Source organism: Mus caroli, unplaced genomic scaffold (genome assembly GCF_978045245.1).
Source record: "Mus caroli unplaced genomic scaffold, Mus_caroli_1 scaffold_4, whole genome shotgun sequence".
NCBI classification, from domain to species: Eukaryota; Metazoa; Chordata; class Mammalia; order Rodentia; family Muridae; genus Mus; species Mus caroli.
This window is the reverse complement of record NW_028227259.1, coordinates 91,592,098-91,664,186: the sequence shown is the minus strand read 5'-3', so window position 1 is coordinate 91,664,186 and position 72,089 is coordinate 91,592,098. Positions and strand designations below refer to the sequence as shown.

General features: G+C 38.5%; 2 pseudogenes; both read left to right on the top strand.

The window, feature by feature from the left end:
- Nucleotides 1–37,412: 37,412 nt before the first annotated feature.
- LOC110288472 (heat shock cognate 71 kDa protein pseudogene) lies at nucleotides 37,413–53,060 on the top strand (annotated as a pseudogene).
- Nucleotides 53,061–54,053: 993 nt separating this feature from the next.
- LOC110288473 (submaxillary gland androgen-regulated protein 2-like) lies at nucleotides 54,054–69,023 on the top strand (annotated as a pseudogene).
- Nucleotides 69,024–72,089: the final 3,066 nt, after the last annotated feature.

The window sequence follows — 72,089 nt, the reverse complement described above, 5'->3', positions numbered from 1 at the left end:
TACACAACATCTGACAGAGCTCTTAACAACGAATGGATCTTCAAGCCCAAAGTTCCAAAGTCCTTCCACAGTCCTCCCCAAAACATGGTCAGGTTGTCACAGGAATACCCCACTCTGCTGGTACCAATTTGTCTTAGTCAGGGTTTCTATTCCTGCACAAACATCATGACCAAGAAGCAAGTTGGGGAGGAAAGGGTTTATTCGGCTTACACTTCCATGCTGCTGTTCATCACCAAAGGAAGTCAGGACTGGAACTCAGACAGGTCAGGGAGCAGAAGCTGATGCAGAGGCCATGGAGGGATGTTCTTTACTGGCTTGCCTCCCTTGGCTTGCTCAGCCTACTCTCTTATAGAACCCAAGACTACCAGCCCAGGGATGGTCCCACCCACAAGGGGCCTTTCCCCCTTGATCACTAATTGAGAAAATGCCTTACAGTTGGATCTCATGGAGGCATTTCCTCAACTGAAGCTCCTTTCTCTGTGATAACTCCAGCTGTGTCAAGTTGACACAAAAATAGCCAGTACAGTGGCCTTTTTGTCTTATTGACTGTGTCTTTTGCCTTACAGTAATTTTGCAATTTTATAAGGTCCCATTTGTTATTCTCCATCTTACAGCACTAGCCATCATTGTTCTGTTCAGGAATTTTTCCAATGTGCCCATATCTTTGAGGCTTTTCCCTACTTTCTCCTCTATAACTTTTAGTATCTCTGGTTTTATGTGACATTCCTTGATCTACTTAACCTTGAGTTTGTACCAGGAGAATCGAATGTATCAACTCCCATTCTTCTACATGATAACTGCCAGTTGAGCCAGCACCATTTGTTGAACAAGCTCTCTTTTTTCCATTGGATGGTTTTAGCTCCCTTGTCAAAGATCAAGTGAACATAGTAGTGTGGGTTCGTTTCTGGGTTTTCAACTCTATTCCATTGATCTACCTGTCTGTTGCTGTACCAGTACCCTGCAGTTTTTATCACAATTTCTCTGTAGTACAGATTGAGGTCAAGCATGGTGATTACACCAAAGAGAGTTTTTTGGGTTTTTTGTTTGTTTGTTTGTTTGGTTGGTTGCTTGGTTGGTTTTTAATTGTTGAGAATAGTTTTTGCTATCCTAGTTTTTTTGTTATTCCAGTTGAATTTGCAAATTGCCCTTTCTAATTCCTTGAAGAATTGAGTAGGGATTTTGATGGGGATTGTATAGAATCTGCAGCTTGCTTTCTGCACGATAGTCTTTTTTACTATATTAATCCTACCAATCCATGAGCATGGGTGATCTCTCCACATTCTGAATGAAGTTCTTATCCTACAGATATTTTGCTTTCTTAGTTAAAGTCACACCAAGGTATTTTACATTATTTGTGACTATTGTGAAGGATGTTGTTTCTCTAATTTCTTTTTCATCCCGTTTATCCCTTGTGTAGAAAAAAGCCACTGATTTGTTTGAGTTAACTTATATCCAGCTACTACACTGAAGCTGTTTATCAGGGTTAGGAGTTCTCTGGCAGAATTTTGAGGGTCACTTATATATGCTATCATATAATATAGTGATATTTTGACTTCTTCCTTTCCAATTTGTATCCCCTTTATCTCCTTTTGTTGTCAAATTGCTCTGGCTACCACTTCAAGTAATATATTGAATAGGTAGGTAGAAAGTGGGCAGCATTGTCTGGTCCCTGATTTTAGTGGGATTTCTTCAAGATTCTCACCATTTTGTTAGATGAGGGCTACTGGTTTACTTCTTTATATTGCTTTCATTATGTTTAGGTATGGGTCTTGAATTCCTGATCTTTGCAAGACTTTTAACATGAATGAGTGTCAGATTTTGTCAAATGCTTTCTCAGCATCTAACTAGATAATCATGTAGTTTTTGTGTTTGAGTTTTTTTATATACCTGATGACATTGATGAATTTCCATATATTAAACCATTCCTGCATCCCTGGGATAAAGCCTACTTGGTCATGAGGGATGATCATTTGGATGTGTTCTTGGATTCAGTTTGCGAGGATTTTATTGAGTATTTTTGCATCAATATTCATAAGGGAAATTGGTTTGAAGATCTCTTTCTTTGTTGGGTCTTTGTGTAGTTTAGGTATCTGAGTAATTGTTGCTTCCTAGAATGGATTGATTAGAGTACTTTTGTTTCTATTTTATGGAATAGTTTGAGGAAAATTTGAATCAGGTCTCCTTTGAAGGTATGATTGAAGTCTGCACTAAACCCATCTGGTCCTGGATTTTATTTGGTAGGGAAACCATTAATGACTGCTTCTATTTCTTTAGGAGAAATGGGATTATTGTGATCATTAATCTGATCCTTATTTAACTTTGGTACCTGGTATCTGTCTAGGAAATTTTCCATTTCATTCAGATTTTCCAGTTTTGTTGTGTATACCCTTTTGTAGTAGGATCTGATGATGTTTTGGATTTCTTCAGCTTCTCCTTTTTATTTTCTGATTTTGTTAATTAGTATAATATCCCTGTTCCCTTTAGTTAGTCTATTTAAGGGTTTATCTATCTTCTTGATTTTCTCAAAGAACCAGCTCCTGGTTTGGTTGATTTTTTTATATAATTCTTTTTTTCCACTTGGTTGATTTCAGCCCTAAGTTTGATTATTGCTTGCCATCTACTCCTCTTGGGTGAATTTGCTTCATTTTGTTCTAGAGCTTTAAGTGTTCTGCCCAGCTGCTCTGTGTGCTCTCTCTAGTTTCTTTTTGGCTATACTCAGAGCTATGAGTTTTCCTCTTAGGACTGCTCTCATTGTGTCCCATAAGTTTGGGTATATTGTGGCTTCATTTTCATTAAACACTAAAAGTCTTTGATCTTGTTCTTTATTTCTTTCCTGACAAAGTTATCATTGAGTAGTGTGTTGTTCAAGGTTAATATTGGATTTCTATTATTTATGTTGTCATTAAAGATCAGCCTTAGTCCATGGCAATCTGATAAGATGTATGGGATAATTTCAACATTTTTGGTATCTGTTGAGGCCTGTTTTGTGATCAATTATATGGTCAATTTTGGAGAAGGTACCATGAGGTGTTTTGAAGAAGCTAGAGCCTTTTGTTTTAGGAAAAAAAGTGTTCTGTAGATATCTGTTTAATCCACTTGTTCCATAACTTCTATTAGTTTCAATGTGTCTCTGTTTAATGTCTGTTTCCAGGATATGTCCATTGATGAGAGTGGGATGTTGAAGTCTCCCACAATTATAGTGTGAGGTGCAATGTATACTTTGAGCTTTACTAAAGTTTCTTTAATAAATATGGATACACTTTTATTTGGAGCAAAGATATTCAGAATAGAGAACTCATCTTGGAAGATTTTACCTTTGATGTGTATGATGTGCCCCTCTTTGTTTTTGTTTGTTTGTTTGTTAACTTTATGTTGGAGGTCAACTACAGCTTGTTTCTTCAGACTGTTTGCTTAGAGAATTGTTTTGCAGCCTTTTACTCTGAAGTAGTGTCTGTCTTTGTGCCTGAGGTAGGTTTCCTATATTCCACAAAATGTTGGGTCCTGTTTATGTAGCTATTCTGTTAGTATGTGTCTTTTTATTGGGGAATTGAGTCCATTGATGTTAAGAGAAATTAAAGAAAAGTAATTGTTGCTTCCTGTTATTTTTGTTGTTAGAGGTGGGACTCTGTTGTTGAGGCTGTCTTCTTTTAGGTTTGTTCAAGAATTACTTTCTTGCTTTTTCTAGTGTGTCATTTCCCTCCTTGGGTTGGAGTTTTCCCTTTATTATCTTTTGAACAGCTAGATTCATGGAAAGATATTGTGTGAATTTGGTTTTGCCATGGAATACTTTGGTTTCTCCATCTATGGTAATTGGGAATTTTGCTGGGAACAATAGCCTCTGCTGGCATTTGTGTTCTCTTAGTGTCCTTATAGCATCTGTCCAGGATCACAACCACCACTCAACAGTACCTCATCCCATACATCCTCTTAACTCCCCTGTCCTGATGTTGATGTCCTCACCTCTTACCCTTCCTAACTCTAATTTCCCTGGGCCTCCAGTCTCTAGAGCGTTAGGTGTATCACCCCTGAATGAACACACCTGAAAATGTTCTATTATATATGTGTTGGGGACCTCATATCAACTGGTATATGCTGCCTGTTTGGTGATCCAGTGTTTAATAGATCTCAGGGGTCCAGATTAATTGATAATGCTGGTCCTCCTACAGGGCTTTTACTTCAAGGACTTTCAACAAGTTTATTTTGCTGGAAAATAAATTACCACAAAATAGGACTGTTGACCCTTTTTGTCATAGCATAGTCTACACTTGGCATAAACATGTCCTTTTCTCAAGTAACTCAAGAGGCAGAACAGGAACCTGAAAGGCAGCTCCATCCTCATCCCAAGGACATCCTTTTCACAATTCATAAAATTCCATTCTGTATCATAGTGATGTGTGGCCCAAATTTGGTTTATTAATGTATAATGAAAGAGATGTAACAAGCTTCTGAGTGGAACTGCAAATTCTAATTCGATGGATTTACTTTGACCTCACATTACTCTCCCCAAACCAAGACCCATAAGTCCCTTAGTCATAATGGAATATGTGTACTTTATATCATTTTTTTTATTTCTATTGATCCCCTTGCAATTTCCCAGAAAGTTTTTTTTAAAGAAATATAAGAAGAAATTTTCAGAAGCACAAGTAAGATTGGAAAATGTAGTAAACACAGGAACCCATGCTCAAAAGACAAATACCATGTATTCTCTCTCTCTCTTACTGGACTGTAACATCAATGAGTATATCAAATTCAGAATAATTATGTGTAAAGGCCAAGGCAGCAGACAGAGGCATTGAGAAGCATCCCTGGTTTTTAAAGATCATGAGCCAGAGGCCACTCTGATTTTACGTAGGCTAACTTTCATATGCTTCTCTGCAGTACAAGAACCTTTATTATAACTTTTGTCTGCAACATTAAATCTCTAACTTTTTCTGCTTCTAGTGTTAGAGAATATTTTTTAAAGCCCATTCCTGATAACCCCAGGCCACCCCATGTCTTGGAAGAGCAGTTCTCTTATAAGCCATCTACAATTACACCTTTTTAATAAAGTGTATATGCTAACAACTCTCTCTGAAATATCTAATTTAAAATTGTTTATTTCCTTCCATCCACAGTCTGGTGAGTGTCACAGAGCACCCAGAAGACAACGTGGTCCTAGAAGAACACTCGCTCCTTCAACTCACCATCATCATGAACATCTTTATCCTCTGCCAGATCCCAATCATGTACAATTTGTTGTACCACCCTTTTTAACCTCTAGTTCAAGATTTTGTAAACAAAGTTTTTCATCCCTTTCTTTTCCTCCCTTTGAAATAGCAATACAACCTGAAGCTGTTACAGTTCTTGTTCCTGGTCTTGTTTTAACTGTAAATCCAGGTCCTAGCCTTCAAACAAATTTTCCTGCCCAAACTCCTCCCAGAGTAAAAGCAAATATAATACCAGGGCCAATAACTGCATAACTACTGCCAAAGCTCCAAATTCCACTGATACTTTTGGATGATAGTGGAAAATAATGAATTCCTTTTGGGAGTCAAGACAGCATAAACAAAAGCACTGTGAAATTTTGAGTGAAATAATCTTCAAAAGTTTAAGAAACGTCCTTTACCAAGCATTATACAAAATGAAAATAAAGAGATGAACAGCATTATAAAGCATCTACTGTTGTCCTCATTGTGACTACCCTATCGACTACTGTGCTATTTGCATAAATTTAATTCTTCCAGAAAGCTAACCTTATTCCAGAAGTCATAGTATTCTTTAGAGGAAATATAACTGCAATATACAATCATGAAAACAGATAAAATCACAGTAATAGTACAACCTCCAAGATCTATAATTAAAATGTCTTCTTGAGTGTCAGCAATCAAATAATTATTAATCACAGAACATGGGGGTATATATTAAAAGTATGCCTCCACACAGCATGTTCCTAAAATTATTGAGTAGGATGTCATCATTATATTTAACACAAGAAGTATTCTACATACATGGATTCGACCAAATTTGCATGAAAAAGACTTAAAAATATGTTGCATGTGTACAGAGCATATTCTATTTTACCATAATACCTTCAATAATCCACAGCAGCAAAATTACACAGCATTCAAATTAGCATGAGAATTATCCACAAGTCAAAAGTTGTTTAATGTCTTGAACAATCTATAAAAGTTAAAAGTAAATTACACATCATTTTGGATATAGCACTTGAATATGGACAATTCTTGGCATGCACCTCTGTTCTAGTAACACACCTTCACAGTTACCAAGGCACGATAGTGTGTATAACCAAACTTCCATATGAAACTTTAATTGTAAGAAGAAGCATATTCCAAGAAAATCAAAATGAGATGGGGCACATATTGCAATACAATTGACTTTTGTTTTGTTCTGTTTCTATTCTCTCTCTAAAGATTATTCTCACTTCTGAAGAGAAAATTAAACTATCTAAATCCATACCTCATGAAAATCTAAAAGCTATGGGGAAGAAAGTGCCATGAAAGGGTCTGGGAACTGAGAACACTAACTATTACACGCTTCATGTTCTCTTAGAAACCCAAACCCTTGTCCTTCACCTTTAGACTCATTTTGAAGATACCCTACAGTTATCCTTTTCTCTTTTGCCTCCTCTTCTCCTAACCACACAAGGAACCAGAATTGCAAGTCACCAGCTCACAATATTAAAGCCACTTTTGCTAAAACAACTATGTTTGCCATCAAAACCACTTCTGCTGCTTCTGTCATCAAATGTAGAGATGCCAATGCCATCACTCCTCCTAGCAGATCCAGCCTGATAATTTCAGAAATGCTGTGGAAGATGAGACTATCTCAACTACCAAAGATGACAATGCTCCAACTGAGGCAGAAGGCAATACCAAATATGCTTCAGATAACATCACTCCAACTTCTACAGACAGAACTCCAACTGGTAGAAGTAACTTTATTGCAACTGCTAAACAAGTTTCCTTCCACAATGCAACAGGGAGAGATTTTATCACACTTTCTGTGGGTGGCAACACTACAGGGTAGGTTTCTCTACAAGCTAAGATGGTCAGAATATCAATATCCAAGCAGACAGGACAAATTTTGGTTTAAAAATCTTCCATATCTATATTTGTCAGGTTCTGGCAGAGCCTCTCCAGACATAGTTGTATTAGGCTCTTGTCAGCAAGTACATCTTGGTTTCAAATATAGTGTCTGGCTTTACTGTCTGTACATGGGATGTATCCCCAGGTGAGGCTACCTCTGGATGGCCTGTCCTTCAGACTCTGCTCGACACTTTGTTCCTGTATTTCCTTTACACAGGAGCAATATTGAATTAAAAATTTGGAGATGAGTGGGTGACATCTTCCCTCAAACAAGGACATTGCATAACTTCCTGATATGGTTTCTACAGGTTCTCCCTGCCTTTCAGATAATTTCTCCCTGCACTTTGTTGGGCATTACAGATAATTTCATACTTTTTGGGTCCTAGGAGCTTCTTGCTTTCTTGGTATTGGGGACTTTCTGGTGGCTACCTCCATTAAAGTGGCTGGATATAAAATTAACTCAAACAAATCTGTAGCCTTCCTCAACTCAAAAGATAAAATGGCTGAGAAAGAAATTAGGGAAATGGCACCCTTCACAGCAGTCACAAACAATATAAAATATCTTAGTGTGACTCTAACCAAAAAAGTGACAAGTTCTGTGACATGAACTTCAAATCTCTAAAGAAAGTAAAATGAAATGCACAAATGAAAAGAGTCCATTTCAAAATAACTCCTGATAAGCCAAAAGTTATCTTTAAAGTCTTCTGTTGCTCAGACTCATCAAGGACAAATATATGGCATTTTCCCCTCATCAATTCAAATGTCAAAAATGTAAAATAGGCCTAACATTTAAGAGTCAAAGGTTATGAGCTGAACAGTATTATGCCACTAATACTGACTCCAAGATGTGAATCACAAAATTATTTTAAGACACACTTTACTACATATACACCAGGTGTAAGAGCATATTGACATAATTACAAGTAATACCATTTAAAAAATAATAATAATCCTAAGCAGCCATTGTACTCTATCAGGGGCTACTTAATATGAAGCCACTGTATTTGGATATGGCCTCTGGGTTTTTATAGAATGCTTCCTGGAAGAAACCTTCATCATCTCTTATTAACTGTTACTTCAGAGTATATAAATTTATTTTTCTCAATTTCCTAATTTTAAAAACTGCTAATTACTGAGGAAATGCCAATCACGTGCTTTAATTCCTTTTTGAAAACCTATTTTAATTTAGTAGTTATAAATATGGCAATAAAGCATGATAATAACAGATAGACCCAAGCAATTTTGTAACTGGGTTGACAGGTGTTCCATTTTAAGTGTTGATCACTGCATGCAAGTTCATTCAGAATTTTATTAATTATCTAGGAATAATGTGTGGAAAATAATTCACATTATTTTATTTTGGATGAAACTTAATAATAAGCTGGACATTTTTGTGTTTCCTCTTGGACATCCTGATATTGATCTGAATATAATGCAGCTGCAATATTTCTTGTGTGTATCTGTCAGGTCCACGAGCAAACGAGATGTTCTCAGAACTCATCAATGACAGTACAGGCTACATGGGTTAGACAGGGAGTTCATTCCTAACTGCTGTGACCTCTTGGTAAAGTAAGACAAGATCCAACTGCTGGTAAATGTGGGGGATCAGGATGAGGTAGAATATGGAGAGAAAGAAGATATATATCAACATAGAACATTATAAATCTCTCCCAAACCAGAGAGAGCTGACTAAAGACATGTGAAGGGAGACAAGTGACATGGAACAAGTCTGGCCATAAATTACAAATGGCATCTTCTACCACTGTTCATGAAGTTGACCTTGATAGGACAATTTTTTAGGATTATGTTAAATTTGAAATTGCTGAAAGCAATGTGTCAGATGACAAATTAGAAAACAACACAAGCTCTCCTCTTGCAGGGAAGGTGCCCAGATTGGGAACAAAACACCCATGGAAGGAGTTACAGAGACAAAGTTTGGAGCTGTGACGAAAGGATGGACCATCTAGAGACTGCCATATCCAGGGATCCATCCCATAATCAGCTTCCAAAAGCTGACACCATTGTATACACTAGCAAGATTTTGCTGAAAGGACCCAGATAGAGCTGTCTCTTATGAGACTATGCCAGGGCCTAGCAAACACAGAAGTGGATACTCACAGTCAGCTATTGGATGGATTACAGGACTCCCAATGGAGGAGCTAGAGAAAATACCCAAGGAGCTAAATAGATCTGCAACCCTATAGGTGGAACAACATTATGAACTAACCAGTACCCCGGAGCTCTTGATTCTAGCTGCATATGTATCAAAAGATTGCCTAGTCGGCCATCACTGGAAAGAGAGGCCCACTGGACATGCAAACTTTATATGCCCCAGTACAGGGGAACGCCAGGGCCAAAAAAAAAAAAAAAAATGGGAATGGGTGGGTAGGGAAGTGGGGGCGAGGGTATGGGGGACTTTTGGGATAGCATTTGAAATGTAATTGAGGAAAATACGTAATAAAAAATACTAAAAATTAAAAAAAAAAAGAACACAACAGATAACTTAATGATTTGGCACAGACTATTCTGACTTACAATCAGTAGCACAAGAAAAAGAGCCCATGTTGAAATGGTCCTTTCTGTTCTATAGTCTTCCTAGAACCTACCAACAATACTTAATGCAATAAATACTCAAATCCCTTAAATTGCCTTGCAAAGTGAATGTAGCATATACACATCTTCTTTTTATTTCTTTTTTCTTTGATATCTTAATTTACATTTCAAATGTTACCCCTTTCTAGGTTTACACCCCCAATGGAGTCCCCCTATCCCATCTTCCCTTCTCTTGATTCTATGAGGGAGTTCCTCCTCCTATCGACCCTTATACTCCCACCTCCCCACCCTCAATTTCGCTACAGTGGGACATCTAATGAGCCTTTATAGGACCAAGGACCTCTCCTCCCGCTGATGTATGAAAAGGCTATCATCTGCTGCATATACAGATGGAGCCATGTGTACTCTTTTGTAATTTACTTAGTCCCTGGGAGCTCTGGAGAGACTGGTTGGTTGATTGGTTTTTCCTGTGGTGTTGTAATCCCCTTCAACTCCTTCAGTCCTTCTCTAACCTCTCTAGTGGGGACCTAGTGCTCAGTCTAATGGTTGGCTGCAAGCATCTATCTCTGTTTTTGTAAGGCTCTGGCATGGCCTCTCATGAGACAGCTATATCAGGCACCTTTCACCATGCACTTCTTGGCATCCACACTAGTGTCTGGGTTTGGTGACCTTATATGGGATGTATCCCCACTTGAGGCATTCTCTAGATGGCCTTTCCTTCAATCTCTGATCTGTATTTTATCTCCATATTACTCCTGTATTTTGTTGTCCTTCTAAGAAGAACTGAAGTACCCACCCTTTGGTCTTCCTTCTTCTTGAGAGTCATGTGGTCTGTAAATTGTATGTTGGGTATTTGGAGCTTTTGGGCTAATATCCACTTACCAGTGAGTGTATACCATGTGTGTTCTTTGCTGATTGGGTTACCTCACTCAGGATGATATTTTCTACTTCTGTCTATTGGCCTAAAAATTTCATGAACTCATTATTTTTAAGAGCTGAGTAGTACTCCATTGTATCATTGTACCATATTTTCTATATCTATATCTCTGCTGAAAGAGATCTTATAAATATGGCTGCTATGAACATAGTGGAGGTTCTCTCCTTATTACATGCTGGAGCACCTTCTGGGTATTGGCCCACTCCTGGTATACCTTGGTCCTCAGGTAGTACTATGTCCAATTTTATGAGGACCCACCAACCTGTTTTCCGTACCTTCCAAGAAACATTTCAAATTCCTAGTAAACCACAAAAAGTGTTAAGTTTGATTTTTCACAATTATAATCACCTCATTTTCACATATCTCTTAACTCTTGCCAGAGCTTCCCAAATTCCCTTCTTTGGTCTCTGTAAAATTCATGGCCTCATTTCTTATTTGCTGTTGTAACATGTATTCCAATGTATATAAATTCAACCTCCTCAGTCTGTGTATGATAACTTCTATATACATGAACTCAGGGATGACTGTTTTGGATTACTTATCCAATCGGGATGCTCTTGATTTACAAAACAATTTGCCCGTTCTCAGCACTCCTTAGTTGTCTGTAGTTCTTTGTCTAGGGTTGAGGCTTCATGAGCTTTCCACCTTTCATGTTAACATGGCTCATGACATCATTCTTTCCAAAATCCTGATTACATCGCCATGTTTCATGATTGTAGCTTCTCTGATGTTTCTAACAAACCCAATCTCACAGAAAGCATCCTGTTCCTCTGACACTTACATTCTTTCATCTCCATCTTCTGCAATGATTCCTGAGTCTTACTGAGCTGTGCTACTTAGGTTTCAGATGTAACTGGGCAACACACAGGCTCTTGTTCTCTGCCCTGGGATCTATTTCAGTTTTCTGTAATGTTCTTTGTCATTTCAAAAGGAACTATTTTGATGAGGAGTGACAATGTCACTGACCTGTGAGTAGACAAAGATATATTAAGCATAGTGTTGGGAATTACTGTGGTTTGCTAAAGTGATGTTTATAGGTTCTGTTCCAAAATTCTTAATTCTGTAGCCTCGGTTAGTCCACAGTTACAGTCCCAGGCAGGATTGCATTGTTGTTGAATGGGCCTCAAATCCATCAAAGTTCTTGGTTATCAAGGCACTTGTAGCACTGTTGTACCCACAGAGTTACAATGCCATGGTAAACGTTGTTGTGATTCATAGACATCCTAGATTGGTAAGTATGTTGTTTGCTCTCCTCCCTTGGAATCTTGCATGCTACTCAGTGGAATTATGAAAGATAATCCCCAGGAAGTTAGCTCTTAAGTCACATCATTTTCAAACCTAACAGAGAGAAAGCACTGTGAACATAGCTGTGTTGTTATCCAGATGAAAATGGAAGAAAGACTTTGTGTAAATACTTAAAACCTTCAGAATACTTGTAATATAGTCAACCTTAAAAGGCATGAAAACAGACTCTGCACATGTAAAGGGTGGGGTTGTATCTAAAATTATGATGATAAGAGCTACGACAGAATTAAAATTTACACTTGCCTTCTAAGTTATCGTAGTCTAAAAATGGCATATGTTTTTTAAAATCATGGAAAGAAAATCATAACTTCTTATAGGTCTGTATAAATTTTGTTTATGATTATGGCAAACATGATTTCTTTATTGCAATATTTTCAAGAATTACTTAAGGAGAATTTGGTACTATTTGTTCTGTGGATAATTTTATTTAAAGTTATTCTAGCAGTCAATGTGTATTTCATAGGATTGTGTATATAAATATATATATATATATATATATATATATGTATATATATCAGTAACCTACCTTCTAAGCCTGTTCATGAACTTAAGACTTTTCATAGTTTTCCACAAATCCTATTGTTTGCGTGTATGTTTGCATGCATATATATATAAAACCTCCTTCAGCCTAGGCAGGCTGGTTCAGACCTTTCCCCACTGAGGCAGGGCCACCTGCTGTGCTGCTTCTCCACTCTACTAGTTTTCTTTGATGTGACACTGCCTGCCACCTGCCTTAAGGGCAAACCAGTTCTCCAAGATTTTCAGGAGTTAACTACAACCTGTGAATATGGGGAATTGCTGCTAAAAGGCTGTGCTGACAACATCAGGAAACTTCATGTGACTGGGGATGGGTTTCCCTCCTAATTTATTTTTCGCCATACGCAAAAATTACAAATTATTTTTTTAATTCTTAATACATATATATTGCACATATTAGTAAGAAACAGGGGAGTGGGGGTGAGGGCATGGGGGACTTTTGGAATAGCACTGGAAATGTAAATGAAGAAAATACCTAAAAGGAAGAAGAAGACGAAGAAGAAGAAGAAGAAGAAGAAGAAGAAGAAGAAGAAGAAGAAGAAGAAGAAGAAGAAGAAGCAGAAGAAGAAGAAGAAGAAGAGGAGGAGGAGGAGGAGGAGGAGGAAGAGGAGGAGGAGGAGGAGGAAGAGGAAGTAGGAGAAGGAGGAGAAGGAGGGGAACGAGAAAGAAGAAGAAGAAGAAGAAGAAGAAGAAGAAGAAGAAGAAGAAGAAGAAGAAGAAGAAGAAGCAGATGCAGAAGCAGATGCAGAAGCAGAGAGGGAAAGTGTTTTTGTGCTATAAGTCTAATGCTGATTATGAAATTTTCAAAAAAAATTTAAACTAAATTTAGGATAAATCCAGAAACACTAGAAAAGAGAGACATTGAGAGAAGTAAAATAGTTTGATTTATATAGCAGGTTAAAAAGAAACTGTATGTTTGTTTATATTTATAAGCATAAGTTATTCAGGTAATACGACATATCCACTTTCCTCTTGATATAAAGTAATATACTTCTGGTCTGAACATTAAGGGAAATTTTCCTCATAACTTTTAAGAGTAAGGAAAGATAGTACTCATAAATAATTATTATGATGGTACTTTGTTGATTATATGAATTTTTACCTGATTTCATTGTCCTGATAGCTTTGGGTGCTGGGACATTGCAACGTCATTTGAACTTTTCAGTGTGGGGATTTTGTACCAACTCTGGAGAAGACATCAGAGTTTTAGGTTGTCATTGATCTGCCAGCTCTACCCCTAACCACATCTTACAAGGCCAGAATGTATAATCCAGGTGATGGGATCTTCCATTCTTCGATAGAATTGGAAACATTCTATTACTTGTAAAGCATGATGAATATTTAGAAAAGCATTAACAAAGAAACTTATTAATATACAGGAATAATGCAAAATAATAACATTTATATGAGTCTCCAAATGAAAATAACAGTTTTGTTTCAACATATCAACAGAAATAAATAGCTGACCACAGGGCAAAATTCATCCAATATTAAATGTCACTGCAATGTTGTTTCTAAGTGTGCTAATCAAACTAAATAATATTATCACCTACTACATGAGTTTCTATCAAAGCAATTGCATGATTCTACTGTTTAACGGATTTCCTCTGATGAGAGACAACAACTCTATAAAAGTATTAGTCTACAGAATATTAGGTCCAAGCTTTGAAAGCCATGAATTAGTGATCATTTCTCTCTTTGTCGTCATGTTTGTTGTCATGGTTTGTTGAAAAATAAGAGAGAAATGTGTGCAATAAATATTGGAGTCATTGTGCCACAAAACTTAGAGAGTAAGGATTCACAGTTTGACTAGATTTAAGGCCCATATCTTATTAGATCAAACCCATATCTGACAGTGCTGACGTAGTCGAGTCATCAAAGACCTATGAAAAAATTCAATAGTAATATTCTCACATAAGAGCATTGCTACAAACAAACTCATAAAACAACATTCCGATATAACAATATAAAAGTACCTTACTCAGACATCATTAAAAAAGTCCTCTTAATGTACATTTGAACTAAAACACAGACCTACAACAGGACAAAGTACAAAGAATTTTGGAGCACTCAGTCCTAAGTGTAATATCTTTGTCAAATCACCCCCATCACACCCATGGAGAAAGACTGAAAAATCCAGAGGAGATTATTGACTCCAAGAAAATAGGGTCATCTGTATACATCAAGGCTAACATACATGAACTCAAGGCAACATGTCCAATGCCTACACAGGTTCAAGCCCAATGGAATACTTGCACTGAGACAGGAAGGGTGCATGGGCTTCCAACTCTACTAGGAAAATATTTGCAATTAATACATGGTTGGTATTTTCTACAAAAGTCTCACTGTGTGTATGAGCCACACATCAGGTCAGACTCCATACCCAGAATTATTTTGACAATACAAAACTAACTCAATGGCATTTTATAAATGTTTTGTCTCATTCAGTTTTGATTGGGTTTGTTTGCTAGGATTTTGTCTGGTTTTGGTTTTGTCTGCTCTGAGTCATGCTTTGAGTCATGGCCACTCAGAAGACATTGTTAGTTCCAAGACCACCTAGAACAATGGTTGTCAAGCTGTGGGTTAGGATCACTTGGGGTCACATATCAGATATCGTGCATATTACATATTTACATTATGATTTACAACTTTTATGAAGTATGAAAAAATAACTTATGCTGGTATATCATCATAAGGATGTATGTAAAAGGGTCTCAGCACTAAGAAAATTGAGAACCACATTCCTAGACTAGAGAGGATCAGCCTGAGCAACATAATAACATACAGCTCCTAATTTAAAACAGTAAAAGTGATCTCAAAACACAAAAACATTAGGTCCACTGAAAGTACAATGCTCTGGGTGCATGCCCAGCACTAAACACAAATGGCTATACAAAGTCAGCTTTGTGAAATGTGAGAATAATGCATGAGACCAGATGTGTAGAAACCTGCAAATTCAAACTTAAAGTATAGCTTCATTATTACAGGTTAAACCTTAAAACTGAAACCCAGATAATCTAAGCAGATGAGGCATTTATTTTAGAAACTATGGATGTTAGTAGTATGGAACCCTGAAAGAGGGAGAGAGAAGGAGAGAAGCAGAGAAAAACTGGGTGTTATTTAATAATAGAGCAGCATGTATTCCATTGTGATTTTAATGATCTTTATCATTTTTCTTTTTTTTTAATTTTTAATAATTTTATTACATATTTTCCTCAATTACATTTCCAATGCTATCCCAAAAGTCCCCCATAGCGCCCCCCCACTTCCCTACCCACCCATTCCCATTCTTTTGGCCCTGGCATTCCCCTATATTGGGGCATATAAAGTTTGCAAGTCCAATGGGCCTCTCTTTCCAGGGATGGCCGACTAGGCCATCTTTTGATACATATGCAGCTAGAGACAGGAGCTCCGGGGTACTGGTTAGTTCATCATGTTGTTCCAACTATAGGGTTACAGATCCCTTTAACTCCTTGGGTACTTTGTCTAGCTTCTCCATTGGGAGCCCTGTGATACATCCAATAGCTGACTGTGAGCATCCACTCCTGTGTTTGCTAGGCCCCGGCATCGTCTCACAAGAGACAGCTATATTTGGGTCCTTTCAGCAAAATCTTGCTAGTGTATGCAATGGTGTCAGCGTTTAGAAGCTGATTATGGGATGGATCTCTGGATACGGCAGTCTCTAGATGGTCCATCATTTCATCACAGCTCCAAACTTTGTCTCTGTAACTCCTTCCATGCGTGTTTTGTTCCTAATTCTAAGAAGGGGCACAGTGTCCACACTTTGGTCTTCATTCTTCTTGAGTTTCATGCGTTTAGCAAATTGTATCTTATATCTTGGGTATCCTATGTTTTGGGCTAATATCCACTTATCAGTGAATACATATTGTGTGAGTTCCTTTGTGATTGTGTTACCTCACTCAAGATGATGCCCTCCAGGTCTAACCATTTGGCTAGGAATTTCATAAATTCATTCTTTTTAATAGCTGAGTAGTACTCCATTGTGTAAATGTACCATAATTTCTGTATCCATTCCTCTGTTGAGGGACATCTGGGTTCTTTCCAGCTTCTGGCTATTATAAATCGGGCTGCTATGAACATAGTGGAGCATGTGTCCTTCTTACCGGTTGGGACATCTTCTGGATATATGCCCAGGAGAGGTATTGATGGATCCTCCGGTAGTACTATGTCCAATTTTCTGAGGAACCGCCAGACTGATTTCCAGAGTGATTGTACAAGCTTGCAATCCCACCAACAATGGAGGAGTGTTCCTCTTTCTCCACATTCTCGCCAGCATCTGCTGTCACCTGAATTTTTGATCTTAGCCATTCTGACTGGTGTGAGGTGGAATCTCAGTGTTGTTTTGATTTGCATTTCCCTGATGATTAAGGATGTTGAACAACATTGTACTTGAAGTCCTAGCCAGAGCAATTCGACAACAAAAGGAGATCAAAGGGATGCAAATGGAAAAGATGAAGTCAAAATATCACTTTTTGCAGATGATATGATAGTATACATAAGTGACCCTAAAAATTCCACCAGAGAACTCCTAAACCTGATAAACATCTTCGGTGAAGTAGCTGGATATAAAATTAACTCAAACAAATCAATGGCCTTTCTCTACACAAAGAATAAACAGGCTGAGAAAGAAATTAGGGAAACAACACCCTTCTCAATAGTCACAAATAATATAAAATATCTTGGCGTGACTCTAACTAATGAAGTGAAAGATCTGTATAATAAAAACTTCAAGTCTCTGAAGGAAGACATTATAGAAGATCTCAGAAGATGGAAAGATCTCCCATGCTCATGGATTGGCAGGATCAACATTGTAAAAATGACTATCTTGCCAAATGCAATCTACAGATTCAATGCAATCCCCATCAAAATTCCAACTTATTTTTCTTACTAAATACTCTTCTACAACCATAAGAAAATTCAACTTTGTAAATGTGTGTACTTCCCACAGAGCAGTTCTTCTTTTTCCGTTTTTAATTGGATATTTTCATTATTTACATTTCAAATGTTATCACATTTCCTGGCTTCCCTCCCTCCTAGAAACACCCTATCACATTCTCCCTCTCCCTGATTCTATGAGGGTGTTCCTCCACCAACCTACCCAACCCCACCTCACCACCCTCGATTCCCCTATATTGGGGCATCTATGGAGCCTTCATAGGACTAAGGACCTCTCTTTCCATTGATGACTGAAAAGGCCATCCTCTGCTACATATGTAGCTGGAGCCATGTGTGATCCTTTGTTGATGGCTTAGTCCCCTGGAGTTCGGGGGGGGGGGGAGAGGGGGTCTTGTTGGTTCTTCCTATGGGGTTGCAAAACCCTTCAACTCCTTCAGTCCTTTTTCTACCTCCTCTATTGAGGACCCTATGCTTAGTTCAATGGTAACATTTGTTTATAAAATTACATAGAAAATTACTATGAGATTAACACAAAAAGAAAGATGTCACATAAAGTAATAAACTAATAATTCATCTCTTTCTTTCTTAAAATACAAAAAGTGCACCTCAGGTTCCCCTGTATTTATCTGAAACAAAATCACATTTGACTCACTGTACAATTTTCTAAGGAAGCCTCAACTCCTTAGTGACTGAGCATATACAGAAATGAAAAAAATGCAGGAACACACTGCCAAATTGGCAAGGATGCTTTCTGTCTGTAAAACATCAGACAAAGTTGCTTTATCTTCAGACTTCTGTTTCTTTATTGTCAATAAAATAATATAACATATATAAGAGCTGAGAGTTCTGGTCCTCTGTATTCCCCCACTCAAAAGTAACTGACAAGGCTGCTTCAAACCAACATATTCACCAGCAAAGAGGCTTCTACAAGGAAGGTACCTGGGAATATGAAGCCCTATACTTTTATATAAAAGGTTACCCAAACTTCAGAGGTAGTATTTCAATGGCCTACATGATATTCTAGTTTCATTTCTGTGAAAATGAGTAACTATACAAACAGTGAGTCATAAAAAGTATTACGTTTTGAGAACTTATGTAAGCAACAAAAAAAGTATTCATGTTGGTCATGTAGGATAGTGAATTCACCAAAGTCTGCAATTCCCTTTTCTCCTTCCTCTACCTTAGAGTTCTTTAACATTCTTAATGATGGGCTTCTCTCAGTTGTATTCTAAAGTGTATACTTACAACTAGTTTTGCTTGTGTTTTAGTTTCATATGAAATATAGCTCTTGCCAACTTTATATGCCCCAGGACAGGGGAATTCCAGTGCCAATGGGGGGGTGGGGGACTGGGGGGGGGAGTGTATTGGGAACTTTTTGGATAGCATTAGAAATGTAATTGAGGAAAATACCTAATTAAAAAAAAAAGAAAAAACTGATATGTGACATTTGCTAAAAATACATAGTAAGAAACTGATCTTAAGATTCTTTCAGGGTTTGCATTTTTCAGCTCCCACATTTTTTTTACATCTAAAGCCTTTTTTATGTAATCACAATGAATCTACATATAGAAGAGAAAGTGTAAGGCATCCAGGCAGGGGTGTCATGTGCCTTTAATTCCAGCATTTGGGAGGCAGAGGCCAGCAGATTTCTGAGTTTGAGGCCAGACTGGTGTACAGAGTAAATTCCAGTTGTTCCAGGATAGCCAGGTGTATATAGACAAACACTTTCTCAAAAAATCAAAAAAAAAAAAAAAACACCCGAAGAGGAAGAAGAAGAAGAAGAAGAAGAAGAAGAAGAAGAAGAAGAAGAAGAAGAAGAAGAAGAATTAAGAAAGAAAGAAAGAAAGAAAGCGAGACAGAGAGAGACAGAGAGAGAGACAGAGAGAGAGAGAGAAGGAGGAGGAGGAGGAGAAGAAGAAAGAAGAAGAAGAAGAAGAAGAAGAAGAAGAAGAAGAAGAAGAAGAAGAAGAAGAAGAAGAAGAAGAAGAAGAAGAAGAAGAAGAGAAGAAGAAGGGAAGAAAGGAAGGAAGGAAGGAAGGAAGAAAGAAAGAAAGAAAGAAAGAAAGAAAGAAAGAAAGAAAGAAAGAGAGAAGAAGGAGGAGGATTAGAAGAAGAAGGAGAAAGAAGGAGAAGAATGAAGAGAAGAAGAAGAAGAAGAAGAAGAAGAAGAAGAAGAAGAAGAAGAAGAAGAAGAAGGAGGAGGAGGAGGAGGAGGAGGAGGAGGAGGAGGAGGAGGAGGAGGAGGAGGAGGAGGAGGAGGAGGAGGACGAGGACGAGGAGGACGAGGAGGAGGACGAGGACGAGGACGAGGACAAGGAGGACGAGGAGGACGAGGAGGACGAGGAGGATGAGGACGAGGACGAGGAGGAGTGGGAGGAGGAGGAGAAAGAGGAGGAGAAGGAGAAAAACAACAAAAATATATAAAGAAGTGTTTACTTGATACACAATAGTGCAAATTACATATTCAGTTTTTTAACTATCATGAGAACTCACTATTATACCTTTTCTTATAATTTAGTTCATTTTTTTACACTCCATATTCCATTCCTTACTTCCCCCCATTCAACTCTGACTGCTCCATATCCCACATCTCTTCCCTAGCACCCCCTGTCTGCATGTGGATGCCCCCTACCCCTACCCCACCTGGCCTCTACATTCCTTGGGGCCTCCAGTCTCTTAAGGGTTAGATGCATCATCTCTGAATGAACAGAGGCCCAGAAGTCCTCTACTGTATGTGTGTTGGGACCTCATATCAGCTGGTGTATGCTGTCTGTTTGGTGATCCAGTGTTTCAGAAATCTCAGGGATCAAGAATAATTGAGACTGCTGGACCTCCTAAAGGGGTGCCATCCTCCTCAGCTTCTTTTAGCCTTACCGAATTTACCAACAAGTGTCAGTGCTTCTGTAAATTGGTTGGATACAAATATCTGCATCTGACTCATTCAGCTATTTGTTGGGTCTTTCTGAAGGTAGTCATAATAGGTCCCATTTATTCACCTTGACCTGGATCCCACTTTGGGCCTGTCAGTGGACCTTCTTTTTCTTAGCCTCCTCTCCATTTCCATCCCTGGAATTCTTTCAGATAGGAAAAATTACGGGTCAGAGATGTGACTGGGGATGGCAACCCCATCCCTCACTTGATGCTGTGTCTTCATGCTAGAGGTGGGCTCTATAGGTTCCCTCTCCCTACTGTTGGGCATTTCATCTAAAGTCCTTCCATTTAATTCCTGAGATTCCCTTACCTCCCTGGTCTCTGGTGCATTCTGGAGGGTCACCTCAACCTCCTATTTCCTGAGATTGCCTGTTTCCATTCTTTCTGTTGTCCCTCAGGGCATCAGTCCTTTTCCCTCACCCAATACCAAATCAGGTTTCCCTCTCTCTCCCACTCACCCTGCTGTCTACTTTCCCTCCCTCCCCATTTATGATTGCTTTCTTCTCTCTCACAAGTAGGACTGAGATGTCCTCACTTGGGCCTTTCAGCTTGTTGACCTTAAGTACTGTGGACTGTATCTTGGGTATTCTGCCCTTTGGCGGGGGGGGGGGGGGGGGGGCTAATATCCACTTATTGATGAGTATGTACCGTGTACATCATTTTTGGGTTGAGTTAACTCACTAAGGATTATATTTTCTAGTTCCATCCACCTGCATGCAAAACTCAAGATGTCCTTGTTCTTTTTTTTAATATTTTAATTAGGTATTTTCTTCATTTACATTTCCAATGCTATCACAAAAGTCCCCCAACCCTCCCCCTCACTCCCCTACCCACCCACTCCCACTCTTTGGCTCTGGAGTTCCCCTGTACTGGGGCATATAAAGTTTGCATGATGAATGGGCCTCTCTTTCCAGTGATGGCCAACTAGGCCATCTTTTGATACATATGCAGCTACAGAAAAGAGCTCCTGGGTACAGGTTAGTTCATATTGTTGTTTCACCTATAGGGTTGTAGTTCCCTTTAGCTCCTTGGGTACTTTCTCTAGCTCCTCCATTGGGGGCCCTGTGATCCATCCAATAGCTGACAGTGAGCATCTACTTCTGTGTTTGCTAGGCACCAGCATAGTCTCACAAGAGACAGCTATATCAGGGTCCTTTCAGCAAATGCTTGATAGTATATGCAATGGTGTCAGCATTTGGAGGCTGATTATTGGATGGATCCCTGGATATGGCCGTCACTAGATTGTTCATCCTTTTATCTCAGATCCAAACTTTGTCTCTGTAACTCCTTCCATGGGTGTTTTGCTCCAATTCTAAGAAGGGGCAAAGTTTCCACACTTTGCTCTTCGTTCTTCTTCAGTTTCATATGTTTTACAAATTATATCTTATATCTTGTGTATTCTAAGTTTCTGGGCTAATATCCACTTACCAGTGAGTACATATTGTGTGAGTTCTTTTGTGATTGGGTTACATCACTCAGGATGATGCCCTCCAGGTCCATTCATTTGCCTATGAATTTCATAAATTCATTCTTTTTAATAGCTGAGTAGTACTCCATTGTGTAAATGTACCACATTTTCTGTATCCATTCCTCTGTTGAGGTGCATCTGGGATCTTTCCAGCTTCTGGCTATTATAAATAAGGCTGCTATGAACATAGTGGAGCATGTTTCCTTCTTACCAGTTGGGACATCTTCTGGATATATGCCCAGGAGAGGAATTGCTGGATCCTCCGGTAGTACTATGTCCAATTTTCTGAGGAACCACCAGACTGATTTCCAGAGTGGTTGTACAAGTTTGCAATCCCACCAACAATGGAGGAGTGTTCCTCTTTCTCCACATTTTTGCCAGTGTCTGCTCTCAACTGAATTTTTGATCTTAGCCATTCTGACTGGTATGAGGTGGAATCTCAGGGTTGTTTTGATTTGCATTTCCCTGATGATTAAGGATGCTGAACATTTTTTTAGGTGCTTCTCAGCCATTTGGTATTCCTCAGGTGAGAATTCTTTGTTTAGCTCTGAGCTCCATTTTTTAATGGGGTTATTTGCTTTCCCGGAGTCTACCTTCTTGAGTTCTTTATATATATTGGATATTAGTCCCCTATCTGATTTAGGATAGGTAAAGATTCTTTACCAATCTGTTTGTGGCCTTTTTGTCTTATTGACTGTGTCATTTGCCTTGCAGAAGCTTTGCAGTTTCATGAGGTCCCATTTGTCAATTCTCGATCTTACAGCACAAGCCATTGCTGTTCTATTCAGGAATTTTTACCCTGTGCCCAGATCTTTGAGAATTTTCCCCACTTTCTCCTCTATAAGTTTTAGTGTCTCTGGCTTTATGTGGAGTTCCTTGATCCACTTAGATTTGACCTCAGTACAAGGAGATAGGCATGGATCGATTCACATTTTTCTACATGATAAGCACCAGTTGTGTCAGCACCATTTGTTGAAAATGCTGTCTTTTTTCCACTGGATGGTTTTTGCTACTTTGTTAAAGATCAAGTCACCATAGGTGTGTGGGTTCACTTCTGGGTCTTCAATTCTATTCCATTGGTCTATTTGTCTGTTGCTATACCAGAACCATGCAGTTTTTATCACAATTGCTCTGTAGTACAGCTTTAGGTCAGGCATGGTGATTCCACCAGAGGTTCTTTTATCCTTGAGAAGAGATTTTGCTCTCCTAGGTTTTTTGTTATTCCAAATGAATTTTCAGATTGCTCTTTCTAATTCATTGAAGAATTGAGTTGGAATTTTGATGGGGATTGCATTGAATCTGTAGATTGCTTTTGGCAAGATAGCCATTTTTACTATATTGAGCCTGTCAATCCATGAGTATGGGCAATCTTTCCATCTTCTGAAATCTTCTTTAATTTCTTTCTTCAGACCCTTGAAATTCTTATCATACAGATCTTTCACTTCCTTAGTTAGAGTCAAGCCAAGGTATTTTATATTATTTGTAACTATTGAGAAGCATGTTGTTTCCCTAATTTCTTTCTCAGCCTGTTTATTCTTTGTGTAGAGAAAGGCCATTGACTTGTTTGAGTTAATTTTATATCCAGCTACTTCACCAAAACTGTTTATCAGGTTTAAGAGTTTAAGAGTTCTCTGGTGGAATTTTTAGGGTCATATATATATATATATATATATATATATATATATATATATGTATATATATATCATATCATCTGCAAAAAGTGATATTTTCACTTCTTCCTTTCCAATTTGTATCACTTGATCTCCTTTTGTTGAGTTTAAGAGTTCTCTGGTGGAATTTTTAGGGACATATATATATATATATGTCCCTACCACAAATCTTCATCTTCTCTTATTAAGTTTTATATAAGACATTGTAACTTTATTTATCTGCATTTCCTAATATATACAGGCTGCAAATTAATTAAGAAATGCCAATCAAGTGCTATGATTTCCTATTTGAAAATCTGTTTTAATTTAATAGTCACAGAGATTGTAATAAATCATTAGGGAAATAACAGATATACCAAGTAAAATTTACTACTGCAAAATATCAATATCAATATTGGATGTCCAAAAGAAAACACATGAATATTCAGCAAAGTCTTTGGTACATCAAAAATAAAAATACTGTGAAATATTTTTCCAAAAGTTTATGCCTAGATAACTAAAAATAAAATTCTGAATAACTTTACATGCATAAACAACATTTAAAATTGAATACCTTGTATCTAATGATTGTCATAAGTCAATGAACTAGTAGGATAGAGAGAGCACTAGTAACATAGATGTGTATTGAAATAATATAGTCCATCAATAACATGAATAAAAGTTTTATGCATCTAGGAGGAAAGAGACAAACAGAACTGTGAGGAACTATGAGGGGTAAATAGGGCATATGTGTCTGACCTTTAATACAGAGAGATGCAAAGAAAGTATGGGGTCAGAAAAAGAGCTAGCCCTGGAAGTTCCTGGGGATCAAGATCTTTAAAGTGGGTATTATGTTAACTGATCTTCATTTTCTGGGGAGTACCTTTATTGTCTTCACACTATAGTTAAGACAGAAGCAAAAATAAAAGGCTCAGTTTAGGTTTTTATTTTTAATTTATTTGTTTATTATTTTACACTCCTTATTTTATTCATAGCCTCGGGCACCATCTGACTGTTCCCATCACATGCCTCCTCCCCATTCAACCTGACCTCTAAACCCCTTGTGTCTCCAGTATCTTGATTGTTAGGTGTATCATTTCTGAATGAACACATACCCTGCATTCCTCTACTGTATGTGTTTCATTATCAGCTGGTGTACACTGCCTGGTTTGTGGTCCAATGTTTGTGAGATCTTGGGAGGCCAGAATAATTGAGACTACTGGTCCTCCCACAGGATTGCCCTTCTCTTGAGCTTCTTTCAACCTCCCCTAATTCAACAACAGTGGTCAGCAGCTTCTGTCCATTGGTTCGGTGTAAATATCTGCATCTAACTCTTTCAGCTGATTTTTGGATCTTCTGGAGTACAGTCACGCTAGATCCACTTTGTGAGCACTCCATAACCTCAGTAAGAGTGCCAGGCCTTGGGACCTTACCTTGAGCTGGATCCTACTTTGGACCTATTGCTGGATCTTTGTTTCTTCAGCCTCCTCTTCATTTTCATCCCTCTTATTCTTTCAGACAGGAACAATTATGGTTCAGAGTGGTGACTGTGGGATGGCCCTCCTCTCCCTCATTTGATGCCCTGTCTTCCTGCTGGAGTTAGGCTCTATAAGATCCTGTACTGGCTATTTTTGTGTCAACTTGACACAGCTGGAGTTATCACAGAGAAAGGAGCTTCAGTTGAGGAAATGCCTCCATGAAATCCAACTGTAAGGCATTTTCTCAATTAGTGATCAAGGGGGAAAGGCCCCTTGTGGGTGGGACCATCCCTGGGCTGGTAGTCTTGGGTTCTATAAGATAGTAGGCTGAGCAAGACAGGGGAGGCAAGCCAGTAAAGAACATCCCTCCATGGCCTCTGCATCAGCTTCTGCTCCCTGACCTGTTTGATTTCCAGTCCTGACTTCCTTTGGTGATGAAGAGCAGCATGGAAGTGTAAGCCGAATAAATCGTTTCCTCCCCAATTTGGTTCTTGGTCATGATGTTTGTGCAGGAATAGAAACCCTGACTAAGACAGATCCCTCTCCCTACGATCAGGCTTTTCATCTAAGGTACCTCCCTTAGAGTCCTGAAAATCTCTTACCTCCCAGGTCTCTAGTGCATTCTGTAGGATCCCTCCAACCTCCTATATCCTGAGGTTGCCTGTTTCCATTCTTTCTGATGGCCCTCAGGGATTCAGTCTTTTCCCTTACCCCATACCAGATCAAAGTCCCCTGCTTCTTGCATGAAAAATCAAGTCCAAGTGGCTCAAGGACTGCAACATAAAACCAGTTATACTGGATCTAATAGAATAGGAAGTGGCCTTGAATGCTTTAGCACAAGGGTAAATTTCCAAAACAGAACTCCTATGGCTCTTGCTCTAAGATCCAGGATTGATAAACGAGACCTCATGAAACAGAAAAGCTTCTGTAAGGCAGAGGACATAGTCAATAAGACAAACCAGCAAACTACAGATTGGAAAAGAATCTTCACTAGCCCCACATTTGATAGAGGGCTAATATCCAAAATATATAAAGAACTCAAGAAGCTAATCAATCACACACACACACACACACTCACACACACACACACACACACACACACACACACACACACACAAATCAAAAAACAAGCAAACAAACAAACAAAAAACCCAAACAACCCAATCAAAAACTGTGGTATAGAACTAAATGAAGATTTCACCTCTGAGGAATGTCAAATGGCTGAGAAGCACGTAAAGAAATGTTCAAAATCCTTAGTGATCAGAGAAATGCAAATCAAAATAACCCTGAGATTCCACCTATCACCAATCCGTTCAGGTTTTATAAAAACTCATTATAATGATATAAATATAACATAGAAAAGATGCAGGAAGATTAGTGAAGGCAAAACAATTGAGGAGCAGAAGCAAACCTCTGGGATGGTGTTGGGAGATTGGACATCAGTTTGGTTATTTACTAAATGAAGTGTGCTAGTTAAAAGAAATAACATACAGTTTCAGTGTGAAAATAAAAACAAAAAGTAAAAATACCAAACAATACAGAACAAAAAACAATAAAGTCACCTTATATATAATAAAGAATTCATTCTCTTAATTCATATGTGACATTATAGTCTGCATGGCTTAACCTCTTGGTGAATGAAAAGAGGATCCATCTGCAAATAAATATGAGGGCTCAGGATGAGGTAGAAAACCAAGAGAAATTAAGTTGGTGTCAACTTGGAATGTTAAAAGCCTCTACAAAACTGGAGAGGGCAGACCAAAGAAACTTAAAGGATTACAAAGCAGTGTATAAGGAATACAAAATTCTAGCCATAAGTGAGTGGCCCATGGCATCTTCTACCAGAGCTCACAAAACTGACCTTGAAAGGGAAGTTTTTAGGGTTAGACTGTATACTGAGCATGTTCTATTCTACATTGATCACTTCAATAATCCATAGCACCTATGTTACACAGCATCCATATTACCATGGGAATTACACCAATACAAAGTTGGTTTATTATACGCGTGAACCTACAGAAATTAAAAGAAAATTGTACATCATTACAAAAGTGACTATGAAGGGACTTGTTTATAGGGTTAGTATAAACTCTGTAATTGCGTAATGTGTAGATGACAAAATAGGGAAATAACTCAACAATGAGTGAATAAATAAATCAGTATATTCTCAAAAATATCAGCTCCAGACCAGCTTGACTTAGGATCAGCAGCACAGGAACAAGAGCACATACTGCTCCTCTGGTTGACATGGTCCTTTGTGTTCCCTAGACTTCCTTTCTCATTTCAAAGACTTCCCTGCCACTGAGCAATTATTCACCCTTCATCTATCCAAAGCACTCCAACTTCCTAAAGCAATCGTTTCCCTCAAAACTTTTCAACTCTGTATATTGTTATTGCTGAAACTAAGTAAAAATTTCTTCTGAATAGTACTCAGGCATGAATATCATTATAACACAAATAACCTTATGACTCCAGGAGGTGGGAACATGTAAGACATTCATTTTCCAAAGGTACAAATAACAGAGATTTCTTTAATCATTCTGGTGGTACATAATACAACCGCATTTTCACTACAACAGCATCTCTTTGGCCTATATTTGAGAATAAAGGCCTATATATTTGGCCTTTATTCTTATTATTTATTTGTTTGTTTGTTAGTTTGTTTATTTTACACTCAGATTTTATTCCCCAATACCACCACACAACAGTACCACATCCCATGCCTACTCTTCACTCCCCTGTCTCCACATGGATGTCCCTACCTCCCACCCAAATGAGTTCTAAGGAGCCTGGAGCCTCCAGTCTCTTGAGAGTTAGGTGTGTCACCTCTGAATGAACACAGACACTGCAGTCCTCTTCTGTATGTGTGCTGGGGGCCTCATATCAACTGGTGTATGCTGCCTGTTTGGTAATCCAGTGTTTGAGAGATCTTAGGGGTCCAGATTAATTGATAATGCTGGTCTTCCTACTGGGTTTCCCTTCTCCTCAGCTTCTTTCAACCTTCCTTAATTCAACAACAGGGGTCAGATGCTTCTGTCTTATTTCTTAAAGTACAGTCTCTGTAACAGGTTTTGAACCTTAATTGGAATTAAAACCCAGGACTACACTAAGTACTTTCATGACAAGGTATTTCTGAGTTTGTATGGCAACTACTTCTATTTGGGATTGATTTACGTGACCACATCTATAAAGCCCCAGCTTGAGAGTCTGGTGATAATATTTTCTTCCCATTCAATGCCATCTAAGCTTTCACTGAGAACCTGTATGCTCAGAACAAAAGGGAAATTTTTTCTCAGGGTATCTTTGAGGACTTGTACTTTGAGGACTTTTAACAAGTTTCATTTACTGTAAAATAAATTACAACAAAATAGTACTATGGGAACCCTTTTTTGTCATAGCATAGTCTACACTTGACATAAACATGTCCTTTTCTCAAGTGACTCAAGAGGCAGAAGAGGAACCTGGAAGGAAGTTCCATCCTCATCTCAAGGGCATCCTTTTCACAGTTCATAAAATTCCATCCCATATCATAGTGCTGAGTAGCCCAAATTTGGTTTATTAATATTGAATGAACAAGAAGTGACAAGCTTCTGAGTGGGATTTTCATATTCTGATTCAATGGATTTACCTTGACCTCACATTAGTATCCCCCAACGCAGACCCATAATCCTCTTACACATACTGGACAATGTGTACTCAGTATCTATTTTTTTTTAACTTCAATTGAATACCCACCAGTTTCTCAGAAATTTATTTTTTGATTTTTAAAAAATATAATAAGAAAATTTTAGAAACACATTTAGAACAGGAAAATGTAGTAATCACAGTAACCCATGCTCAGAAGTCAAATACCATGTATTCTTTCTTACTTACTGGACTGTATCATCAATTAGTATATCAAATTGAGAATAATCATGGGTAAATGCCAAGACAGTCGAAAGGGGCACTGAGAAGCATCCCTGATTGTTTTTTTTTGGGGGGTGAATCATGAGCAAGAGGTCACTCTGATCTTATACAGCCTAACTGTCATATGCTTCTCTCAGGTACAGGAACCTTTATTGTAAGTCTAAGAACTTTTTTCTGCAAAATTAAATCTCTAACATCATCTCCTTCCAGTGTTAGAGAATTTTTTTTTTAAGGACAATAGCTGATTAGCCCAGGACAGTCCATGTCTTTGAAGAGCAGGTTTCTTAGACATCATCGACTCAGAAAGTGTATATTCTAACAATTACCTCTGAAATACTGTATTTAAAGTTGTTTATTTTCCTTCTCCCATATTCAGGTGAGTGTCACAGAGCACTGAGAGAAGAACATGATCCTAGAAGATCACTAGGTCCATCAACTCATTATCATCATCATCATCATCATCATCATTCTCAGCCAGATCCTACTTATGTACAATTTGGTCTACCACCCATTCTACCCACTAGTTCAGGATATCATAAACCACGTACTTTCTCTATCTTCTCCATTGGGGACCCTGTGTTCCATCTAATAGATAACTGTGAGCATCCACTTCTGTGTTTGCCAGGCACTGGCATAGCCTCATACAAGAAAGCTATACCAGGGTCAATTCAGCAAAATCTTGCTGGCGTATTCAATAGGGTCTGGGTTTGGTGGCTGATTATGGGATGGATCCCTGGGTGGCATAGTCTCTGGATAATCCATCCTTTTGTCTTAGCTCCAAACTTTGGCTCTGTAACTCCTTTCATGGATATTTTGTTCCCTATTCTAAAAGCAATGAAGTATCCACTTGTTGGTCTTCCCTGTTCTTGATTTTCTTGTGTTTTGCAAATTGTATCTTGGGTGTTCTGTATTTCTGGGCTAATATCCACTATTCTGTGAGTGCTTATCTAATGACTTCTTTAGTGATTGGGTTACCTCACTAAGTATGATATCCTCCAAATACATCCATTTGTCCAAGAGTTTCATAAATTCATTGTTTTTAATAGCTGAGTAGTAGTCCATTGTGTAAATGTTCCACATTTTCTGTATCTATTCTTCTCTTTAGGGACATCAGGGTTTTTTCCAGTTTCTGGTTATTATAAATAAGACTGCTATGAACATAGTGGAGCATGTGTCCTTCTTACCGATTGGAACATCTTCTGGGTATATTCCCAGGAGAGGTATTACTGGATCTACCGGTAGTATTATGTCCAATTTTCTGAGGAAACTCAAGACTGACTTCCAGAGTTGTTGCACAAGCTTGCATTCTCACCAGCAATGGAGGAGTCTTCCTCTTTCTCCACATCCTCACCAGCATCTATCTGCTGTAACCTGAATTTTTGATCTTAGCCATTCTGATTGGTGTGAGGTGGAATCTCAGGGTTGTTTAGATGTGCATTTCCCTGATGATTAAGGATGCTGTACATTTTTTTCAGGTGCTTCTCAGCCAATCGGTATTCCTCAGTTGAGAATTCATTTTTAGCTCTGTACCCCATTTTTTAATGGGGTTATTTGAATATTTGGAGTCCAGCTTCTTGAGCTCTTTGTATATATTGGATATTTGTCCCCTATCAGATTTAAGATTGGTAAAAATACTTTCCCAAACTGTTGGTGACCTTTTTGTCTTACTGTCAGTGTCTTTTGGCTTACAGAAACTTTGCACTTTTTTTAAGGTCCCATTAGTCAATTCTTTATCTTACAGCACGAGCCATTTCTGTTCTTTTTAGGAATTTTTACACTGTGCCCATATCTTCGAGGCTTTCCCCCACTTTCTTCTCTATAAGTTTCAGTGTCTCTGGTTTTATGTGGAGTTCCTTCATCCACTTAGACTTGAGCTTTATACAAGAACATAAGAATGGGTTAATTTGCATTCTTCTACATGATAACCACTGGTTGTGCCAGCACCATTTGTTGAAAATGCTGTCTTTTTTCCACTGGATCATTTTAGCTCCCTTGTCAAATATCAAGTGACCATAGGTGTGTGGGTTCATTTCTGGGACTTCAATTCTATTCCATTGATCGGTTGCTGTACCAGTACCATGCAGTTTTTATAACAATTGCTGTGTAGCACAGCTTAATGTTAAGAATGGTGATTCCACCAGAGGTTCTTTTATTGTTGAGAATAGTTTTTGCTAACCTAGGTTTTTTTATTATTACAGATGAATTTGCAAATTGCCCTTTCTATCTCAGTGAAGAATTGATTTGGAATTTTGATGGGGATTGCATTGAATCTGTTGATTGCTTTCATCATGATAGCAACTTTTACTATATTAATCCTGCCAATCCATGAATGTGAGATCTTTCCATCTTCTGAGATCTTCAATTTTCTTCTTCAGAGACTTGAAGTTCTTATCATGCACACCTTTCACTTCCTTAGTTATAGTCACACCAAGGTGCTTTATATTATTTGTGACTATTGTGAAGGGTGTTGTTTCAATAATTTCTTTCTCAGTCTGTTTATCTTTTGTGTAGGGATAGGCCATTGATTTATTTGAGTTAATTTTCTTATCCAGCTACCGCACTGAAGCTGTTTATCAGGTTTAGGGGTTCTCTGGTGGAGTTTTGGGGTCACTTATATATACTATCATATCATCTGCAAATAGTGATATTTTGACTTCTTCCTTTTCAATTTGTATCCCATTGGTGTCGTTTTGTGTGGGGAATTGCAGGCTGGTGTCTAGTTGAGCTGAGGTCTGAACCTGGATAGTAATAATTCACCTATGTGACAAGGTAGGCATTCCCTCATGCTCCTGGAACTCCAGCCCCTGCCTAAACTACCACCTCCCACAGCCCCCACAAGAGAATCATGGTCAGTAGTTACTTAAGCAATGGCCCAAGCTTCAGACCTTCAGGCTAAACTCCTTCCCAGTTACCTAGCAACAGTGAAGACCATAAAAAGGGGTGCTCAGCCCGCAACTTGCTCTCTTACTCCTTTGTCCTGTCAACTCTGTCATCTCTTACTTCTCTCTCCTCTTCCTGTTCTCTTTGTCTTTCCTCTCCTCTCTTTCTTTCTCTCTCCTTCTTTCTAGCCTTCTCTCTCTCTCTCTCTCTCTCTCTCTCTCTCTCTCTCTCTCTCTCTCTCTCTCTCTCTTTCTCTCTCCTACCTTCTCTCTTTCCCCTGCATTTCTATAATAAAGCTCTTAAACCATAGAGAGTCTCTGACCTTCAACTTCTCCTGTGTACTCTGGTCAGTGTTGGGAACTTCTTCCCCCATTCCAACTCTCCCACAAACCTGGTGGCTTTAGCAAAGTATCTCCGGGGGAGTCCCCAGGCAGGGCTGCCCCTTGACCAATCCCTGAAGAGTGGAATAGAGGAATGCCCACCCAGGGATGAGTGGATAGAGTAGATAGCAACCATCCCACACCTGACTGACCAGAGAATAGGGAAACTCTGGAGGGGTGTGGGCATCTTTTTCTTCCATTCTTCCCCAGGGCCCCAGGGCCACCCCACCTTTTTAAATTTTGTTCTTAACAGTTTCTTGTCAAATTGCTCTGGGTAGAACTTCAAGTACTATATTGAATAGGTTGGAAGAAAGTGGGCAGACATGTCTAGTCTCTGATTGTCGCAGACCCTCTGGGTCCCTTTGTCTGCATAAAATGAGTCTCTCGAGCAGATGGACAAAGAGTAGGATTAATTGACAAACAGACAACACAGGAGAGGTTGTGTAGAATCTGAATGTAATGTCTGGTCGAGCATTAGACTATTTTATATTACAGCGAATTATCAGGAGCTACAAATCACAATAAGACAAGGTACACTGAAATTTACCAGATACAAAAGAAAGGAATTTGCAGGAACTAGATAAATGTTTACAATAGAGATTAGCAGCCTTGCCTAGGATCAGCCTAGTGCCAGGCAAGAATTTCACACTTTAGTGTTAATAGCACCAGGGGGTTTTAACTCTTGACAGGCCTCAAGAATAATGTAGTGTCAAGGACCCCTAAAATTCCTAGGCCTTGTAAAATCTTATCTTGTCTGGAGAATCCCCATTTATCAGGATAGTATATCAACTTGCTCTTGGCATGGAATGTAGCCTGTAGTAAAGATTTCTATCTCAGTGAGATTCCCAGGCTCTTTCTGCAGACCAATTGAGTTAATGGCTCTGTTTTATTGTAGTGCTTAATTAGTTACTGAATAGGTTAAACTCCTTGCTGTTATCTGGGATCTTGGAACACTGGGAGAGGCTTTAGCTATGTTAGAATTCAATCTTAAAAAGCATTTATAATAAGGTAATACTAAATAGAGAGCATGTGGATCCATACACTAGACTAATGTGGGAGTGAAGAATTAATTTATGGTTTAGATAGATTAGAGAGAGTGCCAGACTCCAGGAAGAGAGCTTCCTTGAAACTCTTTTTGCTTCATGAGACAGCTTTCAAGCTTTTGCTTTGTCAAACTGACTCGACCAGAGTACGTGGCATCTGATTTTAGTGGGATTGCTTCGAGTTTCTCTCCATTTAGTTTGATGTTGGTGACTGGTTTGCTTTTATTATGTTTCTATATGGGCCTTGAATTCCTGATCTTTCCAAGATTTTTATCATGAAGGGATGTTGGATTTTGTCAAATGCTTTCTCAGGATCTAATGAGATGATCATGTGGTTTTTGTCTTTGAGTTTGTGTATATAGTGGATTACTTTGATGGATTTCTGTATATTAAACCATCCCTGCATCCCTAGGATGAAGCCCACTTGGTCATAATGGATGACAGTTTTGATGTGTTCTGGGATTTCATTTGGGAGGATTTTATTGAGTATTTTTGCATCAATATTCATAAGAGAAATTCGTCTGAAGTTCTCTTTCTTTGTTGGATCTTTGTGTGGTTTAGGTATTAGAGTAATTGTGGCTTCATAGAATGAATTGGGTAGAGTAATATCTGTTTCTGTTTTGTGGAATAGTTTGAGAAGAGTTGGAATTAGGTCTTCTTTGAAGGTCTGATAAAACTCTGCACTAAACCTATCTGGTCCTGGGCTTTTTTTGTTTGTTTTTTGTTTGGGAGACTATTGATGACTGCTTCGATTTCTATAGGGGAAATGGGATTGTTTAGATCATTAATCTGACTCTGATTTAACTTTGGTACCTGGTATCTATCTAGGAAGCTGTCCATTACATCCAGGTTTTTTAGTTCTGCTGAGTATAGCCTTTTGTAGTGGGATCTGATGTGCTTTCGATTTCCTCTGGTTCTCTTTGTTATGTCTCCTTTTTCATTTTTGAAATTTGTTAATTAGGATACTGTCCCTGTGCCCTCTAGTTAGTCTGGCTAAGGGATTATCATGTTGATTTTCTCAAAGAACCAGCTCTTGGTTTGGTTGATTCTTTGAATAGTTCTTTTTGTTTCCACTTGATTGATATCAGCCCTGAGTTTGATTATTTCCTGCTGTCTACTCCTCATGGGTGAATTTGCTTCCTTTAGTTCTAGGGCTTCTCGGTATGCTGTCAGGCTCCTAGTGTATGCTCTCTCTAGTATCTTTTTGGAGGCATACAGGGCTATGAGTTTTCCTCTTAGGACTGCCTTCATTTTGGCCCAAAAGTTTGGGTATTTTATGGCTTCATTTTCATTAAACTCTAAAACGTCTTTAATTTCTTTCATTATTTCATCCTTGACCAAGGAATCATTGAGTAGAGTGTTGTTCAGTTTCCACATGAATGTTGGTTTTCTATTTTGTATATTGTTATTGAAGATCAGCCTTAGTCCTTGGCGATCAGATAGGATACATGGGATAATTTCAATAATTTTGCATCTGTGGAGGTCTGTTTTGTGACCAATTATATGTTCAATTTTGGAAGAGGTACCATGTGGCACTGAGAAGAAGGTATATCCTTTTGTTTTAGGATAAAATGTTCTGTAGATATCTATTAAATCCATTTGTTTAATAACTTCTGTTAGTGTCCATGTGTCTCCGTTTAGTTTCTGTTTCCAGGATCTGTCCATTGATGAGAGTGGGTTGTTGAAGTCTCCCACTATTATTGTGTGAGTGCAATGTGTTCTTTGAGCTTTACTAAAGTTTCTTTAATGAATGTGGCTACCCTTATATTTGGAGCATAGATATTCAGAATGGGTTGTTCATATTGGTAAATTTTAACTTTGATGTGTATGAAGTGCCCCTCCTTGTCTTTTTTGATAACTTTGGGTTGGAAGTCAATTTTATTCGATATTAGAATGGCTGGGAAATGTGTTTTCCAACCTTTCACTCTAAGGTAGTGTCTGTCCTGAGGTGGATATCCTGTAAGCAACAAAATGCTGGGTCCTATTTGTGTAGTCAGTCTAGTAGTCTATGTCTTTTTATTAGAGAATTGAGTCCATTGATGTTAATAGAAATTAAAGAAAAGTAATTGTTGCTTCCTGATATTTTTGTTGTTAAAGTTGGGATTTTGTTCTTGAGGCTGTCTTCTTTTAGGTTTGTTGAACGATTACTTTCTTGCCTTTTCTAGGGTATAGTTTCTGTCCTTGTGTTGGTGTTTTCCTTTTATTATCCTTTGAAGGGCTGGATTCGTGGAAAGATATTGTGTGAATTTGGTTTTATCATGGAAAACTTTGGTTTCTCCATCTATGGTAGTTGAGTTTTGCTGAGTATAGTTGCCTGGCATTTGTGTTCTCTTAGGTTCTTCATAACATTTGTCCAGAATCTCCTGGCTTTCATAGTCTCTGGTGAGAAGTCTGGTGTAATTCTAATAGGCCTGCCTTTATATGTTACTTGACCTTTTTCCCTTACTACTTTTAATATTCTATCTTTAGTTAGTGCATTTGTTGTTTTGATTATTATATGTCAGTAGGAATTTCTTTTCCGGTCCATTCTATTTGGAGTTCTGTAGAATTCTTGTGTGTTCATGGACATCTCTTTCTTTAGGTTTGGGAAGTTTTCTTCTGTAATTTTGTTGAAGATATTTGCTTGCCCATTAAGTTGAAATTCTTCCTTCTCATCTACTCCTATTATCCATAGGTTTGGTCTTCTCATTGTGTCCTGGATGATTTCCTGGATATTTTGAGTTAGGATCTTTTTGTATTTTGCATTTTCTTTGATTGTTGTGCCCATGTTCTCCATGGAATCTTCTGCACCTGAGCTTCTCTCTTCCATCTCTTGTATTCTGTTGCTGATGCTCACATCTATTCAGATTTCTTTCCTAGGGTTTCTATCTCCAGCTTTGTCTCACTTTGAGTTTTCTTTATTGTTTCTACTTCCCTTTTTAGGTCTTGGATGGTTTTGTTCAATTCCATCACCAGTTTGGTTGTGTTTTCTTGTAATTCTTTAAGGACTTTTACCTCTTTAGAAGTGTTTTCCTGTTTTTCTTCAAGTGAGTTATTAAGCCCTTCTTGATGTCCTCTACCAGGATCATGAGCTATGATTTTAAATCAGTCTTGCTTTTCAGGTGTGTTGGGGTATCCAGGCCTGTTTGAGGTGGGAGTTCTGGGTTCTGATGATGGTGAGTGGTCTTGGTTTCTGTTAGTAAGATTCTTACATTTGCCTTTCACCATCTGGTAAGCTCTGGATTTAGTTGTTATAGTTGTCTCTTGTTGGAGCTTGTTCCTCCTGTGATTCAGTTAGCCTCTCTCAGCAGTCCTGAGAGTCTACATCTCTCCTGAGTCTCAGTAGTCAAAGTACTCTCTGCAGGCAAGCTCTCCTCTTTCAGGAAATGTACACAGATATCTGGCCTTCAGCCCTGACTCCTGGCTGAAGATGAAGGCCTGAAACAGAGCCTGTCCCAGAAGATGTTTTGCCTCTGCAGTCTGCACGCTCACCTGCACAGACTGGTCTCTGAGGGACACAGGATGCAAAATGGCTTTCTTACATGCTCTGGCAGTCAGAGCCATCCTGGGCAGACACCTATCCTCTGGCAGGGAAGGTGTCCCAATGTCTAGAGCTCAATATGGGGTCTGTCCCAGTAGCTGTATTCTATATCCATGGATTCAACCAAATTGTCAGGAAAAAATTTAAAACATATTGCATGTGTACAGAGAATATTCTATTTTACCATAATACCTTCAATAATCCACAGCAGCTATATTACACTGCATTCAAATTATTGCGAGAATTATCCACAAGCCAAAGTTTATTTAATGTTTGAAGAATCTATAAAATTTAAAAGAAAAGTATATATCATAATAGATGGAGTACCTGAATAAGGATAATTCATAGCATGCACTGCAGTTTTAGTAACACCACTTCATAGCTACCAAGGCACTATAATGCTTATACCCAAACTTACATATGAACCTTCAATTATAAGAAGAAGCATATTCCAAGAAAATCAAAATGGGATGGGACATATATTGCAAAAGAATTGACTTTTGTTTGGTTCTGATCCAAACAATCTAAAGATTATTCACACTTCTGAAGAGAAATTTAAACTCTCTGAATCCACACCTCATAAAAATCTAACATCTATGAGGAATCAAGTGACTTGAAAATGTCTGGGAACTAAGTGAACTAACTAATACATTCTTCTGGTTCTCATGGAAACACAAAGCCTTGTCCTACATCCTTAGGATCATGTGGTAGATAAACTACAGTCCTCCTTCTCTTTTTTGCCTTCTCTTCTCCTAACCATACAAGTACCCAGCACTGCAAGCCACCTACTCACAATGAGAAAGCCACTTCTGCTACAATAACTATGGTTGCCTTCCAAATCCCTTCTGCTGCTTCTGCTGCTTCTGTCAGCAAATGTAGAGATGCCAGTGCCATCACTCCTCCTAGCGGCATCCAGCCTGATATTTCCACCAATGGTGGGGCAGATGAGACTATCTCAACTACCAACGATGACACTGCTCCAACTGAGGCAGGAGGCAATACCACATATGTTTCAGATAACATCGTTCCAACTACTACAGACAGTCTTCCAACTGCTACAAGTAACAATACTCCAACTGCTACACAAATTACCTTCCACAAGGTAGAGATTTCACCACTCTTTCTGTGGGTGGCAGCATTACAGGGTAGGTTTCTCTGCAATTTAAGATGGTCAGTATATCAAAATACAACCAGACAGGCAAATTTTAGTTTAAAATAATTTGCACATCTGTCAGTCTCTGACAATGCCTCTCCAGAAACAGCTGTATTAGGCTCCTGTCAGCAAGCACTTCTTGGCATCAGCAACAGTGTCTGGAATTAGTGTCTGTATATGGGATGGAATCCCAGGTGAGGTAGCCTCTGAATTGTCTGTTCTTCAGCCTCTGTTCCATGCTTTGTTCCTGTATTTCTTTTACACAGAAGCAATTTTGAGTTAAAATTTTGGAGATGAGTGGGTTAAGCCTTCCCTCAAAAAGGGACCTTGCAAAACTTTTGCATATGGTCTCTACAGGTTCTCCCTGCCCTTTGTTGAACATTTCAGCTAACTTTATCCTTGTTTGGTCCTGATAGCCTCTTCCATTCCTGGTATCAGGGACTTTCTGGGGGGTGTCCCCAGTTCCCCATCCCCCATTGCCACAAATCTCTGGTCAAACTTTTGACCTTCTGTATATCTCCTCTATCTTCTCCCATACCAGATTCTTCCCCTCTTTTCCTCTCCTCCTCCTTTGTTCCTCCCATGTCCCTTCTACCCTCTACCTCCTATGAGTATTTTGTTCCCCCTTCTAAGAAGGACCGAAGCATCCATTGTTTGGTCTTCCTTCTCTTGAGCATCATATGTATTGTAAGTTATATCATGGGTATTCTGAGCTTTTTGCCTCATTTCGACTTATCAGTGAGTATATACCACATACAGATGTGTATGCTTGTAGCCAAACATTGAACTTAGCACAGGGACCCCAATGAAGGAATTAGAGAAAGGACAGAAGGAGCTTAAGGGCGTTGCAACCTTATAAGAATAACAACAATATCAACCAACCAGACCCCTCAGAACTCCCAGGGACTAAATGGCAAACTGGAGTACACATGGAGGGACTCATGACTACAGATGCATATTTAGAAGTAGATCTTCTTATCTTGCATCATTAGGAGGACAGGCACTTGTCCTGTGATGCCTCGATGGCCCAGTGTAGGGGTATTCTAGGGTAGTAAAGTGGGAGTTGGTGAGTGGATGAAGGAGTACCTTCAATAGAAGCAAAAGGAGACGGGATGGCATAGGGTGTTTTGAAGAGGAAACCAGGAAAGGAGATGGCATTAGAAATGTAAATAAATAAAATACTCAATAAAAAATTCCAACATATTTTCTAATTAGATTTGTGCAACCTTACACAGTATATGTTTGAGGTATATTTATTCATATTTGCTTTTGTGACAACAGATTTCTTGGCACAATTAATGTGAAGAAAATGACAGTACTTTGGCACATTTATTTTTCAGGTTTTTTTTTTATATTCCAATATTTTTTTTTTTTTTTTTTTTTTTTTGGTTTTTCGAGACAGGGTTTCTCTGTATAGCCTTGGCTGTCCTGGAACTCACTTTGTAGACCAGGCTGGCCTCGAACTCAGAAATCCACCTGCCTCTGCCTCCCGAGTGCTGGGATTAAAGGCGTGCGCCACCACGCCCGGCCCAATATTTTTTAATTAGGTATTTCTTCTTACAGTTCCAATGCTGTCCGAAAAGTCCTCCATACCATCCCCCCAAATCCCCTACCTACACACTCCCACTTCTTGGCCCTGGCGTTCCCCTGTACTGAGGCATATGAAGCTTGCAAGACCAATGAGCATCTCTTTCCACTGATGGCCGACTAGCCCATCTTCTGATACATATGCAGCTAGAGACATGAGCTCTGGGGGTACTGGTTAGTTCATGTTGCTGTTCCATCTATAGGATTGCAGATCCCTTTAGCTCCTTGGGTACTTTCTCTAGCTCCTCCATTGGGGGACCTGTGATCCATCCAATAACTGACTGTGAGCATCCACTTCTGTGTTTGTTAGGCCCCGGCATAGCCTCACAAGAGACAGCTATATCTGGGTCCTTTCAGCAAAATCCTGCTAGTGTATGCAATGGTATCAGCATTTGGAGGTCGATTATGGGATGGATCCCTGGGTATGGCTGTCTCTAAATGGTCGATCCTTTCGTCTCATCTCCAAACTTTGTCTCTGTAACTCCTTCCATGGGTGTTTCGTTCCCAATTCTAAGAAGGGGCAAAGTGTGGAACATCAGGGTTGCTTTGATTTACATTCCCCTGATGATTAAGGATGCTGAACATTTTTTCAGGTGCTTCTCAGCCATTCGGTATTCTTCAGGTGAGAATTCTTTGTTTAGCTCTGAGACCCATTTATAATGGGGTTATTTGATTTTCTGGGGTCCACCTTCTTAAGATATATATGTATGTATGTATATATGTATATATATATATATATATATATATATATATATATATATATATATAATATTAGACTCCTATCTGATTTAGGATATATAAAGATTTTTTCCCAATCTGTTGGTGGCCTTTTTGCTTATTGACAGTGTCTTTTGCCTTACAGAAACTTTGCAATTTTATGAGGTCCTATTTTTTGATTCTCGATCTTATGGCAGAATCCCTTGCTGTTCTATTCAGGAATTTTTCCCTGTGTCCATATCTTCAAGACATTTCCCCACTTTCTCCTCTAAATGTTTCACTGTCTCTGGTTTTATGTGGAGTTCCTTGATCCACTTAGATTTGACCTTAGTACAAGGAGATAGGAATAGATCAATTCGCATTCTTCTACATGATAACCACCAGTTGTGCCTGCACCATTTGTTGAAATTGCTGTCTTTTTTCCACTGGATGGATTTAGCTCCCTTTTCAAATTTCAAGTGACCATAGGTGTGTGGGTTCATTTCTGGGTCTTCAATTCTATTCCATTGGTCTACTTGTCTGTTGCTATACCAGTACCATGCAGTTTTTAATCACAAACACAATGATAGGAATGGACAAGGAGCATTAAGACAGGAGGGAGATTCAGAGTCAGGTGTGGGGAATGGGAAGAGCATTAAGAGAGGCAGGGCCCGAATGCCACGATAATGAATGAAAGTCTGCAGAGGAGGAGATAGAGAGCATCTCTAGTAAGATTGAGAGATCTTGTAGAGGGGAGGTGCCCAAGAAACTCTGGGGGTGTCCGTAGCTGACTCACAGCATTGGATATATGCAGCCTGGGGAGTCTGTCCCCTATGTCCAGGAAGAAATCCTGGTGGATCAATAAAACAAGAAGCCCACCCACAAAAGTTCTGACCTCAAACTTATTATATCTATAAGAATGTCAAGGATTGGGAATAGAACAGAGAATGAGGGAATAGTAAACTAATAAATGACCCAACTTGAAACCTGTCCCATGTCCAGTTACCAATCCATGACACTATGAATGATACTCTGTTACGCTTGCAGACAGAAGTCTAGCATGACTGACTCTGAGAGGCTCCATTCACCCAACTAACTCTGATGGATGCAGAAACCCAGAGCCAAACAGTGGATAGAGCTTGGAGCCTCTTATGGAAGAATAGGAGGAAGGTTTGCAGTCCCCTAAGGGGATATCACCTTTACAGGAAGTCCAATAGAATTATCTATCCTCAACCCTTGGGTATCTCAGAGATGGAAGCACCACCAAAGAACATTGGCTGGACCTAGGCCTCCTGCCAACAAATAGCAGATATACAATTTGGTTTAATGTGGATTCTGAGCCACAGGAGTGTACGAAGCTGTTGACTATCCAAGGGTTATGCTCTTCTTGTTGGGCTCTCCTGTCTGACGTCAGTGGGAGAAGAAATGTCTAGTCTCACAGAGGCTGCAAGTGCCAGGGATTGGGGAATAGGCAGGGAGAACACATGCACTCACAGAAGAAGGGAAGGAGGGATGAGGAAAGGACTAAAGAAGCAGATGACTGGTAGGGGAGCAGTGAGTGGGATGTAAAGTGATAAGTAAAAAAATAATTAACTAAGAAAATTAATAGCTGCTGTCTTCATTTTGAAAAAGATATTGTTTGTATATAAGCAGAGAAATGGCCTATCATCTCTTGATTATTTATTACATGTAATTTTAAGGTGATTGTGTGTGATCTCATTTACCTCTGAAAGTTAAGATGACAAAATGGCAATTGTTTGAGATTAAAATAAAAATTTAAATCTAATGAATCTATGTACTAACTATTTTGTTCTTCAATATAAATGAAAAGTATAACTTCAATGACAGTACATATGACAGAATTTTTTTGACCAAATAACAATCTTTCACCATATTAAAACCATTACCTTAAGCCACAAATGTGAGGTACGGTCACCACTGCAAGAGGTTAAAGCATTAAGAAAATGATATGCTCCATACCCAAATCCCTGCTGGAGAGCTGATCTCCAGAGGTGATGACAAACCTGAGAACACAGATGAGACCACTATTTCTGCTCAAATTCATGGCCCAAGAAGGGACTGCCAAGAGCCTCAAGACACAGGAACCAAGGAACAACAGGGGAAAGGATACTTCTGGTTTCCATATGAAATCTGAAGCTAAACCTGTGCCAGAGCTTTCCATACCGTAATTCTTCCCAGAGAGATCTGGTCTCCTAGTAGTGTTGACACACAGGCTTACAGGAGGGACAAGACACAGTCAGAGACAGCAAGACCAGCTAACACCACAAATAACCAGATGGTAAAAGTTAAGTGAAAGGACATAAGCAACAGAAACCAAGGCTACTTGACATAATCAGAACCCATTTCTCCTGCCACAGCAAGCCCTGAACCCTAGTGTAGTGGTGTATCAGCAAGCCCTGATACACCACTACACCAGAAAAGCAATACCCGATTTAAAATCACATCTAATGATGATGTGAGAAGACTTTAAGAAGGACCAAAATAACTCCCATAAAGAAATACAGAAGAACACATGTAAACACCTAGAAGAGGAAACACAAAAATCTCTTGAAGAATTACAAAAAAACCCCACAACCAAGCAGATGAAGATATTGAACATAACCATTGAGGATCTAAACATGGAAATAGAAACATTCAAGAAATCTTAAAGTGAGAGAACCCTGGAGACAGAAAACCTAGGAAACTGATCAGGAATCATAGATGAAAGCACCACCAACAGAATATAAGAGATAGATGAGAGTATCTCAGGTGTAGAAGATAACATAGAAATCATTGACAAAACAATCATACAAAGTGTAAAAAGCAAAATGTTCCTCACTCAACATCCAGGAAATCCAGGATACAATGAGAATACCAAACCAAGTGATAATAGATATAGAACAGTGTGAAGATTCTCAACATAACGGGCCATTAACTTCCTTCAACAAAATTATAGAAGAAAACTTCCCTAAAGAAAGTTCTGCTCATGAACACAAAAGAAGTCTACAGAACTCCAAATAGGTTGGACCAGAAAAGACATGCCTCCCATTATATCATAGTCAAAACAACAATTGCACACACACACACACACACACACACACACACACACACACACACACACACATATTAAAAGCAGTAAGGGAAAAGGTCAAGAAATATATAAAGTCAGACCAATCAGATCTTCTTTACCAGACTTCTCAACAGAGACTGTGAAAGCTGGGTGATGTCATATAAAGACCATAAAAGAATACAGAAGCCAGCCCCGGCTACTATACCAAACAAAATCCTCTATTACCATAGATAAACTAAGATATTCTATGACAAAATGAAATTTATACAATATCTCTCCACAAATTCACCCCTACAAAAGATAATAGATTGAAAACTCCAACACAAGAGGGGAAACTATACCCTAGAAATAGGAAGAAAGTAATCTTCTTTCAACAAACACAAAAGAAGATAGCACACACAAACATAATTATAGAAGAAAACTTCCCTAAAGAAAGTTCTGCTCATGAACACAAAAGAAGTCTACAGAACTCCAAATAGGTTGGACCAGAAAAGACATGCCTCCCATCATATCATAGTCAAAACAACAATTGCACACACACACACACAAGATAGCACACACAAACATAATTACAAATCTAACAACAAAAATAACAGGAAGGAACAATCACTGCTATTTAATATCTCAACATCAATGGACTCAAATGCCCAATATAAAGACATTGACTAACAGATGAGATACATAAATCAGTCTGGCAGTTCTTCAGAAAATTGGACATAGGGTACCTGAGGACCCAGCTATGACACTCCTAGCCATATACCCAAAAGATGCTATAACATATAATTAAGACACATGCTTCACTATGTTTACAGCCTTCAAATTTATAACAGCCATAAGCTGGAAAGAACCCATATGTCCATCAACAGAGTAATAGATACAGAAAATGTGGTACATTTACACAATGGAATCCTACTCAGCTACTAAAAACAATGACTTCACAAAATTCACAGGCAAATCTAGATAGTCTAGAGAAGTAATTCAATCAAAATGAACTCACATGGTATGTGCTCACTCTAAGTGGATATTAGGCAGAGACCATGGTATACCCACAATACAACTAAGGGACCATATGAAGCTCAAGAGGAAGGGACACTAATGAGTGGATGTTTCGGTCATGCTTAGAAGGGGTAACAATAGGGAAGAAGAGGGTTAGAGAGAATTTTAAGGAACAGAGGAAGGGGAGAGGTAAAAGACTAACATAATCTTGTATGGGTAGAGATGGAGGAGATGTACGGAGGTTCTGGAAACTGAATAGAGGTGTGTAGCAATAGGGGATGGGAAATGGTGATACCTACTAGAAAGTTCCATGTACCAGGAAAACCCCAAAATCCCACGGGGATGACATTATCTGAAATACCCTACAAAGGGGAGGGAGAACCTATCAAGACCATATCCAGAGGTTAGGTACCCCCCACCCCGCTTGAGGAATGTGGCCACCCACATATCTACAAAATTTAAACCCAGAATGCTCCTGTCTAAAGTAAATCCAGGGACAAAGAGTGGAACAGAGATTGAAGGAAATGCCATCCAGAGACTGCCCCATATAGGGATCCATCCCACATGCAGACACCAAAGCCAGTTACTATTGCTGAGGCCAAGAAGAGCTTGCTGACAGATGCAGCCTGATACAGCTGTCTCCTGAGAGGCTCTGCCAGTTCCTGATCAATACAGATGCAGATGCTCAGAGCTAAAAATGGGACTTAGCACAGGGACACCAACTGAAGAGTTATGCGAAGCACTGATGTAGTTGAAGAGGCCTTCTCTAGATCAATGGGAGGAGAGGCCTTTAGTTCAGTGAAGGCTTGTTGCCCCTCTGCAGAGGAATGCTAGGGCTGTGAGGCAGGATTAGCTGGGTGGGGGAACAGCTTCAAAGGATCAGGGTAAGAGCAGATGGGATAGGGAATTTCCAGAGGGGAAACTGGAAAAGGGGATAACATTTGAATTGTAAACAAATAAAATATCCAATTAAAAAGTTGGATATCAAATAATAGTGACTAAAGGGTTAATGATAAATCTCAAGTTTGAATATAGGTCTTGGATTTTTCTAAGCAGAGACTCCTTTTTATTTACTAAGAAAAGTACAATCTCAAGTTATACTATGAGTAAACAAAAGTATTCAAACAATTAACAAGAAAATGATACATGTATCCAAAAAGAGTATAAATACATATGATTCCAATTAATATCAGGATCTCCTTTAGGAAATTGAAAATTTCAGCTAATCTCTTAGTTGCTGTGAGGGGACATGTGATGTGAATTTAGGAAATATGACTGATATTTTCTATGGAGTTGCAAGGAAAGAAAGAAGTAAGACTGAAAGCCAGTGGTGTAAATATCATGGAGAGCAAGATTTTTAAGGTAAGTGTCTTAATTAGGGTTTTATTGCTGTGAACAGACACCATGATCAAGGCAAATATTGTAAGTGGTAACATTTAATTGGGTCGGGTTTCCAGTTTCAGTTAGAGGCTCAGTCCATTATCACCATGACAGGAAGCATGGAAGCGTCCAGGAATGAAGCGTTCACAAAATGATCAAGAAGGAACTGAGAGTTCTACATGTTGATCAAAAGACATATTGGAGAGACTGTATCTCCCCCACTAGGCTGAACTTCTAAAGGCAATGTGGCAGATGACAAATTAGGGAAATAACTCATCTAATGTGTGGATGAATGGGTATTGTCTCAAAAAGAGCAGCTCCAGAACAATTTGACTTAGGATCAGCAGCACAGGAACAAGAGCACATACTGTCCCTCTACTTGACATGGACTTTGTTGTCTTACAGTCTTCCCACCTCATTTTAAAGACTTCTTTGTAACTGAAGCAAGTCTCCACCTTTCATGTATCCAAAGCACTCCATCTTCTGAATTCATTTATTTCCTTAAAACTTTTTTCAGCTGTGTTTATTTTTAATGCTGAACCTTAGGAAAAATCACTAAACTGGGGAGTATCTTAGCAAGTGAGACACTGAGGGCTCACCAAGTGCTGTACCAAGGCAAGCACTGTCTAGATATCTAGGCAACATTAAATAACTCCCAGAAAATAAGCTCACGAAAAGAGATCAGGCATGTGTCTGAATCTCTCAAGACTAACTGAATGATTCCAAGAGGTAGAAATCTATATCATTGTGATTTTTCTATGGACAAAAAATTAAACCAGATTTTTCTTTAGTAATGTAGGTGGTACATGATACAACAGCATTAAAACAATAGAGACAACAATTCTGCCTCTCTTTTGCCTATATTGAAATATCTTGTGTAACTACTCAGTCTTTATAGGAACACAAAATGCTTCTGGACCTCGCAAACACTAGGCTAAAAATATTTCTTAAAGTACAGACTCTGGACAATACTCTCAAACTTATTGGAATTAAAAAACAGAGAATGTTCAACATCCTTAATCATCAGAGAAATACAAATCAAAACAACCCTGAGATTCCACCTCACACCAGTCAGAATGACTAAGATCAAAAACTCAGGTGACAGCAGATGATGGCGAGGATGTGGAGAAAGAGGAACACTCCTCCATTGTTGGTGGGATTGCAAGCTTGTACAACCACTCTGGAAATCAGTGTGGCGGTTCCTCATAAAATTGGACATAGTATTACTGGAGGATCCCTCAATACCTCTCCTGGGCATATATCCAGAAGATGTTTCAACCGGTAAGAAGGACACATGCTCTACTATGTTCATAGCAGCCTTATTTATAATAGCCAGAAGCTGGAAAGAACCCAGATGTCCCTCAACAGAGGAATGAATACAGAAAATGTGGTACATTTACACAATGGAGTACTACTCAACTATTAAAAAGAATGAATTTATGAAATTCCTAGGCAAATGGATGGACCTGGAGGGCATCATCTTGAGTGAGGTAACCCAATCACAAAGGAATTCACACAATATGTACTCACTGATAAGTGAATATTAGCCCAGAAACTTAGGATACCCAAGATATAAGATAAAAATTTTTTTTTTTTTTTTGGTTTTTTTCGAGACAGGGTTTTTCTGTATAGTCCTGGTTGTCCTGGAACTCACTTTGTAGACCAGGCTGGCCTCGAACTCTGAAATCTGCCTGCCTCTGCCTCCCAAGTGCTGGGATTAAAGGCGTGCGCCACCACGCCCTGCAAGATAAAATTTTCTAAACGCATGAAATGCAAGAAGAACGAAGACCAAAGTGTGGACACTTTGCCCCTTCTTAGAATTAGGAACAAAACACCCATGGAAGGAGTTACAGAGACAAAGTTTGGAGCTGTGATGAAAGCATGGACCATCTAGAGACTGCCATATCCGGGGATCCATCCCATAATCAGCTTCCAAACACTGACACCATTGCATACACTAGCAAGATTTTGCTGAAAGGACCCAGATATAGCTGTCTCTTGTGAGACTATGCCAGGGCCTAGCAAACACAGAAGTGGATGCTCACAGTCAGCTATTGATTGGATCACAGGGCCCCCAATGGAGGAGCTAGAGAAATTACCCAAGGGATAAAGGGATCTGCAACCCTATAGGTGGAACAACATTATGAACTAACCAGTACCCTGGACCTCTTGATTCTAGCTGCATATGTATCAAAAGATGGTCTTGCAATCTTTATATGCCCCAGTACAGGGTAATGCCAGGGCCAAAATTGGGAGTGGGTGGGTAGGGGAGTGAGGGGAAGGGTATGGGGTTCTTTTGGGATAGCATTGGAAATGTAAATGAGGAAAATACCTAATAAAATATTAAAAAAAAACAGAGAAATTCTATGCTCTTCAATGACACAGGTATTTCCCACTATGTATGGCAATGAATTATCTGTGATGGATTTTAGTGAGCACATCTACTAAAAGCCAGGTAAGAGTTTGTTCATAAGACTTTTTTCAATTCAATGTCATTTAAGCTTTCCCTGAAAACCTGTATGCTCAGAAAAAAAAAAAAAGGGAAATGTTTTCTCAGAATATTTTTGAGGACTTTTACATAAAAGCATGTAACAGGTTTCTGATGCTGCAAAATAAATAACCATAAATTAGGATGGTAGGGAGCCTGTTTGTCAGAGCATAGTCTACACTTGGCATAGACATATCCTTTTCTCAAGTGATTCAAGAGGCAGAAGAGGAACCTGGAAGGCAGTTCCATCCTCATCCCAAGGCCATCCTTTCACACTTCATAAAATTATATCCTGTTTCATAGTGATGAGTGGCCCCAATTTGCTTTAATAATATTTAATGAACATGAAGTAAAAAGCTTCTGTGTGCGATTTTCATATTCTAGTTGTGTGGATTTTCCTTAACCTCACACTAGTCTCCCCCAGCCCAGATCCATGATCTCCTTGCCAACCTGAACTATGTTTACTCAGCATCATTCCTTTTTATTTCTAGTGAATCCCCACCAGTTTTCCTTCAAGTTTACTTTAAATTTTAAAAGAAATACAATATGATAATTTCAGAAACACAGGTGGAACTAGAAAATGTTGTAAGCACAGTAACCCATGTTCAGAATACAAACACCATCTAGTCCCTCCCATTCCCTAGACTATAATAAACATGAGTGTATTAAATTCAGTGTAAATATGCCTCAAGACTAAGGAAGTAGAAGGAGGCCATGGGAAGCATCACAGCTATTTACAGGTCATGAGCCAGGGGGCACTCTGATCTAATAGAGCCTAATTGTTACATGCTTCTTTCCAATACAAAGAACCTTTACTATAAGTCAAAAGACTTTTTTCTGCAACAAGAAATCTCTAAATTCTTCTGCTTCCCATGTTACAAGATAAAAATAAAAATACAAAAAACAAAAATCTTAGCTGAAAAACTCAGGCCAACACTAGTCTAGGGAAAGTAGAACTTTAAGAAGACATCTAAAATTACACCTTGCTAAGAAAGTGTATAGGTTATCAATTCTCTGTGTAAATATCTAATTTAAAGTTGTTTATTTTCTTTCTCCCAATGTCTGGTGAGTGTCACAGAGGCCCCAGAGCACAACATGATCCTAGATGACCACTATCTCCTTCAACTCTTCTTCTAGCTTCTTGCCCTCCTCTTTGTCTTCCTCTATTGTCTAGAATTTTTTCAACTACCCCCTCTATCCTTTGGTCCAGGATTACATCAATTACCTCCTCCACCTTCCTTTGATTTGCCTTATTTTTATATAACAGTTCCTCCTTGTTTTAGACCTCCAAGCAATCCTCCTTGGTTAGTGACACAGATCCAGTCTGAGGCATTATTGCTCTCTTATTGAGTGGGCCTTAAATCAATCTAAGCTCTTGGTTACCAAGGTACAGGTAGCACGATTGCACCCATAGAGTTAAAATTCTATGGTAATCACTGTTGTGGTTCATAGGCATCATAGCTGTGTAAGCGTGTTGGTTGCTCTCCTCCCTTGGAATCTTGCATGCTACTTTGTGGAATTATGAAAGCTAGTCACCAGGGAGGAAGCTTGTGGGCCACATCATTTCAAAAACCTAAAACAGAATAAATGCTGTGAGAATAGCTATGTTGTTATGAAGAGGACACTGACAAAAGAAACTCTTTGTGTAAATCTCTAAAATACCCAGAATACTTATAATACTCACAACCTTAGAACCCAGGAAAACTGATACTGCACATTCAGAGGGTGGTATTGTACATAAAACTATGATGATACTGGCTACAATGAAGAAGGAAAAATGTATAATTAATGTCAAAGTTATCATAATGTAAAAAACATATATGTTATTCAATTCATGGAAACAAAATGGTAACTTCTTACAGATCTACATAAATTCTTATGACTATTGCAAACACAATTTCTTCAACTAATTTCATATTTTCCTGCATTACTTATGTAAAACTTTGTATTCTTTGTTCTGCAGATCATTATATTTAAAGGTATTCTAGCACTCGATGTGTATTTGATAGGATTGTGTATATAAACAATGGCAAGCTACCTCCTAAACCTGTTCATGGCCTTAAATTTTCATAATATACAACACACATATGTTCTCTCTGTGTGTGTGAATATTTTTTATATTGTTTATTTGGACAAGATCATCTATTCTATCTTTGCCTCCTGATATTGGTTTTTTTGTTGTTGTTGTTGTTTTTCTATTTCACACATTCTATTTGTAAAGCTGTCCTTTGAGTTCTTCCATCAGATTATTGGGATTTTGAACTTCATATTCAATGTTTCTATCTCTTTATTGATTTCTGCTCTCAAGTACTGCATTGCCTTTTTCATTTCCACCAGCCTTATGTTTTGTTTTCTTGGGCATCACTGTGATTTGATTCTCCTAAAGCTCTTCCTCCTTGATTTTACTGAGCTGATGCTTTGTGTTTTTAAAACCTTTGAGTCCTTTGATGATGCTGATGGTTGTTCATTTAAAGTCTGTGCTCTGGAAATCATCTACATAATTATCATTGATGAGCATTTCAAAAAAGACTGGTAGATTTTAGTGAGAAGATTTTGGATTAACTTTTCATAGAGTTTGTACTTCTGCAATGAGATCTAAGCATGTTGAGTACTTTTCTTCATTCTAAGTCTATTAAGGACAGAGCAGGTTGGAATAGAAATGAGGATATACAGGAAAGTTAGGGTTCCATGACACTTGCATCGGTTCATGATGGGCACTCCATGAACTTATTCACCTTATTTTGACCATCTATGTATGTATAATAGTCCACATTGGATTTAAAGGTAAGATAAATCTTTGTTTTTTATGATGAAGAACTACCTTTACATATAAATATATAGAGCTGACCAGTATAATGTCAGTAGCAGGTTACACACCAATGGGGTCAGAAGAACTACTACATAGTTCCACCACCAGATAAGGATCTAAATGTGATTAAAGACCACTGAGAAGGGGGAAAACACTCTAGTTCAGGGACAAGCACGCACATAGTCCATGCAATCCCAAGTATTCAGCTCTGGACAGAATTATATATGAAATAATCTAAATAAACTTAGTAGGTGTGTTCATTGAATGCAGAGGCATAATTAGGGGATTCATGTGAACTTGTCAGCATAGACGGGCCTATATCCAAGCAACCATATCCAAATGACCTGTTGGCACAGATCTTGGCACCACCTACTTCTGTGTGGTTGTCTTCAAGTATGAAAATGGGTAAATAATTGTCAGTGACCAGGGTAATCACAGTACAATGAGCTATGCTGCTTTTACTGACACAGAATTATAGGCATGCTACAAAAATCAGGATGCAATGAACTCCACCAATACAGTTTTTGATGGAAAATGTCTGATTGAACATTGGTTTGATGATGCTATTGTTCGGTCTGATATGAAGCATTGGCCCTTCATGGTCGTGAATGATTCAGGCAGATCCAAGATCCAGTTCAAATACAAAGGGAGACAAAAACATTCTACCCAGAGGTAGTGTCCTCAATGGTTCTGAAAAAGATGAAGGAAATTAGAGTAGCTTACGTGGGAAAGACTGTTATCAATGTTATGGTCACAGAGGCAGCTTACTTCATTGACTCCCAGAGGCAGGCAACAAAAGATGTTGCAACTATTGCTGGCCTCAATGGACATTGAATTATCAATAAACCAACTGCTGCTGCTATTGCTTGCTATATGGTTTGTATAAGAAGGTCAGACCTGGAAAAAATGTGCTGATTTTTGACTTGGGAATGACATTTCTGATGTGTCACTTGTCACTATTCAGGATATACCTTTTGAAGTCAAATCAACAGTTGGAGACACCCACTTGGGTGGAGAAGCTATGACAACTGAATTGTTAACCATTCCACTGCTGAGTTTAAGTGAAAGCATAAGAAGGACATCAGTGAGAACAAGAGAGCTGTCAGGAACTCTGCACTGACTGTAAACAGGCCAAGTGAACCCTCTCCTCCAGCACCCAGGCCAGTATTGAGATTGATCATCTCTATGAGGGAATTGAAATATATACCTCCATTACCAAGACTCAATTTGAGTAATTGAATGCTGACCTGATCTGTGGTGAACTAGACCCTGTAGAGAAGGATCTTTGAGAAGCCATCTAGACAAGTAATACATCCATGATATTGGCCTGGAGAGTGGTTCTACCAGACTCACTAAGATTCAGAAACTTCTGTAAGACTTCCTCAATGGAAAAAAAAAAAAAACTGAACAAGATCATTCACCCCAATGAAGCTGTTGATTATGGTGCAGTTGTCCAAGCAGACATTCTATCTGGAGACAAGTCAGAGAATGGTCAGGATTTACTGCTCTTAGTTGTCACTCCTCTTTCCCAAGGTATTGAAACTGGAGGTAGAGTCATGACTGTCCTAACCAAACACAGTGACTGTCCTAACCAAACACAATATTACCATTTGCACAAAACAGACACAAACTTTACCACCTACTCTGACAACCAGCAAGCTGTACTCATTCAGATGTATGAAGGTGAAAGGGCCTTCATGACCAAGGAAAACAACCTGCTTGGATAGTTCGAGCTCATAGGCATACCTACAACACACTGAGGGGTTCCTCAGATTGAAGTTACCTTTGACATTTATGCTAATGGCATCCTCAATGTTTCTGTTATAGCTAAAAGCACAGGGAATTAGAACAAGATCACAATCAGCAAACACAAGAGCCTCTTGAGCAAGAAGAATATTGAGTGCATGGCCCAAGAAGCTAAGAAGTACATAGCTGAGGATGACAAGCAGATAGATAAGGTTTCCTCCAAGAATTCACTAGAGTTTTATGACTTCAACATGAAAGCAACTGTGGAAGATGAGAAACTTCAAGGAAAGTTCAAAGATGAGGACAAACAGAAGATTCTTGGCAAGTGTAATGAAATCATCAGCTGGCTGGATAAGAATCAGACTGCAGAGAAGGAAGAATTTGAGCATCAGCAGAAAGAACTGGAGAAAGCCTACATCCTATCATTAATAGCTGTACCAGAATGCTGGTGGTGTGCCTGGAGGAATGACCAGTGGTCTCTCTGGTGAAGAAGCCCTTCATCTTTTTTTCCCCTTTGGCTTTCTGAGACCGACTTTCTCTGTATAGCCCTAGCTGACCTGGAATGCTCTTCATTTTCTCCTTCACAAGGCCCCACTATTGAAGAAGTAGATTAAGTCAATCCAAATACAGGTGTAGCATTATTACATATGGCAACACTATGTGACATTTTTAACAGAGAATGCATAATAAAGCTATTTAAATTAGCAGAAAAAAATCACTCAGTAAGAGGAATGAATGTGTGTGTCTGTATAGCTATAAACAAACTCATAAGATGACATACTGCTATACCAATATATAAGTACCTCACTCAGTCTTCATTAAAAAGGCTTCCTCTTACAGTAGATTTGAACTAAAACATAGACCTATAACAGGATAATGTAAAAAGTATGAAAGATGTTGGAGCATTTAGTCCTAAGTGAGGTATCATCATCAAAGCTCTCCCATCATACCCATGCAGAAAGATTGAAAAATCCAGACAAGATTGCTAATTCCAAGAAAACATGGTCTTCTGTATACATCTAGGCTGACACACATGAACTCAAGGCCACATGGACAATGCCTACAAAAGGTTAAGCCCAGTGGACTCCTTCCACTGAGACAGGGAGAGTGCATGGGCTTCCATCACTACAAGGAAGATATTTGCAATTAATACATGATTGGTATTTTCTCCAAAAGAATCTCACTGTGTTTATGAGCCACACTTCAAGGCAGGCTCCACCCCAGAAGTAGTTTATCAACACAAAACTAACTCAATGATATTTTGTAAAGTTTTTGACTCACTTTTGTTTGATTTGGTTTGGTTTACTTTGGTTGTGGTTTTGTGTGGGATGTCTTTTGCATGATATTATTTTCTCAATATTTAAGTGAAAATCTCAAACCAAACACCTGGTTGTGTGTGTATTTGTGTGTGTATGTGTGTGTATGTTTGTGTATGTGTATATATGTTTATGTGTATGTTTGTGTATATATATGTTTGTGTGTGTTTGGGTTATTTAAAATAATTTGCAAGGCTTGGTTTGATGGCACAGAGCTGAAGTAATGGCCACTCAGAAGACATTGTTAATTTCAAGAACACCTAGACCAGTGATTGTTAACCTGTGGGTAATGATCACTTAGGGTGACATATCAGATATTCCATATATTAGATATTTACATTATGATTTCAAACAGTTTGAAAGTATTAAAAAAAAAACCAAAAACCAAAAACCAAACCAAAACAAAAAATACTTGTTTGGGGGGTCACCAAATCATGAGGAAGTATAGGAAAGGGTCACAGCATTAGGAAAACTGAGAATCACTGACATAGCTTATAGAGGTTTACACTACACTTAAAGACACACTGCCCCAAGTTTGAAAAAGAAAAACAGATCACTAACCAACAAAAACAAGTCCACTGGAAATACAATGCTCTGGGTTTACTCTTAGAACTAAACACAAATGACTTTGCTAAGTCAACTTTGTGATGTGTGAGAATAATACATGAGACTAGAAGTATTGAAACTTGTAAGCTCAAACTTAATATAGAGCTTCATTATTACAGTTTAAAACTTAAAACTGAAACCAAGATTATGTAAGCAGAAGAGTCCTTTCTTTCAGAAATTATGAATGTTATTAGCATGGTACCCTGACAGAGAGAGACAGAGAGAGTGAGACAGAGACAGACAGAGACAGACAGACAGAGACAGAGACAGAGACAGAGAATATGTGACTAGCAATAGAGCAACAAGTATTCAATAGACAGCTTAATGGTCTCTCTAATTGTTCTTACTAAATACTTTCTTAAAATCACATGAAAATTCAACTTTTTAAAAGTTTGTACTTCCCACGTAACATTTCTTTTTAAGATAACTTAACAAATAACATGAGATTAAAACATAAGAAAAGATGACCTATAAGAACAATCAGAATAAATAACTCAACTCCTTTTTTCTTTTGTTAATCTAGCATTTATTTATTTATTTATTTATTTATTTATTTATTTATTTATTTATTTATTTATTTATTTATTTATTTATTTAAGACTCCAGATGACTGTTCCACCTGCCATACATCCTCCCCACAGCCCTGTCTCTGCAAGGATGTCCCTACCATCAACCCCACCAGATCTCTAAACACCCTGGGGCCTTCAGTCTCTCAAGGGATAGGTGCATCCTCTCTGAATGATCACAGACACTGAAGTCCTCTGCCATATATGTGTTAGGGGCCTCAAATCATCTGGTGTATACTGCCTGGCGGTGGTCCAGTGTTTGAGAGATCTGAGGTGTCCAGGTTAATTCAGACTGCTGGTCCTCCTACAGGGTTGCCCTCCTCCTCAGCTTCTTCCAGGGTTTCCCTAATTCAACTATAGAGGTCACCAGCATTAGTCCATTTCTTGGGTGCAAATATGTGCATCTGACTCTTTCAGCTGCTTGTTGGGTCTTTTGGAGGGCAGTAATGATAGGTCCCTTTTTGTGAACACTCCTTAGCCTGAGTAATAATGTCAGGCCTTGGGACATCCCCTAGAGCTAGATCCCAATTTTGGCCTGTTGCTGGACCTCCTTTTCCTCAGGCTCCTCTCAATTTCCATCCCTGCAGTTCTTTCAGACAGGAAAAATTATTGGGTAGAGATTTGACTGTTCTATGGCAGTCCCATTCCTCACTTGATGCCATATCTTTCTGCTGGAAAGAGGGTCTACAACTTCCCTCTCCCCGTTGTAGAGCATTTCATGGTAGGTCTCTCCCTTTGAGTCCTGAAAGTTTGTCACCTCCCAGGTCTGTGGTATACTTTGGAGGGTCCCCCCAACCTCCTACCTCCCAGGGTTGCCTGTTTCCATTCGTTCTGCTAGCCCTCAGGACTTCATTCCTTTTCCCCAACCCAATATAAGATTATATCCTCCTCTTACCCCAAACCCTTTCCACTTTCCTTCTGAGATCTCGACCCTCCCTACCACCACTGGATTGCTTTCTTCTCCCTCCCAAGTGAAACTGAAGCATCCTCACTTAGGTCTTTCATCTTGTTAATCTTTTTGAGTTCTGTGGACTTCATCTTGGGTATTCTGTACCTTTTTGGTTAATATCCACATATTAGTAATTACATACCATTCATGACTTTAAGGTCTGAGTTACAGAACTCAGGATGATATTTTCTTGTTCCATCCATTTGCTTGCAAAACTTAGGTTTTCCTCGGTCTTAATGGCTGAATAGTATTCCATTGCCTAAATGAATCATATTTTCTGTATCTGTTCTTCTGTTGTGGGACAACTGGTTGTTCCCAACTTCTGACTGTGGCAAGCAAGGCTGGTATAAGCATAGTGGAACACATGTCCCTATGGTATTTTGCGGCACCTTTTAGATATATGCCCAAGAGTGGTACAGATGCGTCTACAGCTACATCTATTTCTAATGTTCTGAAAAACCTCCAGATTGATTTCCACAGTCATTTTTAGTGAGATTGTTTCAAGTATCTCTGCATTTAATTTGGTATTGTCTATTGACTTACATCAAATTACTTGTATTATGTTTATGTATGGCACTTGAATTCCTGAATTCTCCAATACTTTTAAATGAAGTGGGGTTCTGTTTGGTCAAATGATTTTTCTACATTTAAGAAGTTGATCTTGAGATTGTTTTTTCCTTTGAGTTTGTTTACATAGTGGATTACTTTGATAGATTTTCATATATTGAACCAACCTTGCATCCCTGGGATGAAACCTACTTAATCATGGTGAATGATGATTTGATGTGTACTAGGATTTGGTTTGCAAGAATTTTATTGAGTATTTTTGCATGGATATTTATAAGGGAGTTTGGTTTGAAGATCTCTTTATATGGTTGGCTCCTTGTGTGGTATAGGTATGAGAGTAATTGTGGCTACATAGAATGAATTAGGGTTATTTTTGTGTCCATCCACTTTACTGAATTGTTTATCACCTTCTAATTCCTTTTGTTTCTGTTTTATAAAATAGTTTGACAAATATTAGTATTAGGTCTTCATTGATTGTCTTGTAGAATAATGCACCAAATCCATCAGGGCTTGGGCTTTTATTGGTTGAGAGATTTTGATGACTGAATTTTTTTCCTTATATGATATGGGCCTGTTTTGATAGTTTACCTGCTTTTAATGTAACTTTGGTATGTGTTATCTGATTCGAAAATCATCCATTTCATCTAGATTTTCCAGTTTTGTTGACTATAGGCTGTGTATTAGGATCTGATGATTTTTTTTTTGAATTTCCTCATTTATGTTATTATGTCTTCCTTTTCATTTCAGATTTTGTTAATTTGTATACTGCTTTTGGGCTCTTTAGTTATTTTGGCTAGGGGATTATGTATCTTATTGATTCAGAGAAGAAGCATTTGGATTTATTGATTCATTGAATTGTTCTTTGTTTCTATTAGGTTGATTTCTGCCCTGAGTTTGACCATTTCCTGTCACCTACTCCTTTTTGATGTGTTTGCTTTTGTTCTAGAGTTCTCAGGTGTTCTGGTAAGTTGATAATGTAAGATCTCTCCAGTTCCTTTACCAGGGTATGCAACAGAGGTCCCCCTGAATTTACCTGAAACAAAATTACATGTTGACTCAATATACAGCTTTCTAAGGAAGGCTCAACCCCTTAGAGACAGAGTGTATTTGGAAATGAAAACAAATCATAAACACACTGTGATATGGGCAAGGATTCTTCCTGTGTGTAAATCATCAGCTAAAGTTCCTTTATGTTCTGATTTGTGTTTCTTTATACCCAATAAAATTATATTACAACAAATATAAGTGCTAAGAGTTCTGGACATCCATACTCCAACACTCAAACTTAACTGACCAGATTGTTTCTAACCAATACATTCACTGGCTAAGAAGTTTCTCCAAGGTAAGTACCTGGGAATATCAAGCCCTTGAACCTCACGTTATATATTGCCCATCCATCATATACCATTTTAATGGGCTGCCTATAAGATATGCTTGTTTCATTAGTGTGAGAATAAATACCTACACAAAAACAGTGAGTCATAAACTATATCATTTTGAAAACTTATGCAAACAACAGAAAAATGTTCATGTTGATCACTTAGATTAGTAAGACATTCAGTCATCAATGTAAGGAAAGGCCCTTGGTCCTTTGAAGACTCTATGCCCCAATATAGGGGAATACCAGGACCAGGAATGGGAGTGAGTAGTTTGGAGAGCAGGAGGAGGGGGTTGAGGGTAGGGGATTTTCGGACGGGAAACTAGGAAAGGGGATAACATTTGAAATGTAATAAAAGAAAATATCTAATAAAAAATTTTCATTCCCCCACCCAAAAAATTCTTGTTTCATTACTGTGACAATAAGTACCAACAAAAAAGTGAGTCATAAACTGTATTACATTTTGAAAACTTATGCAAACAACAGAAAATTATTCATGTTGATCACTTAGTGACTCCACCAAAGTCAGTCATTCCCTTTTCTCCCTCCTGTAAATTATAGTTCTTTAAAATTCTTAATGATGGATTACTGTCAGATGTATTCTCAAAGAGAATTATTCTACAGTGTATATTTATAATATATTTTTCTCAATATTAAACTTCATATGAAATATAGTTCAAGAAAAAAAGATATGTGACATTTGTTCAAAAAAACTAGTGAAAAACATTTCCTATGATTCTTTCAAGATTTGCAGTGTTCAGCTCCCACATGGAAGCTATCAACAGGGTTGATAGAGGAGATGACAGGCTACTGTGTGCAGTGGTATAAAAGAAGAATTCAGGCCATCTGGCTCCAAAAATTTATCACAACCCTTGAGACACCTTAGAAGAAAACAGACATAAATTATGATGTTTCTTTCTGTCCTAGGTACAATGGAACTCAGTTGTATAACAGAAATCAGATTTTTAGCACATTCACTGTATACACAATGAGAGTACACTCTTAAAGCTAGTCTATGTACTAAGTTATGCTTTCATCTTTTCTTGTATTAAATAGGAAGAACTCTCCCTTATCTATTCTTTATTAAGAGAAATAAATGTGACCAATTTAAAGTGGTATCATCTCAAATATGAGTTTACAGAAACTTATTGCCATAGAACTGCAATTGTAAAATAAAACAAAATGCACAAATGAAACTGTACATTTCAAAACATGTATTCTTAAGCCAAAGCTTTCTCTTTTCAGTTATCGGTTGTTCAGACTCTTGAAGGACAAATATGAAGCACATTTTCTTAAAATTGGGTATTTATTTTTTTTTTATGTTTCCAATGCTTTCCCAAAATTCCCCCACATGGTACCCCACCCACTCCCCCATCCACCCACTCCCAATTCTTGGCCCTAGCATTCCCCTGTACTGAGGCATATAAAGTTTGTACTACCAATGGGCCTCTCTTTCCACTGATGGCCGACTAGTTCATCTTCTGATTCATATGCAGCTAGAGACACGAACTACGGGGGGGGGGGAGGGGATATTGGATAGTTCATATTGTTGTTGCATCGATAGGATTGCAGATCCCTTTAGCTCCTTGGGTACTTTCTCTAGCTCCTCCATTGGGGGCCCTGTGAAACATCCAATAGCTGACTGTGAGCATCCACTTCTGTGTTTGCCAGTCCAAGAATAGTCTCACAGGAGACAGCTCTATCTGGGTACTTTCAGCAAAATCGTGCTAGTGTATGCAATGGTGTCAGTATTTGGAAGCTGTTTATGGGATGGATTCCCGTATATGGCAGTCTCTAGATGGTCCATCCTTAGTCTCAGCTCCAAATTTTGTCACTGTAACTCCTTCCATGGGTATTTTGTTCCCTATTCTAAGAATGGACAAAGTGTCCACACTTTGGTCTTCATTCTTCTTGAGTTTCATGCGTTTAGCAAATTTTATCTTATATCACGGGTATTCTAAATTCCTGGGCTAATATCCACTTACCAGTAAGTACATATTGTGCAAGTTCTTTTGTGATTGGGTTACCTCACTCAGAATGATGTTCTCCAGGTCCATCCATTTGCCTAGGAATTTCATAAATTCATTCTTTTTAATAGCTGAGTAGTACCCCATTGTGTAAATGTACCACATATTTTGTATCCATTCCTCTGTTGAGGGGCATCTGGGATCTTTTCAGATTCTGGCTATCATAAATAAGGCAGCTATGAACATAGTGGAGCATGAGTCCTTCTTATCAGTTGGAACATCTTCTGGATATATGCCCAGGAGAGGTATATCAGGATCCTCCTGTGGTACTATGTCCAATTTTCTGAGGAATCGCCAGACTGATTTCCAGAGTATTTGTACAAGCTTGCAATCCCACCAACAATGGAGGAGTGTTCCTCTTTCTCCAAATCCTCACCAGCATCTGCTAACACCTGAATTTTTGATCTTAGCCATTCTGACTGTTGTGAGGTGGAGTGTCAGGGTTGTTTTGATTTGCATTTCCCTGATGATTAAGGATGTTGAACATTTTTTTCTGGTGCTTCTCAGCCATTCGGTATTCCTCAGGTGAGAATTCTTTTTTAGCTCTGAGCCCCAATTTTAATGGGGTTATTTGATTTTCTGGAGTCTACCTTCTTGAGTTCATTACATATATTGGATATTAGTCCCCTATCTAATTTAGGATAGGTAAAGATCCTTTCCCAATCTGTTGGTGGCCGTTTTGTCTTATTGACGGTGTCTTTTGCCTTGCAGAAGCTTTGCAGTTTTATGAGGTCCCATTTGTCAATTCTTTTTTTTTTTTTTTTCGAGACAGGGTTTCTCTGTATAGCCCTGGTTGTCCTGGAGCTCACTCTGTAGACCAGGCTGGCCTCGAACTCAGAAATCCACCTGCCTCTGCCTCCCGAGTGCTGGGATTAAAGGCGTGCGCCACCATGCCCGGCCCCATTTGTCAATTCTTGATCTTACAGCACAAGCCATTGCTGTTCTTTTCAGGAATTTTTCCCCTGTACCCATATCTTCGAAGATTTTCTCTACTTACTCCTCTATAAGTTTCAGTATCTCTGGTTTCATGTGGAGTTCCTTAATCCACTTAGATTTGACCTAAGTACAAGGAGATAGGAATGGATCAATCCGCATTCTTCTACATGATAACCACCAATTGTGCCAGCACCATTTGTTGAAAATACTGTCTTTTTTCCACTGGATGGTTTTAGCTCCCTTGTTAAAGATCAAGTGACCATAGGTGTGTGGGTTCATTTCTGGGTCTTCAATTCTATTCCATTGGTCTACTTGTCTGTTGCTATACCCGTACCATGCAGCTTTTATCACAATTGCTCTGTAGTACAGGTTTAAGTCAGGCATGGGGATTTTACCAGAGGTTCTTTTATCCTTGAGAAGAGTTTTTGCTATCCTAGATTTTTTGTTATTCCAGATGAGTTTGCAGATTGCCTTTTCTAATTTGTTGAAGAATTGATTTGGAATTTTGATGGGGATTGCATTGAATATATAGATTGCTTTTGGCAAGAGAAACATTTTTACTATATTGAGCCTGCCAATCCAAGAGCATGGGAGATCATTCCATCTTCTGAGATCTTCTTTAATTTCTTTCTTCAGAGACTTGAAGTTCTTATCATACAGATCTTTCACTTCTTCAGTTAGAGTCATGCCAAGTTATATTATATTATTTGTGACTATTGAAAAGGGTGTTGTTTCCCTAATTTCTTTCTCAGCCTGTTTATCCTTTGTATACTGAAAGGCCATTGACTTGTTTGAGTTAATTTTATATCCAGCTATTTCACCGAAGCTGTTTATCAGGTTTAGGAGTTCTCTGGTGGAACTTTTAGGGTCACTTATATATACTATCATATCATCTGCAAAAAGTGATATTTTGACTTCTTCCTTTTCAAATTGTATCCCCTTCATCTCATTTGTTGTTGAATTGCTCTGGCTAGGACTTCAAGTACAATCTTGAATAGATAGGGAGAAAGTGGGCAGCCATGTCTAGTCCCTGATTTTAGTGGGATTGTTTCCACCTTTTCATCATTTACTTTGATGTTGGCTACTGGTTTTCTGTAGATTGCGACTTTTATCATGAATAGGTGTTGGATTTTGTCAAATGCTTTCTCAGCATCTAATTAGATGATCATGTGTTTTTTTTGTCTTTGAGTTTGTTTATATACTGGATTACATTGATGGATTTCCATATATTGAACCATCCCTGCATCCTTGGGATGAAACCTATTTAGTCAGGATGGATAATTGTTTTGGTGTGTTCTTGGATTTGGTTAGTGAGAACTTTACTGAGGATTTTTGCATCGATATTCATAAGGGAAAATGGTCTGAAGTTCTCTATCTTTGTTGGGTCTTTTTGTAGTTTAGGTATCAGAGTAATTGTTGCTTCATAGAATGAGTTCGGTAGAATACCTGCTGTTTCTATTTTGTGGAATAGTTTGTGAATAACTGGGATTAGATCTTCTTTGAAGGTCTGATAGAACTCTGCAGTAAACCCATCTGGTCCTGGACTTTTTTGGTTGGTAGACTATTAATGACTGCTTCTATTTCTTTAGGGAATATAGGATTGTTTAGATCACTAACCAGATCTTCATTTAGCTTTGGTATCTGGTATCTGTCTTACAAAGTTATCCATTTCATCCAGGTTCTCCAGTTTTGTTGAGTATAGCCTTTTGTAGAAGGATCTGATGGTGTTTTGGATTTCTTCATGATCTGCTGTTATTTCTCCCTTTTCATTTCTGATTTTGTTAATTAGGATGCTTTCCCTGTGCCCTCTAGTGAGTCTGGCTAAGGGTTTATCTATCTTGTTGATTTTCTCAAAGAACCAGCTCCTTGATTGGTTGATTCTTTGAATAGTTCTTCTTGTTTCCACTTGCTTGATTTTGCCCCTGAGTTTGATTATTTCCTGCCTTCTACTCCTCTTGGGTGAATTTGCTCCCTTTTGTTCTAGAGCTTTTAGCTGTGTTGTCAAGCTGCTAATGTGTGCTCTCTCTAGTTTCTTTTTGGAGGCACTCAGAGCTATGAGTTTTCCTCTTAGAAATGCTTTCATTGTGTCCCATAATTTTGGGTATGTTGTGGCTTCATTTTCATTAAACTACAAAAAGTCCTTAATTTCTTTCTTTAGTCCTTCCTTGACCAAGGTATCATTGAGAAGAGTGTTGTTCAGTTTCCACATGAATGTTGGCTTTCTATTATTTATTTTGTCATTGTAGATCAGCCTTAGTCCATGGTGATCTGATAAGATGCATCGGACAGTTTCAATCTTTTTGTATATGTTGAGGCTGGTTTTGTGACCAATTATGTGCTCAATTTTGGAGAAGGTACAATGAGGTGCTGAGAAGGAGGTATATCCCTTTGTTTTAGGATAAAATATTCTTTAGATTCTGTTAGATCCATTTGTTTTATAACTTCTGTTAGTTTCACTGTGTCCCTGTTTAATTTCTGTTTCCATGATATGTCCATTGGTGAAAGTGGTGTGTTGAAGTCTCTCACTATTATTGTGTGAGGTGCAATCTGTGCTTTGAGCTTTACTAACGTTTTTTTTTAATGAATGTGGCTGCCCTTGTATTTGAAGCATAGATATTCAGAATTGCAAATTCCTCTTGGAATATTTTACCTTTGCTGAATATGAATTGCCCCTCCTTGTCTTTTTTGATGATTTTGGGTTGGAAGTCGTCTTTATTAGATATTAGAATGGCTACTCCAGCTTCTTTCTTTAGTCCTTTTGCTTGAAAATTTGTTTTCCAGCCTTTCATTCTGAGGTAGTATCTATCTTTTTCCCTGAGATGGGTTTCCTGTAAGCAGCAAAATGTTGGCTCCTGTTTGTGTAGTCAGTCTGTAGGTCTATGTCTTTTTATTGGGGAGTTGAGTCCATTGATATTAATTGATATTAAGGGAAATTATTTCTTGCTTCCTATGATTTTGTTGCTAAGGTTGGCATTCTGTTCTTGTGGCTGTCTTCTTTTAGGTTTGTTGAGGGATTACCTTCTTGCTTTTTGTAGGACATGGTTTCTGTCCTTGTATTGGTTTTTTTCTGTTATTATCCTTTGAAGGGCTGGATTGGTGGAAAGATAATTTGTGAATTTGGTTCTGTCCTGGAATACTTTTGATTCTCCATCTAAGGTTATTGAAAGTTTGGCTCAGTGTTGTAGCCTGGGTTGTCATTTGTGTTCTCTTAGTGTCTGTATAATATCTGTCTAGGCTCTTCTGGCTTTCATAGTCTCTGGTCAAAAATCTGGTGTAATTCTGATAGGCTTGCCTTGATATGTTACTTGACCTTTTTCCCTTACTGCTTTTAATATTCTATCTTGATTTAGTGCATTTGTTGTTCTGATTATTATGTGTCTGAGGAATTGCTTTTCTGGTCCATTCTATTTGGAGTTCTGTAGGCTTCTTATATGTTCATGGGAATCTATTCCTTTAGTTTTGGGAAGTTTTCTTCTATAATTTTGTTGAAGATATTTGCTGGCCCTTTGAGTTGAAAATCTTCATTCTCATCTACTCCTATTATCCATAGGTTTGCTCTTCTCATTGTGTCCTGGATTTACTGGATGTTTTGAGTTAGGATCTTTTTGCATTTTCCATTTTCTTTGATTGTTGTGCTGATGTTCTCTATGGAATCTTCTGCACCTGAGATTCTCTCTTCTATCTCTTGTATTCTATTGCTGATGCTCGAATCTATGGTTCCAGATTTCTTTCCTAGGGTTTCTATCTCCAGTGTTGCCTCACTTTGGGTTCTCTTTATTGTGTCTACTTCCCTTTTTAGGTCTTGGATGGTTTTATTCATTTCCATCACCTGTTTTTTAGTGTTTTCCTGCAATTCTTTAAGGGATTTTTGTACTTCTTGGCAGAGTCCAGGAACAAAGATGTCTGCTGCACATGCTCAGGCAAAGCACTCCTGAGCGGGGCAGACACCTATCCTCTGGCCAAGAAGGTGCACAGATGTCTGGGGCCCAAAAAGTGGGCTGCCTCAGAAGCTCTATGGCTCCTGCCTGTCCCAGAAGCTGTTAGCTTCTGTAGTCCACACTCTCACCTTTGCAGACTACTCTTGGCGGAGTCCCAGATCCAAGATGTCTCAATATGCAGCACTTTTGCTCCATTTGCTCAGCAGTCAAAAATGAAAATTAGCGCCATTGTTTGAGAATCAAAAGTTATGAGCTAACAATAATATGTTATTAATTCTGAGTCGAAGATAAAAATCAGAAAGTTATTCTAAGATGCATGGCACAATATATATGCCACGTCTTGGCACATGTTCCAAATAATGCCATTTCATTTTTAATAATGCAAACCAGCCATTGTTCTAAATTTCAGGGGTTACAGAAAGTTGAAGCCACTGCATTTGGTCTTCAGCCTCTGGGTTTTTATAGGATGCTTCTTGGTGAGTATCAATATACCGAACACCATCCTTCATGTTGTCTTACTAATTGTTATGTCAGATTTTTAACTTTATATATCTGCATTTCCTAATATATACAAGCTGCAAATTACTCATGAAATATCATTCAAGTGCTTTAATTTCCAATTTGAAAATCTGATTCATTTAATAGTCACAAAGATAGTAATAAATCATTAGGAAAAATAATAAATATACCCAAGAAACTTTACTACATCATGATATCTTAGTCAATATCAGAATATCCAAAAGGAAAAACAAAATATTCAGCGAATTCTCTCTTGCATCAAAAGAAAAGTAATGTGAACTATATTTTACTACACTTAATCTCTAGATAATTAACAAGAAAATTCTGAATGGCATTGCATGTAGATCAACATTTAAAATGGAACATTTTATATCTAATATTGGTCAGGAGCCATTGAACTAATAAGATAGAGAGGGCACTTGTAACATAGACATGTCTTGAAATAATATAAACTATCAATAATATGATTAAAAGTTATATGGCATGTAGGAAGAACAAGAGAAACAGAACTCTGAGGGGCCATAAGGATTGAGCAGGGCATATATGCCTGATCTTTACTAGAGAGATGCAAAGAGAGAACCGGGCACAAAAAAAGGAGGCAGTATGAAAATCCTGGGGTGCAAGATCTTTAAAGTAGGTGTGCTGTTACTGGATATTCATTTTCAGAAGAATGTCTTCAATCTATATGCACTGTAGTTAAGAGGAAAGGAAAAATAGAAGGCTCAGTTCGGGCTCTTTAAAAAGTCATTATAGCCATTCAGTCTATATAAACACCTGAAACACATCTAGACATCCCTGATACTAGGCTAAATGTATTCCTTCAAGTACAAACTCTGGAACATATTTTGAAACTTACTAGAATTAAAACCCAGAATTCTAAGATCTTTAGTGACAAAGACATTTCCCAATATTTATGGCAACTACTTCCGTTTGCGATTAATTTCAGTGACCAGATCTGACCCATCCAGCAGGTCCAGTTATTTGAGGGTCTCGAGGGGACCTTCTCCTAAGAACCAAATCGGGGGAGGGAGATACAGAAACCAAGTGCAAGAATGACATGGAAACAGTCTGAGTAGCATCAAGGTCTCTCTGTATTCAGCAAGGCTCAAGGCTTAAATGCACAAGCAAAAGGGGAAGTACTTCACAGCAGGAGGGATGGGGCAACAGAAATTTTTCTTTTGGCAACTACAAGGGGAAGCAGGAACTTGGTGGTATCAGGTTACATCTTGTGGTCAGGACATCTGGTGCTGACAGGGCTGGAACATTCTGTGGTTGTTCTCAGAATGGTGCGTTTGTGGCCCGCTTTTGACCCCCTTTTCTTCTTGGGGGGAGAGGCCCAATTCAGAGATCAAGACAATAGAGTTGTCTTAATAGCTCCCAACACAGACCTACAAAGCGCAGCTAAAGAGTTTGTTCATAATGTTTTCTTTCCATTCAATGTCATCTAAGCTTTCACTGAGAATCTATACGCTTGGAATATAAGGGAAAACATTTTCTCTCAGTGTTTTGAGGACTTTTACTTAAAAACACGTAAGAAGTTTCTGTAGAGGCAAAATAAATTACCACAGAAAAGGACTGTTGGGAGCCTGTTTGTCAGAGCATAGTCTACACTTGGCATAGACATGTCCTTTTCTCAAGTGTCTCAAGAGGCAGAAGGGGAACCTGGAAGGCAGTTCCATCCTCATCCCAAGGCCATTCTTTCTCACTTCATAAAATTCCACCCTGTATCATAGTGCTAAGTGGCCCCAATTTTGTTTATTATTATTTAATGAACATGTTAGTAACAAGCTTCTGTGTGGTATTTTCATATTCCATCTAACGGAGATTTCATGACCTCACACTACTCTCCTCCAAGCCAGATTGTGATCCCCTTACCTACACTGGGCTAATTGTATTTAGTGTTATTCCTTTTTATTTCTAGTAAATCCCCTCAGTTTCCCTTCAAGATTATTTTTTGATATAATGTGAAAATTTCAGAAGCACAAGTGGAACTAGAAAATGTAGTTAGCACAGTAACCTATGCTCAGAAGACAAATACCATGTATTCTCTTTCACTTCCTAGACTGCAACTGACCAGCCTCAGTTGGCCTTTCTCAATCCATGACAAATAATTTTGGGATTCCTCTTACAGGCAGGCAACAGATTCAATGAAAAGGGTGACAAAAGGACACAGACACAAGGGAGTGCTTTATCTGGATGTCATTTTTCACAAAGTGAATCCAGTCTTAAATACTATAGAAAACAAAGGAGTAGGGTGTCACAGCAGGCAAAGTACATTAAAGCATCTGGCACAAAACAGAGGAATGCCTACAAAGGACTGACAGGAACCAGGAAATATTTACAGTAAAGATAAAACAGCCCTGCCTAGTGTCAGATAATGTCAGGTAAGGATTTCACACCCTAGTCACAACTTATGCTACTCCTTTGAGCCTTGTGAAAGCTAGCACCAGGTGTTTCTGCTCTAGCAGACCTTATCATGCATAATGGAATACCACACCCTCTTTTTTCCTAGGCCTTGGTTAATACTTGCATAAGAGAGTAACTTGGCTGTTCTTTTAAGTATCTGTAAAGAATCTCCATTTGTCAGAAGAATTCACAAACTTTCTTCTAATATGCAATTTAGTCTGCCATACCTGGCTGTTAATGAATATTTTAAGTATACTTTGCTAAGCTTCCCCTGAGATTTCTAACTCTTATCCAGTAAAATACTGTAAGAAATCATGCAAGACCCTCTACAATATTACAAGGACAAGTCTGGGGCATTCTAGCTATGGGAATGCCAAGGTCCCTGGAGGCTAAGTTTCCTTGAAATTCTTTGCCTGGAGACTGCTTCCAGGCTTTTATGCCTGCAAAGCAAGTCACTACTGAAGTGGATCTAGACTCTAATGAAATTGAGTATATCAAGGTCAGGGTAAAGACCAAGAACAATATAATTACAGACCAAACATGAGTAAATATGAGTAAAAGTGACCAAGTATGAGTAAAGACCAAAGGCGGCCATGAGAATCATCACTACTTTTTGCGGGTCATGAGCCAGAGGCCACTCTGCTATCATATACTGAAATGTCACATGCTTGTCTCCACAACATGAGACTTTATTATAAATCAAAAGACTTCTTTTTTGCAACATTAAATCTATAACTTCTTATGCTTCCAGTGCTACAGAATTTTTTAAAAGAACAAGAACATAGCTGATAAACTCAAGGCAGCATATTTCTTGGGAAAGTAGGACTTTTAGAAGCCACCAAAAATTACCCTTTGTACAGAAAGTATATATGCTAATAATTCTATGTGAATATTTAATTTAAAGCTGTTTATTTTCTTTCTCCCACAGTCTGGTGAGTGTTACAGAGGCCACAGAGGGCAACATTATCCTACAAGACCAGTAGCTCCTTCAACTCCTCCTTTTCATCTTTATCTTCAGCCTGATCGCAATCCTGTACAGATTGTTCAACCAGGCAATATCCCCATTTTCATGTTTGAACAACCATATTCTGTTCCTCTTCCTTCTTTATACACTTGGAATAGAATTTGAAAAACTAATTTCCACTATTGAATTTGATTATCCTTATAAAACAATTCCTCCATTATCCTATACCTCCAAGCAATCCTATTTTAATTGTTCTCAGAAAAAATCAAATGCAAAGCCAGCTGCCAATATCTCCATAACACCTGCTATTGCCCCAAAATTTACTGAAAGCTTTTGAAGGTGCTGGCAAGTAAAAAGATCCTTTTGGTAGTCAGAACCTAGTACATGCTTACATATATATGGACCTTACAAGTAAAGTAAACATCAATCATGCTACAATGCACAAACACAGATAGGCTAAATAAAAATGAGTGCTTCAGAGGGGAGGCAATGATCACTCTAGGAAGGGAGAACAGAAAAGATTGGGCATGAGGGCAGGGAGCATTTTGGGGTTGAGTTAGGAAGCTAGTGCAATGGGAACTCCATGAAATACTTCTCCCATTGACAGTGAGCCTAGCAAAGATTCTAGTCACATGGGGCCTGAAAGATTCATCTTCTATAACTGGGTGTAGTAGCTATTCCTGGTTGTCAACTTGACTATATCTGGAATAAATACAATCCAGAATTGAAAGGCTCACCATGACCCTAATCTGGAGGATGGGAGATAGAAGTTTCTGACCTGGACCTTGGTATGGAGATCTTGAGGCATAGTGGCTATATATTCCAGAAGATTAAGAAAGGGAGATATCCAAGTTCAAAGTCATCTGGGATTAAAGGTGTGGTGGCACACATCTTTACTCTGGGCTACACCCAAGCCAAGGCAAGGTCTTAGCTGTAGGCATTGGGACATAAAATCTTTAACCTTCAGTTTGTCCTGCTTGAAAATTGGGAAGGGACTGGAGCCTAGTAAAATGATCATCAAAGAAACCAGAGAGACTTCATATAGCAACTGATGGGAGCAGAAGCAGAATCCCACAAACAAATATTAGGCACAGCATTGGCACTCATAAAGAGGAGGTAGATGAAGAAATGGATGAAACTGAGGGGACATAGACATGCAGAACACTGGCCTCAAACTCAACTGACCAGAAGTCATGTGAACTTGAAGCCTGTAGTGGTCTGACCTAGGTCCTCTATATTTATAGTATGGCTGAGTAGTTCGGTGTTCTAGTAAGAATCATGGTGGTGGGGTTGCGCTGTCTCTCACTCTTTTGCCTACTTGTGAGACCCTTGTCTTCCTACTCAATACCAATTATACGGTTAGTTTTGGGGAAGGTACCATGAGATGCTGAGAAGAAGGTATATCCTTTTGTTTTAGGATAAAATGTTCTGTAGATGTCTATTAAGTCCCTTTGTTTCATAACTTCTGTTAGTGTCTAGGTGTCTTTGTTTAGTTTATGTTTCCAGGATCTGTCCATTAATAAGAGTGGTGTGTTGAAGTCTCCCACTATTATTGTGTGCGGTATAATATGTGCTATGAGCTTTACTATAGTTTCTTTAATGAATTTGGATGCCCTTGCATTTGGACCATAGATATTCAGAATGAATAGTGCATCTTGGAAGATTTTACCTTTGTTGAGTTTGAAGAGCCCCTCTTTGTCTTTTTTGATAACTTTGAGTGGGAAGTTGATTGTATTCAATATTAGAAAGACTTCTCCAACTTCTTTCTTCAGACCATTTGCTTGGCAAATTGTTTTCCAGCCATTTACTCTGAGGTCATGTCTGTCTTTGTCCCTGAGGTGGGTTTCCTGTATGCAGCAAAATGTTGGGTCCTGTTATGTCGCCAGTCTGTTAGTCTATGTCTTTTTATTGGGGAATTGAGTCCATTGAAATTAAGAGGTATTAAGGAAAAGTAATTGCTGATTCCTGTTATTTTTGTTAATAGAATTGGGATTTGTTCTTTCAGCTATCATCATTTAGGTTTGTTCAAGGATTACTTTCTTGCTTTTTCTAGGGCGTCATTTCCTTCCTTGTGTTGGACTTTTCCCTTTCTTATACTTTGAAGGGCTGGATTCATGAAAAGATATTATGTGAATTTCGTTTTGTAATGGAATTCTTTTTTTCTCCATCTATGGTAATTGAGGGTTTTGCTGAGTTTTGAGAGTAACTTGGGTTGTCATTTGTGTTCTCTTAGGGTCTGTATCACTTCTATCTAGGATCTTCTGGCTTGCAAGTGCATGAAGCACATTTGTTCTATTATACCACGAATCCTTCAAAACTCCATAGAAGCTATATTTTACAGCATTCATGTGAACATGTGAATTATCACCAATCCAAAGTTTGTTCAATATGTGTAAAAACTTATTGAAGTTAAAATAAAATTATACATCATTTTAACTGTAGTACTTACATATGTACAATTCATAGCACACACAGAAACTCTAGAAACAGACCACCAAAGTTACCAAGAGACTATATTGCTACCAGCCAACTTTCACAAAAAGTTTCAACTATAAAAAAGAAGCATATTCCAAGGAGATCAAAATGAGATGGGTCATATATTGTAATTTAATTGACTTTTGTTTTCTTCTGTTTGTATTCTCACTGTAAAGACTACTCATGCTTCTGAAGAACAATTTAATCTATCTGAATCAAAAACTCATGAAAATTCTACATCTATGGGAAAGCAAATAAACCCCAAAATATCTGGGAACTCAAAATACTCTAAATAATTGGCCTAAGACACTACCTGCTTTCTGTTCTCCAAGAAAAATGAACCGTTGTCATTCAGCCTTAGGCTCTTCTGTTTGATACCCTGTAGCCTTCAATTTATTTTCTGACTAATGTTCTTCTAACTACCCAAGGAACCAGCACTACAAACCATCCTTGATAAAGTGGAAGCCATTTCAGCTCCTTCAACTATGGTTGCCATCACAACCATTTCTGATGCTTCTGTCAGCAAATCTATAGATAGATGCCAATGCCAGCTGTCCTCCTCCCACCCACGAGCCTGAAACTTTCACAAATGGGTTGGCAGCCTAGATTATCCTAACTACCAAAGATGACACTGCTCCACCTGAGGCAGAAAGCAATACCCCAAATGATTCAGGTAATGTCTCGTCAACTTCTATAGACAGTACTCCAACTGATACAAGTAGCAGTATCCCAAAGACCACACAAATTGAGAGGTAAAGAGCTAAGAGTAATGATAAGGGTAAGTTTCCTAGGTGCGAGATAGTAGTGCCCAACAATTAAACCAAAAAGACAAGTTGACAATGAAAAAAAAAAGAAAAAAGAAAAAAGAAACTCAATCTCACAGAAAGCATGCTATTCCTCTGGTACTTACATTCTTTCATCTCCATCT